This window comes from Miscanthus floridulus, chromosome 18 (assembly GCF_019320115.1).
Source record: "Miscanthus floridulus cultivar M001 chromosome 18, ASM1932011v1, whole genome shotgun sequence".
NCBI classification, from domain to species: domain Eukaryota; kingdom Viridiplantae; phylum Streptophyta; class Magnoliopsida; order Poales; family Poaceae; genus Miscanthus; species Miscanthus floridulus.
Genome location: NC_089597.1, coordinates 39,234,408 through 39,306,496, shown reverse-complemented (window position 1 = coordinate 39,306,496; position 72,089 = coordinate 39,234,408). Strand labels below are relative to the sequence as shown.

The window sequence follows — 72,089 nt, the reverse complement described above, 5'->3', positions numbered from 1 at the left end:
CAAACTTGGTTGCACAAGGGTGAGTCTAAACATAAATCATTACAAGAAGTAGAAGCATCCTTTTTAGGCATGTTAACGATATAACTTTTCTTTTTAGATGCCTTGGTGGGGGTTGTACCGATGGCTTCAAGATTAGCAACTTTATTAGTTAGATCATCATAATGTTTGCACATGGTTTCCATTTTAGCAAGCAAACTTTTATAAGCATCTTGTGATCTAACTAACTTTTCTTTTAATTTTTCATTTTTCTTTACAAGTTGCTCATCATTGATTGTGCATGCATTTGTTGTTGCACTAGCCTCAAGTTGCTCAATTTTAGTAGATAGTTCAACATTGAGATTAGCAAAGTTCTCATATTGTTCAAGCTAGGTTTTGTATGCTTCTTGTGAACTATCTAGCTTTTCTTTTAATTTTTCGAGCTTCTTTTGTTGACTAGTGCAAACTTTAGCATAATTAAGATTTTGTTGCACAATTTCATCATAAGAAGGCATTTCATCATCGCTATCACTCTCACTAGAGGATGAGCTTTCGTTACCTCATGCCATAAGGCACATACGAGAGGAGCTTGATGATGAGTGCTTGCGGCCTCGCCTCTTGTGATGGTGTGCTTCTTCACTTGAAGAATCATCCCATGACCTTATTGATGTGAGAGCTTGGTTCTTGCATGGCTTCTTCTTTGTCTTGGGTGTGGGTTTGCTTGGACAAACTTCCACAAAGTGCCCCAACTCACCGTATCCATAGCATCCTGTCTTTCTTTGCTCATTTCTTTGATTGGTGAAGATGATATCTTGAATTTGAATGGGCACACCCTTGACATTGAGCCTTTGGATCATCTTCTCAACCTTGTTGATAAGTTTAATTGATTCTTCATCAAGGTCGGAGGTGGAGGAGGAAGGTTGATCATCATCATCATCCTCACTTCTTCTTCATCTTCACTTGAGGAGCTTGAGCTTGAGCTTGTCTCAACTTGCTTGCCCTTCATGTTCTTTTTCTCGCTACATGCGAGAGCTTTGCCTTTGCTTGATGAAGAGGCTTCTTCTTGACCCATCTTGCATGACATTTCAAATGCCACTATCTTGCCAATTACTATGGATGGGGTCATGGTGCTCAAGTCCTCCATGTTGTGAAGGATGGTGATGATGCTTGCATATTTCTTTTGTGAAAGCACGGAGATGATCTTCCTCATGATGTCCACATCATCTAGCTTTGTTAATCCTATTGAATGGAGCTCATTGACAATTAGATTCAGACGAGAATATATATCATGAACAAGCTCATCATCATTCATTGTAAAGGAATCATAATTTTGTTTAGCTAGACAATGTTTTTGTTCACGAACATTAGATGTGCCATCATGGAGCTCTTGAAGTTTTAACCAAATTTCATGTGCCATATTTAAAGTGAACACTTGGTTAAACACATCCATGCTAAAAGATTCAAACAAGCAATTCTTAGCTCTAGCATTGAAATGCATTTCATTTTCTTCACTCTTTGTGGGTTTATCGGGATTCTTAATGGGTTTCATCCCGTCACGAGTGACTCTCCAAACACCCAAATCCACTACCTCAAGGTGGCAAGCCATTCTAGCTTTATAGTAGGGGAAGTTAGTGCCGTCAAAATGCGGAGACCTAGAGGTATCCATCCCAACCACTCTAAATAGCGTCGGCTCAACGGCGGTTAAGCCAAAGGTCCAAATTGAGCCAACCTAGCTCTGATACCACTTTTAGGGGACTGTGACGCCAAAGAGGGGGGTGAATTAGGCAACTTAAAAATCTAACTCTAAACTATGACCTCTTTTTCTAACCTTAGCAAAACCTATGCAAAAGATAAACTATCTAAATGTGCAACTATGGTTTTGCTAGTGTGTTGCTATCTCTCCCACAAAAGGAGTAATACAATCAATGTAAATGCAGAAGTTAAAGTGCAAGGTAGAGATATGCAAACTCCCATCGATGACTCTGGTATTTTTACCGAGGTATCAAGAAGCGCGCAAGCTTCCCCCTAGTCCTCATTGGAGACCCTCGCAAGGGCCAAGCTCCCTATCGGGTAACTCCATGGATAGCCTCAGGCCTTCCCCACGTGCATATGGATCTCCGACGTGCCTTTCGGCAAGCCACTCCTAGATGCTCCCCGCCATCTTCACTATCAAGCTTCCGGCCAAAACACCATGGGCCTTGTTCCTTCCGATACACGGTGGCGGCCACACCACAACCGCGATTGGTGCGATCTCGCAAGACTACAAGCCCCTCCAATGTACAACAAAGGTGCGCGTAAGCACCAAGTGGTAAGAGGTATGCAAACCTCACTAAACACTAAGCCTAAACCTAGAGCAAGCGCATAAGCGGTGGTCTAACCAATCTAAGCACTTCGCAAAGCACCTACGCTAATCACCTAATGAATCACTAAGTGTTATGCAAGTGGAGATCACTAAAATGGTGTATCAACACCGTTAATATGTTTCCTCAGCTCCACACACTTTAAATGGCCAGTTAGGGGGTCTATTTATAAGCCCCACTGAGAAAGTAGCCGTTGGGGACGAAATCCTGCTTTTCTGCTACTGACCGGACGCTGATCATGTCCTGACCGGATGCGTCCAGTCATCCCGACTGTTAGAGCCACGATCAACTGATTGGATACTGCCAGCGTCCGGTCACATGCCACCGGACATGTCCGGTCATAATTTCGCCGCTCTAGAACCTTTCTGTACTCGATTCCAGTCGATTTTCCACCGTAGTTCTGCGTCCGGTCGATTTGCCACTAGCATCCGGTCAGTACTGAATATGTTGCCAGTGGTGATGAACAGTACCATCGGTGCATCTGGTCAATTTCAGTGCTCAGCGTCTGATCGTTGCTGCTGACGCCTGCTATTGTCGAGCATCTTGATCGGAGCATCCAGACACTTTCCTCCAGCATCCGGTCCAGCGTTTGGTCACCTCTGTGAGCTCGTTTCTTCGCAATTTTGCATACGGCTTGGTTCCTATCTTCGTGCTTGGACTTTTCTTGATATCTTGGGTCTTATCTTGTGCTCCTAGGGTCTTGCTTATGGTGTTGATCATCGGATCATCACATCGCCTTTGTCCAAGTCACGTCTTGTACCCTATTGAACTATAAAACAATCACTTGCAAATTCATTAGTCCAACTTGGTTGTGTTGGTCATCAAACACTAAAATCCAAAGTAAATGGGCCTAGGGTCCATTTTCCTTACAACCTCCCCAAACGCATCGACAACCATGTCCGATGCTCCCTTCGATCCTACAGCCTTTGAGGCGATGCTGGATTGTATCTATGGCCAACTCACCACCATCACCAACCGCCTCAACTCCCATGATTCTAGACTCACGCATGTTGAGACAGGCAAGCCTGACCCTGGCAAGGGCGGGGAGGACCATCGCGGCAAGGAAAACGACGTCCGTGATGACCACGACGACTACGACGGGCGCGGCTCTGAGCGCGATCGCACCTAGGCCGAGTTCTGTGACCTCACTCTATGGGATTGGGACCGCTTCATCGACTCTCGTGATCGCCTAGATCATCGTGACTAGGGCCACTATGGGGCGCAACTACTATGGCACGGGCGGCCAGGACTTTGGCGACCGTGGCGGTCATGGTCATGATTACGACGATCATGGCAGGCGCGCATTCGGCCATGACTACAACCATGATGGCAGCGTGTTTGGCTGCAGGGAGCACGTCCATGAAGATTTTGGCCATCGTGAACCCCACCGGCCACCGAAGATCCTGTTTCCCACTTTCAATGGGGAATTCGATCCGCTCACATGGCTAAATAAATCTGACAATTACTTCTGTGGCCATCGCATGCCTGAGGATGAGGAGGTGTGGATGGCTTCCCTACACCTCAATGGTACCATGACGAAATGGTATTACTAGATGGAGCGTGACTTCAACATGCTTCTGTGGCCACATTTCGTTGACTTTGTCAACCTCCGCTTCGGGCCACCGATCCGCACCAACTCCATCGCAGAGATCAAAGCCCTGGTCCGTACAAGCACCATGGAGTACTCGCGATGCTACCTAGCCCTGCTCACGTGCTATGACAACCTCGCCCCGCGGACGGTGATTGATCTCTAAACAGGCGGCCTAGGTCAGCCGCTGACCGCCAACATCAAGATGCAGCACCCCGAGAACCTACAGCAGGCCATGAGTCTCGCACGGGCGTATGAGCAATGTCAGGCGGAGGCGTCTACTGTTAATAGCTCGAAGGCACCTAAGCCTTTGAGCCACCGTGTCACTGCTTCGGCCAGCACTGACACCTCTGCCACCACCACCCATGATGACAAGATGGAGGGTCCGCAGCCTCGCTTTGGCCGCCTCACATCGGCGGAGATGCATGAGAAATGACAGAGCAGGTAGTGTTATTTTTGCATGGAGCCATACAGCAAGGACCACAAGTGCGCCGCCAAGGGCGTCTTCCTCATGGACCTAGCGAACAGCGAGGAGGATCCCCTCAGCGAGATCAACGACTTGGAAATCTCCCTCCATGAGCTAACCGGCCTTAACTCTATTGATTCCATGATGTTATAGGTCATAGTGGGCGGCGTTCAACTACGGGCACTGGTGGACATCAGTTCCACCCATACGTTCATCCACTCCGCGCTCACGCAGCTTCTGGGCCTCACCGTCACCCTACGGGCTGGCTTCATCGTGATGGTGGCTAATGGCGACTGGGTGCATAGCCTCGGTGTCTGTCTTGCGACCCCAGTCACCATCGTCGACGAGGCCTTCTACATTGACTATTTCGCGCTCGATTTGGGTGGCTTCGACCTAGTTCTCGGTGTTCAATGGATGCAAACGCTAGGGCCCATCATCTAGGACTTTGGTGCCCTGGCGATGTCCTTCTGGTACAATGGCCGGCCCCATCACTAGACTAGTCTGAGCAGCCGGGGCTTGACCGCTCGCGTCATCGCCAACCCTCGCGCTGTCCTAGAGGAGCTGCTGCAGTCCTAGCAGGACATCTTCGAGGAGCCCTGTGGCTTGCCCCCACCATGCCACCATGATCACCGAATTCACCAGCTCCCCACCAGTGGTAGTGCGCCCGTACCAATACCTGTAGCTCCTCAAGGATGAGATTGAGCGGCAATGCGAGGACATGCTGGCCTAGGGGATCATTATGGAGTCGACATCACCATTTTCCTCCTCGGTGCTCCTGGTTCACAAGCACGATGATAGTTGGTGGTTCTGTGTCGACTACCGCGCCCTCAATGATGCCACCGTCAAGGACAATTTCCTGATCCTGGTGGTTGACAAGCTCCTGGATGAGCTAAAAGGTGCTCGCTTCTTCACCAAGATCGACTTACGTAGCTGGTACCACTAGGTGTGCATGCATCCGGACGACATCACCAAGACCTCCTTACAGACACACCATGGGCATTTTGAGTTCCATGTCATGCCCTTCGGCTTCGCCAATGCGCCCGCAACCTTTCAAGCACTGATCAACGACATCTTGAAGCCCTATATCCATAGCTTTGTGCTTGTATTTTTTGATGATATTTTGATCTTCAGCTCATCTTGGGCGAAGCACTTGTAGCATGTGCGCACTATGCTACAGTGGATGCGCCAGCATCACCTCTTCGTCAAGCGCTCCAAATGTTTCTTCGGCGAGCCTTCGGTGGCGTACCTCGGCCACATCATCTTAGTCGCGGGTGTCGCCATTTATCCGGTGAAGGTGGAGGCAGTTGAGGCTTGGCCCCGGCCTCGCACAGCTCGCGCCTTGCGAGGGTTCCTCAGCCTCACCAGTTACTACCGGAAGTTCATCGCTGGGTATGGCGGTGTGGTTGGGCCATTGACAAACCCTCCTCAAGTGGGAGGCCTTCTCCTGGATGCCTAAAGCGAAGGCAGCCTTCCTCGCTCTCAAGACGGCTCTGATCTCCTCACCCTTGCTACAACTTTTGGACTTCGGCAAGCGCTTCATTGTGAACTATGATGCGTCGGGGGCTGGGTTTGGTGCGGTGCTCCACCAGGGCGATGGTGCTGTGGCTTACTTCAACCACGCTATCGCAGCCCACCCCGCCAAGCTCCATGCCTATGAGCGTGAGCTCATCGGGCTGGTCAAGGTGGTTCACCATTGGTGGCCCTATCTCTGGGGTCACATGTTCACCATTTGCATAGACCATTGGAGTCTCAAGTTCATCCTTGACCAGCGCCTGATGACAATTCCACAACACACATGGGTGACCAAGCTATTCGGCTATGACACCACCGTCGAGTACCGCCTGGGGAAGCTAAACACGGTGGCAGACGTGTTGTCTCACCATGACGAGGACAGCCCTGCAGTTCAGGCCATCTCTACGCCCATCTTCTCTATGTATGACGCCCTGCAGGCAAAGCTATAGACCAACAGCCAGGCACAGACCATCCATGCCTAGCTCATGGTCGATACCGCCCCGGCCGGCTGGGCATTGATAGATGACATGCTGCTATTCCAAGGCCGCCTCTTCATGTTGGATGACTCAGCACTTTGGCCCCAACTCTTGTGGGATGTCCATGAGGCTAGGCACAAGAGTGCATAGAAGACATTGCACCAGCTGCGGGCAACCTTCTACAATGCCCACAGCCATCGCTTCGTCCAGGACTTCATCTGTAGCTGCTCTGTATGCTAGAGGAACAAAATAGAGCACCTGCACCTAGTCGGCCTTCTCCAGCTGCTACCAGTCCTAGCCAACATGTGTAGTGACACCGCCATGGACTTTGTCGAGGGGTTTCCACGTGTTGGCGAAAAGTCGGTCGTCGTCACCATCGTCGACCGGTTCTCCAAGATGGCGCATTTTAGCACCCTTAGCCACCCCTACTCGGCGTAGTCTGTCGCTCGCACCTTCTTTGATGAAATTATGCGCCTCCATGGGTTCCTGTGCTCCATTGTGAGTGACTAAGACACGGTCTTCACCTCCTAGTTTTGGGAGGAACTCTTCAAGCTGACTGGGGTCAAGCTACTCTGGAGCTCTACCTTTCATCCAAAGACAGATGACCAGTCTGAGGTGACCAACCACATCATCATCATGTATCTATGGTGCCTCGCTGGTGACCATCCGTGTTCATGGTTGCAGTGGCTGCCATGGGTGGAATACTGCTTCAACACTTCATATCAGTCCGCCATCCACACCACTCCCTTTGAGGTTGTCTACGGCCGACCTCCACTGACTTTGATGTCCTACACACCGGGGGTAGCTAAGGTCGCTGCAGTCGACCATTAGCTCCGCAATCATGATGCCTTCCTAGAGGAGATCTGTGAGCATATGCTGCTCGCCTAGGATGTCATGAAAGAGCACCAGAACAAGAAGAGGTGCTAGGTCAAATTCGCTATCGGAGATTGGGTGTGGCTGCAGCTACATCAACGTACGGCTATTGCACAGCAACTTCCTCCTCCAAGCTAGGGCCTCGCTACTTTGGCCCTTACTAGATTACAGAGTGGATCGGCGTCGTGGCATACAGGCTCTGTCTTCCTCCCAAGGCCTGCATCCACGACGTGTGTTCCATGTGGCCTTGCTGAAGAAGTACAGCGGTGGTCCACCATCGACCACCGTGCCGTTGCCGTCCATCTTGCTCGAGTGCATGGTGCCTACTCCTTCCAAGGTGTCTCAGGCTCACTTAAACCGTGGCCAGTGGTAGCTCCTGGTGAATTAGGAGGGCCGGACAGCCATCGACGTGACTTGGGAACCTATTGCAGAGTTCAAAGAGCACTATTTGGAGTTTCAGCTCGTGGATGAGCTGTTTGTTGGGGAGAGGGGAAATGTTGTGGACTCCTTCCTAGGCCAACACTATAGGCGCTGGACCAAGCATCCACCAACCAGTAGCTAGGTTGTTGGGTTATTTTTAGACATCATGCAGAGAGGTGAGTGGTTAGGAATTGGTCCTGCTCATGTAATGGATCAAAGAGGTGCATAGTTAGGAAGTGTTGCGGCTCTATAAGTGGCACTTAGAGAATGCAATAAGGATCATCGAAGAAGAATAGAATCCTCCCAAGCGGGTGGGGTTCCTCTTCGACAATGGCTGCGCGCGGTTTAGCTGATGTCGCCGATGACTCCCCCATTGCGCCATTGCCTCACTACCCTCTCCGTTCCAATTCTCGATCATAGCTCCTGCTCCACTCTCCCCTGCGTACTTCTCATCGCCCACGTTGTATCTATCTCATATGCAATAAGCTCCTTCATCACATGTGTATCTATGGACTAATTTCCTATGTATCTTACATAAACATATATTAGTCCATCTAGGTTGTCACTCAATTACTAAAACCAAACAATGACCTCTCAGACTGGCTAGCGCCATAAAGGTGCTTCTAGCCTTTATGTTTTGGACACCCTGTGTCTTCCTTCTTCTATTGGGTCTCCAGCTCATGTGTCATATATACGCTATATCATCTTCTACATCTTCTTTTGCTAAATGGCATCATCATCTTGCTCATCTTTGTTGATCAAGTTTGTCATCATTAATAGATAAAGGGTGTTTAGGTCATACATCTATTGAGTCTAGCTTTCACTGTAAGGGTTGTAAACTTGGAAAACAAATACAACTTCCATATTTTTCTAATGCTTCTTCTTCTTCTTCTAGACCTTTTGGTCTTATTCATTTAGATGTATGGGGTCCTGCACCTTTTGCTACAAAGGGTGGTCACAAATATTATGTTATTTTTATTGATGATCATTCTCGCTACATGTGGGTTTATTTAATGAAACATCACTCTCAGCTGTGTTCCATTTACCAAACTTTTGTTCGCATTGTTCACACACAATTTTCTACTTCTATTAGAGTTTTTTTGTTCTGACTCTTGTGGTGAGTATTTGCCTGATGCTTTTTGCTAGTTTTTGTCTTCAGAAGGTACTCTTCCTCAACTTTCTCATCCTGGTGCTCATGCTTAGAATGGTATTGTTGAACGTAAACATCGTCATCTTATAGTGATAGCTCGCACACCTTTGATTTCATCCTTTGTTCTTTCTCATCTTTGGGGTGAAGTTGTTTATACTATTGTCTATCTCATCAATAGACAATCGTCTTCCAAACTGTCTGGCAAATGTCCTGGTGAGGTACCTTTTGGTACACCTCCTCCGCTATGACCACCTCTGAGTTTTTGGGTGTACATGCTATGTGTTGCTTGCACCTCATCAGTGTACTAAGTTGACTGCACAATGTATTAAGTGTGTTTTCTAGGTTATAGTCTTGAGCATAAAGGTTATCGGTGTTATGATCCATCTTCTCATCGCATACGTATATCTCGTGATGTGACCTTTGTTGAGAACCGTCCTTTTTTACAACCGCTCTACTCAACCATCATATATTCACCCATAGAGTCCACATCTTTTTTGGGTCTTCCTCCTATTCTTCAAGTGATACTGTCAACACACCTTCCCCTACCATTACAGTCATTTCTACTCCACCCTCACCTGTGCCATCTCCTCCTCCTCCTCCACCTCTGCCTTCTCATCCTTTTTCCAAACTACCTATCACACATGTTTTTCGTTGGCATCCCAAAGACCCCACTACTCTTCCATCTATGACTCCACCTTGGCCGGTCTTGATGAGCTCGTTGTTGATGATTCTAATAATACTATTGATGAGTCAGCTATTATTTTTGATGAGTTACAGGTTGGTCCGCGATATAATCTTTGAGATCACAACACTATTCATCTTGAAGACAAGTATGGTTTTCCTCATGTGAATGCTATTGTAGATGAGCCATCCACTATTAGGAAGCTTCTCGTATTCTAGAATGGCAACTGGCTATGTCTAAGGAACTTGGTGCCCCTGACCATACAGGAACATGGGACCTCATTCCGTTACCGTCTTATGTTGTGCATATCACATCTAAATGGGTATACAAAATTAAGACTAAGTCAGATGGTTCCATTAAGATATACAAAGCTCGCCTTGTTTCTAGAGGTTTTCAGCAGACTCAGGGATGAGATTATAATGAGACATTTGCCCCCGTTACTCATATGACTATTGTCCGTACTTTGATTGCAGTAGCTGCTTCTTCTTCTTAGACTATCCCTTAGCTAGATGTCAAGAATGTGTTTCTTCATGGTGATTTGAAAGAGGAAGTTTATATGCAACCACCTCTAGGTGTTGATGCTCCGCTAGGATATGTGTCTTCGTCGTGCTTTATATGGTCTTAAATAGGTTCCTTATGCTTGGTTTGAGAGGTTTGTTTTTTTGTGATAAAGGTTGTTGGTTTTAAACCTAGTGATCATAATCCTGCTTTGTTTATTCACCTCTCTCCACATGGACGTACCTTATTACTTCTATACATCGATGATATATTGATTATAGGAGATGATGCATAACACATTTCTCATGTGAAGAGACAACTTGGTACCTAGTTTTAGATGTCTGATTTGGGTCCTCTCGGCTATTTCTTAGGGATTGAGGTTTTCCATTCTGCACACAAATTTCATCTCTCTCAGTCCAAGTACATACAAAACCTCATTGCTCGTTCAGGTATTACTGATAATCGAATAGCTGCCACACCTATGGATCTTCACTTGCAGGGGTACCTCTTGAGGATCCTTCTCAATATCAGCATATTGTGGGCAACCTTGTTTATCTCACTGTCACCAAACATGATATTACCCATGCAGTCCATGTTTTGAGTTAGTTTGTGTGTGCCCCAACTTGTATTCATTTTGGACATTTACTTCGCATGCTGTGCTACTTATGGTGGGCATCATCTCAGAGTTATTATTCTATGCTCATGATAGTCCGCTTTAGCTTCATGCTTACTCAGACTCCACTTGGGTGAGTGACCCAACAGATCGACGTTCCATCACTAGTTACTGCATTCTTCTTTGCTCTTCTCCTATTGCAAGGAAGTCCAAGAAGCAAGCAGTTGTATCTCGCTCTAGTATAGAGGCTAAACTTTGAGCCCTTGCTACTACTACTAAAGAGATTGTATGGTTTCGATGGTTGTTGACTGATTTGAGCATTTCTTATGATGTTGCCACATCTCTTCTCTGTGATAATACAGGAGCCATACAAATTGCCAATGATCATGTGAAACATGAACTTACAAAGCATATTGGTGTGGATGCCTTCTTTACTTGGTCACATTGGAATAAAAAAACTATTGCTCTCTAGCATGTGCCTTCAGAGTTGCAATTGGCTGACTTTTTCACTAAAGCACAAACTCGAGAGCAGCATCGGCTTTAGTTGATCAAACTAATACTTCCAATCCTTCGCTTCCACCTTGAGTTTGAAGGGTGTTATGTGTTAGAAAGCTCTTATACTATAGGCCCATATGGCCCATGAGGCTCTCTCTATATAGCCATCTCAACCTATGGAGTGCTTAGGTTTTCTGATCCCCAAGGTCAATAAAAGCTACATCAGCTCTTAACCCAACAAAGAAACCAACGCTATGTTGCCGCAACAGCCAAAAACAAAAGCATAAGAAAACTAGCCTATAGGACCCCTTCAATCTCCTTATCTTCAGTATTCTTCCAAAAGTTTTGCAACCACTTCTTCATCCTTGTATTTTCATCATCCAAATATTGGGCAGCCTATTCTTTTAGAAGTATGCGCCATTTCTACAGAAAAACAAAGATTTTATAGAAAGCTTCATTAGAACTTCTCGAAAAGACCTTCTCAATCCCCATCTTGTTTCTTATGGTCCATAAACCCAATAAAACAACATCAAACAAAAAGAGTCCTACACACTACTAGGAGTCCTACCCAGCCTAAGGATTCTTTGAAACAAAACCAAATGACTTTAGCAATATGACACTTGGAAAAGATACGATCCCCAATTTCCTCTACCCCACACCGACAACAATTCTTGCTACCTCACCATCCCTTTTCTTCAAGTTAACCCTAGTTTGAAGCCTGTTCTTAATGGCCATCCACATGAACACTTTGATTTTAGTTGGTAACTTAGTTTTCCATAGTATCATCATTCTCTTATTAGTAACCCCCTAAAAGATAGTCTTCTATACATTGATCTAGTGGCGTTTATCTAAAATCTAGGTAAATTCATCCATTTCTTCATTTAGTCTAAATTCATCTAGCCTTTCTATATATAAGACTTTCCATTCACTCATATCTGCCTCCTAGAATCATGCTTTGTGGATACTTTGTATGTCAATGGGTTAGAAACTTAGAACCAACGGGTGGTACTACAATAACCCTTAAGATGTAAGTCGATATGTTGAACCTTATCATATGCATATGTCCATTAATTTGAATCTAGTTTTGTCGCTTCTATTTCGTACAACACCGTACGTTTTTGCCTTCCACTACAATTGACCAAAACGATATTCAAGAAGTTCAAAATGATTTCTTCAAGTTCCTAATGCGGGAGGTGCTATGAGATAGCGGCTACTTCTAGGATTATAAATCAGAGTATGCGACAGATCCTAAGTTTGAGGCTCTTTGCGCTGTGGCTAAACGACCCTTCGATTCATTTTTGTCATGAAGCACAATGTTAATTTGTAGTTTGTAATGTAAATTAATGTATGCTACAAATGCTTTATAAATCAAGTTTGTATTAGTTATTCACTAGTATATATGAGTTAATTTGAATCAATTGCAATAGGCTCTAAAACTGGGAAAACGTGATTTTAAATATGGCGACAAATTTTAAATTCCAAAAGTTCAAAACTAATTTTCAGGGGCGGTTCGGTTTGAGCCAAACCACACTTGTAAATACATTTTCAGGGGCCGTTTGATTAAGCCAACAGCCCTTGAAAATGTGCTTTAGAAGTGGTTGCATTGCCAGAGCCGTCGTTGAAAAACAACATTCAAGGCAGGTTGCAGTACAACAACCGCCACTGAAAATTTGTTTACCGGGGCAGTTGACTTTTAGAAACTACCCTTGAAAATAGATTATCAAGGACAGTTCTCTTATTGCAACCGCCCTGATAATACCATTTTTAGGGGACGGCTATCCTAACGGAACCACCCCTAAGAAATGCTTTTCTAGGGACGGTTAGATCCCCGACGCTACAGACTCCCTATCTTTAAAATCGATGGCGTAGTGGTGTTTTTTTCAAGTGGCCCTAAAAACTGAATCATTTCTGTACTAGTGGACACACTCCCTCCTAGACCCCTGAGCATTTTTTGGGCCATGGCAGGCAAAAAAGCACATTTGTTTGGGGTCGATATTCCCTGCCCACGACCGTGGCACCGTGCCATGGGACAAGTCAGGCCACCCAAGCATTTTCAATAAGAAAATAATTCAAAATAAGTATTTTAGGCTAGCCTTGGATCGAGAAAAAAGTTCATGGATAGTAGAATCTCTATTCAAGCTCTACCTATTACTAAGGTTCGTGGGCCTAGCCAAAACCGGTAGGAATGAGCGGGCCCGAGCTAGGTCAAATTTGCTCAGGTCTACTCCCACCAACCCAATTCATTGATATATATCACACAACCCATCTCTCTTTACAGTAGTTTAGATCTAGTTTGCTTATGATTTAGCCCAAATAAATCTAGAACGAAATCAAATGATTTTTAGTCAGGATGTTGTTATCTATGATGACTTTGCAGATTTCTACAATGAGGTTATCATTGCTGTGTCAATTTCATCGATGGAGGACCAATTTGTTGCCATTATCTAAAAGGGGAGGGGTACTCTTGAGCACTCCCCATGAAGATAGTAACTCCGTGTCATTGATCTTATATATATTGTCAACGGTCACGGAGAGGAAATCAATCATACATGACAAATCAAGGGTTGAAGGTGATGAATCTGTAAGTTGTACCGGATGATACAACTGTCGATGTTCTTTCATTGTTTCCGATATATTTTGGACTAGTTTTGGAGCATTTGATTTTATAAATGTCTAACGTTTTAGAGTTGATAGTTAGATTCAGCATAAAGACTACTCCCTCTGTCCCTAAAAGAATGTCATCCTCGCTTTCCGAGAAGTCAAACACTTCTAACTTGGACCAAATATATGTAAGAAAAACATTAACGTTTATATTGTATAATTAGTATCGTTAGATAAATCATTAAATATATTTTTCATAATAAACATATTTGGAGATAAAATATTATTAATATTTTTTTAAAATCCAATCAAACTTAAAAAATTTAGGGACGGAGTGAGGAGAGCAACTCCAATAGGTTGGCTAAAATTAGTAGGCAAATTCTATTGTTTAGCAATTTTGTAAAATAGAAAACTCCTTAAAAAAAGAGATCCACAACAGCCTTGCTATTTTACAAAGTTAGATAGGTAGCGCCTGTGACTTGCTATATATGGTCACCGAAAATTAAGGAATAGTCAGCTTTCTATTTTACAAAGTCAGATATCACACCTGTTGGAGTCTATTTTTTTGCTATAGAAATTTTAAAATTGTCTCCACAACAAGAATAGCAAGCTGTTGAAGTTGCTAAGCTTATTATTATACTATTATACTACCTCCCGTCTTAAAAAGAATGTAACTATGGGACTCGTGCCGGTCAAGATGACTATTTGATTAAGTTTATAGTGATTAGCATTGATATTTATGTCTCAAATAAGACTTCTTATAAAAACATATTCTGTTATTAATCTGTTGATACTTGTTTTGAATTATAAATGTTAGTATTTTTTTATAATTACGATCAAAGTTGTGTCCTCATTAAGCGAGAATTGATTTTTTTTTTACTGAGCGAGCAGAAAGATGGACGAAAAAGCGACGCAGCTACAAGCAGCACGTCTTTTTTGCAGAATATAAAAAAGGTGATACGATTCGCTACACCAACAAATCCATCGGTCCGTGCACGGCACTCATACGTCCGCTCCGAGCAACAGTCAGAGTCAGGTGTGTACTCAAGTACTCCAAGCAAGCAAACACCGAATCCGTCGGGACCAACGAGGAGGAGATCAAATAGCAGCATGTTCGATTGCCTGAGCTGATTCGTTGTTGGTTTATAAAAAAATATTGCTAGCTAGTTTATATAAAAGAAAAATATTATTTTAGCTGGAAATTTATCATCGTTTATGATCGTTTCACTTTAGCCGAACAGGCTGTAGATCGAGCAACCAAACGCTACATACCATGGTGATTTGGTGATCGACCCCTTCGTCTCTCTCCCAGCCGCCGGTTCTGGCCACCGTCAGCCCTTCGCCCTCGTGCGTAGAAGAAACTGTTGCCCAGGCTACAACGCCAAGCCAGCCCGGCAGCCCGGACATGGCGACATGCCAGGCTTGACAGCGCTATCCGACGACGAACTAACGACGTGAAAAAGCCACCTTGGCCTACCCTCCCCGCCCTCCCGCCCCCACCGGGACCGGGGCAGACCACGGACACGGGCCCGCGTCAGAATGCGCGAAAAGCCACACGGCTCACGCTGGAACAGTGAACCCCGGCGGTGGGAGTGCGCGGCTCTCGTTTTCCACACACGCGGTCGCGCGCGCGCCGGTGCCTGCTGCGGCCAGTACTACTGTTCCTTATCAGGAAGGGAAAAAACCTCGGCCCTGGCCCCTCTGGTCTTGGGTTGGCCGGTGCCCGGTGGCCGCACTGCACGCGGCACGTGTACTAGCTAGCGCGCGTAGCCTCGCCTGGCGACGCGCCTCCACGCTACGGGGCCCCGCGTGTCAGCCGGGAGCGGGCCGATATTTCGGGCCATAAACAACGACCGGCGGTCAAGTGAGTGCCCTGTCCCCGACTCGGCTTGGGCCTCGTTTACATGCTGAAAAAATTTCAAACCGATAAATAGTACTATTTTCGTCTTATTTGATAAATATTGTTCAATCGTGGACCAACTAGGCTCAAAAGATTCATCTTGTGATTTTCAACTAAACTGTGTAATTAGTTTTTTTTTACCTACATTTAATACTCTATGCAAACGGCTAAAAATTGATGTGATGAAGAGAGAGTAAAAAAACTTAAATTTTGGTGGCATCTAAACAAGGCCTTGATCGCCTGCCAATAGGAAAGGAGACCGCAGCGGCCTCGCCACTAGCCTCGCCTCGCTTTCAATTCCTGTTGCCTTTGAAGTAGTGCCTGCCAATAGGAAAGGAGACCGCATCGCCTCGCTTCGCTTTCAATTTCTACTGTCGCTTCCGGCACGCGGCACGATCGATCGTGGCCGGGAGCGCGCGTCTGACCTGCCCGCCGGCTGCGCGCGCGATGTCTGCTGCAGCTCCAATCCGGTCACGCATGCCAATATATACCATATAGGTGAAGTGGTTATCACACATGTCTAGCTAGCTGGATTTAGATTAAGCTAACACTACTACTAACATGCATCGAGCCCGTACTAACACGATGTTAGCTTAGCCAAAAAAATTTCACATCAAACACCCGCCATATGCCTGACGACGACAAAGACCAAGCCGGCTGGAAAGATGTCTGAAGAAAAGCACGCAAACCGAGGGAACCGAGGCGCCGGACGAGCGTTAGGCCACTTGATAAGAGTGGAGGATAGTATCATCAATTCTCGTGTCCTAAACAGTGTAAATGGACTACTAGAAATAAGAAATGATAGAAATCCTTCCTAATCCCTTAGATTGAAAGAATTTGCATTACAAGGTCAAATATTAAAGGTTAAATATTAGAATTTCTCGCTCACTTCTTCCCAATTGGTGGGTCGCTTTCGTGCTATCTGACTGGCGTGCCCATGAGCCTCGCGTTTTGGGGGGTGGTGGTGGGGGGTTTGGGGATTTTTTTTAAATTTTAACACTTTTTAAAAACTAATTTTAAATCTAACACTGCCTGTTTTTTTAAAAAACTAACACTTTTGGTCGCGTCTATTGCCCTGACGCGGCCAAATGCATGTACCGCGCCATGCATGGTGGCGCGGCAGAGGGCTGACGTGGCGATGACCGGAATCGATTTCGTTGACGTGGTAGGGCTCTGTCGCGCCATCAATCTTGGCACGACAGTGCCGCACCACAGAGCATGGCGCGGCTGGGCCAAATAAATATCGCGAGCGAGCCCGCCCGCCGCCGCGCATCACCTGCCGCCAGCCGCACGCGCCCCGCCGCCGCGCAACGCCCGCACGCGCCCGCGCTCGCCCACGCCGACCACGCCCGCCCAACCACTCCCGCCACGCAACGCCCGCGCCGGCCGCGCCACGAACGCCGGCGCGTCAAGGCCGCCCGCTCCTAAGGTATATCCCTCTCGATTTTATGTTATTTTGATTATTATTGTTTATGATAATTAGTGATTTAGGATAATTAGTGATTTAGGATAGTTAGTAATTTATGATAGTTAGGGTTTTATGATTGTTATTGATTTATGATAGTTTGTCAAATTTAGGATAGTTAGTGATTTATGATAGTTAGGTTAGTGAATTTGTTTGTGATTTACGTAGGTAGTTTTTAGGTTTGAGGTTGTGTGTTCTAGTATAGTTAGGATTTTGGGTTTATGGATTGATTAGGTATTTATTATTTAGTTTATAGTTAGTTATTTAGTTAGGGATTTTGGATATAGATACTAGTTTACAAATGCCGGTACTTACTAGCGCGTGATACGTCGATTTTGATGACTTCATAAAGTTTCGTCAAATGCTTATATTCCTAGTGAAGTTGTTTATGTTACTAGTGCGTGATATGTCTGTTAATGTTACTTTGAATATATACATGTACTTTCATATTGTGTTCGTATTGCATAATAAGTAGTTCAAATTTTGCAATGCTACTATAATGTTAATTTGAATTTTAGTTAATTTGAATACTCTAACGCTTAGTTTATCAATTTGTAACAGATGACTCCTCCCACGCAGCACCCGTTGTACCTATATTCTTGAGGATGGAGTACGACGACCAGCACCGAGCACATATCTTAAGTGACAACGACGCAGAGGTGGCCTTGCCTACTTTGAGACCCCACACGCACACTAGGGCACACTAGTAGGACGAGCGTTATGCGCCGTACATACGGCGTGCCGGCTTTCTCGACCTTGTCCGTGTTGTCAACCACGGTCTTCCACCCGACTCAGCACTACTACTACTGTAGCTGTAGACAGGTGCGAGTGCATTATTTGTACATAAACTTTCTTGTAATAAATTTGAGGCAACCAATAGTCGTTTTATTCTTATAACAGGTGGAGGCCTGAGTCCCACATGTTCCACCTACCTTGTGGCGAGATGACCTTGACCATGCAGGAAGTGAAGGCTATTTTTAGCCTTCGGTTGGAGGGACTTCAAGTGACACGGATAGTTGACAACGATCACTAGAGGGAGCTGGTGGCTCAGTTTACTAGCTTTCTTCCATCGGACGATGAGGCTTCCAAGAAAAATAAGTGAGAAATTGAAGCCTATTTAATACTTGCATTGCTTTTCTACAGCCATCGGGTCTTATTTTCTTTGGTAAATTTCAGAAAAACTTCCGGTGTTTCGTTGTCCTGGATCATGGAGCGCTTTGATTACTTGGACCCACAGGCTGAGGAGGCTCAGATCAATAGTTTCGCTCGGGTGTGGCTCTGGCACTTTCTTCGTGCTTTCCTCTTCCCAGACGCTTCAGATAACACCATCAGCTGGATTTTCCTTGACATACTGCATCAGCCGTGGAAGAACATAGAGGCATACAGCTGGGGCTACGTAGTCCTAGCATGGATGTATCGACAGTTATACGTTGCCTACCATCGCACCTTAGGATATGCGAACATTGGAGGTTGCTCGTACCTACTCTAGGTTTGGTGTTGGGAACGATGGCCCGTTGGGAGGCTTCTTAGTACTGGTTTATCGGTAAGTACTTTGGTTCATTATATTCTTCGATATGGTTACATATGATGAGTTTATTAATGGATAATTTATTATCGTGTTCAATACAGCAATAGAACGGATAGGATACACTCTCTACAGCTCTGTTTATCTGGACGGAATCAGAGTTAGTTAGAGGGAATACGAGGCGCAAGTATAGGGAGTACACGGACGGTCTCGACGTCCTAACACAACACTAGGTTATACTCTCTTTACTATCATAACTGTGTCTTGTTCGATCCACACTATATCACTGCCTAACTCAATTACGAAATATTCAGGTGCATTGGTGTCCTTGGGATGCTCCGAAGCTCCAGTACTATCTCAGTCCTGTCACTAGGGACGAGTCAGAGGAGTATCGCTGCAACATCCCTCTTATTTTCTTCAATGTGATCGAGATTCACTTGCCTGTCAGGGTCTGTAGATAGTTTAGAAGAATGACAGGCTGTCCACCACCGTTTTACTCCACCAACCAAGGATTGCACGGATGCGTTATCGATTAATAACAAAGCTATAATTTAGAGGTGTGTTTGGTACAACTAACATCGTTTTGTTGTAGGTATGACCGTAAGAAGAGGTACAAGACCAAGGATTGGCACGTGACACACAACGCGTACATCCACTTGTAGGAGACCAGGGAACGGTAGCCGATCTATGCGGGTCCTCCACACGACCAGCACACCTTCGATGAGTACATGCGCTGGCTACACAGGTCTACGAGGACACATATCAAGCCCCCATACACTAAGGAGGTGATTGACGAGGACCTAGAGGAAGATGTGATCGAAGATGTGTACAACGTTACCACTAGAGAGGACACACAGCTACAGAGAGCCCCGCTACAAAGATACGTGGTAATATACTTGAATAGTACAATTTGTTATCCATTTGGTATTAAGTATGCATACTAAAACTGTTCAACCGCGTTTCTATACCCAGGCGACACAATTGTCGATGCTGTCCAACGAAGTAGCGTTCCAGCTTCATGAGTCTAAAGGGCAGGGGCCAGACGTTCCCAAGGCTTTTGTAGAGGTAAATATAAACTAGTCCGTTCCGAAATTATTTCTTTAGTATATATGTGGTTGGAAAATACACTAACTTTAACGTCTATTTATGCAGAAGGTAAAGAAGAGCTGCAGGAAGCTAGCTCAAAAGCTGAGTTGCATGGACACTCCTTATGAGGAACCGCCACTCCCAGCGCGGTCGGGTGGCACGTCTTCAGCCTCTTTGAGGACATCAGCCGGCTCTTCTCAGCTGGTGACAGGTGCTATTTCTGCAGTGCGTACACCACCATATCATAGCGCTGGGAAGGACCCTGCAACCGAGGACGACGAGGACAACGGTGACGATGACAATGACCCCCCGGGCTTCCGCAGACAGCACGACCAGTGGGACGATTATCCGCAGGACGAAATCGGCATGTCTCAGCTAGGTGGTGCCCCGCTTGGTACCCAAGGAACCTCATAGGCACTAACAAGGTAGTTTGTTTAAATACGTAGGCTACATGAACTAACAATCATAAAGAATTCTAAGTAATTGTGCATATCATATACTTACAGGATACGAGCCGTACGCACCGATGACGCGACCACACCGACGTTGGCTACACTCCTAATGTGTTGCCAACAAATTCAAAGAGCATAGGCGTCCGAGGGATCCTTACACTTCTGGGTCTTAGTTTGTTAGGTCAAACTATTATTAGCGTCCGAAACTTGCAGGCTTAGTTAGTTATGTTATGTCGAACTTATGTCAAACCAATGAAAATATTATGTGACAGCTTGTCAACTTACGCACGGACTTTATTTATTTGTTTCATATTCGTTTCAATACGTCGCGGCATCATTGCATGTGAGATTAAGTAGCAACTAGTTTAGAAACCGGCAGTCCCAGGGTATATCGACGCCGGTGGCCGGCGTCTTGTGCGAGGGGTCAAGGAAGCCGGGGTCCATGGTAGCGTCGCCGCCGATCCTACAATATAGGGCTAAAAAGCCAAATAAATAAGTTCACTTAAAAAATATTCGTTTCAATTCGATCCAATTTTTCATAATCGATTAGTTAACATGGTGGTTAACCGTATTGTGAAAGACGGAAAAAATATCATTGGCTTATCAAATTCTCTATTCGATCGTGAAAAAAATTCAACAAAAGACATAAACAAATCTACTATTGATTTTACGTCAAGCAATACTTAGAATAACTCCCACTATCGACGCGACGCGTTCCGATTAAACCGTCCAGGTACCATCGGGGGGGCGGCGGGCGCGGCGGCCAGGCGGGCTTGCTGCTCGGACAGGCGGGACTGCCACGGGGTTTTCATTCGGCTCTGCCGCGCCACGGATCAGGGCGCGGCACTGCCGCGCTATCGATCTTGGTGCGACAGACCCTGCCACGTCATTCGTCAGCGGTTCCGGTCGCCGCCACATCAGTCCTCTGCCGCGCTACCATACATGACGCGGTACAAGCATTTAGCCGTGCTAGGGCAATAGGCGCGACTAAAAGTGTTAGTTTAAAAAAACAAATAGTGTTAGATTTAAAATTAGTTTTCAAAAAATGTTAAATTTTTTAAAAAAAATCGAGTTGGGGTGTGGTGTGTGTGTGTGTTTGGGGTGGGTGGGGGGGTGTGTGTGTGGGGTTTGCAATTTCCTCGCGATGCATCCACCGCCCGGTTTTCTCTCCTGAAAAGCCATTCGTGGGTGTAGGACGAGAGGAGCAGCAGCACTAGGCGGCGAGGGAGATGGCGCGCGAGAGGCGGGAGATACGGCGAATAGAGAACGCGGCAGCGCGGCAGGTGACCTACTCCAAGCGCCGGCGCGGGCTGTTCAAGAAGGCGGAGGAGCTCGCTGTGCTCTGCGACGCCGACGTCGCGCTCGTCGTCTTCTCCGCCACCGGCAAGCTCTCGCAGTTCGCGAGCTCCAGGCACGCGCTCACTTCGCTAGCTACCGTTGCTCAGCTCCACTCCGCCCATCCGACCTCGATGGCTCGATCACACCTGCCGTTTTTCGAAACCTTTTTTTCTCGCCATGGTGTTTTCTCGTTTGAAATGATTATTGCAGATCTTTCTCTTCTTCTACCGAGTACCAAAACGGTGCCTCTTGGTGTTTCGGATCCTTGCACTAGGGTTTCGTGCTTGGCTAGTGGCTACCTACAGATTTCTCTCTCATCCTTCTTTCATAGGGTTTGGCTTAATTACGAGGGAATTCGTTTCTTCGAGTACGTACGGTTTCTATCCGTTGTGTGGAATTGAAATCGAGCTTCCCTTCAACACCTAGAGCCTTCGTTGTGTCGATTCTGGTGGATGCCTGTGAACTCCCTGACGTCCCATAGAAATGGGGAATTTTCTACAGTATTTCCCCCAAGACCCGATCGCAAAGCTCGCATATTATTTTTACTCTTTTACGGTGTGCTGAATTGCTGATAAATATATTGGCAGATTGCTGTAGCTCGTAGTACTATACTACATCCGGTTAATTTTCTGCCCGCCGCATGTCCTGCGGTAAAAACGCTGCCGATAGAGCTGATCAAACACTTTGGATCACCGTGCGGCGGTCGTTGATAAGCTAAGCGGCGTGCTCCCCTGGCCGAGAGCTCATGGAGAACGGCCGTACCTGTGATTTTATGTGCCGGTTTGCCTCATGCACGAGACCTGATCATTCCCTCCGCTGAAGCCTTTCGTGATTCGTGCTGGCGGGGATAAACTATTCTGGACAAGTACTGCCGCTTGTGGCTGGTGCTGCCTCCGGTTCTTAACCCATCAGGTTGTAGGTAGTAGCTCTTACATATATTGCTATTGCTGCGCAAGAGAAATTTTAACATCTATTATTATAATATAAATATGTGCGGCTTATTAGCAATATAAATATGTACGGCTTAGCTATAAGATATTTGATTATGAGCGTTAGCCAATATATATTTTTTGTACTTCAGATTAGAAGACGCGTTCGCCAATATGTCACTTGCTTAATTCAATGTTCTTGTTTCTATATGGGACTCACATTTTACATACAGGAGAAAAGTGAACAAAATGTTAGAGCAACTCCAAGAGATTTTTTATATCCTTCATAATTTATAAAAATAGAGATTTTGGTTAAAAAAAAATACTCAACAATATCCTCTTTAATTGGATCACCAAAATATAGGACATCCCCTATTCCGGATTTTTCGTTAGCCAGAGTGCGCACAAGATATATAACAGCTATTATTGTTAAAAAAAGATATAGAATAGCTATTGGGGGTACAAATATATAGAAAGTAATTTTTACTCAAATGACTCCAACTGATGATTTAGAGAGTAAATTTTTTTAGGCTCTTCGATATGCTCTTAGTTAACAAGATAAGCTTATGTTTCAAATTTATCTATTTGTGTTTCATATGAGATTTAATATGCTACAAAGCATGCAGTATGTGCTTTCGGGCTCTGAAACCTAGCATCTGATCAAGATGCCTCGATGTTTGCTACTGTGGCTGGCATAATAAGGCATGTTGGTGAATATACTGCACAAATCTCTATAAAAAGGGTTCAATTTCATACTTGTGATAGTTTTTCTTAACCTCTAGGTGTAGATCTAGCGGGTATGAACAGCTCGTTGGTGTACCTTGATAACTAGCGCGTCTGCGGCCGTCGTCACGGTGGCCGCTGTCGTGTTGGAGTAGTGGTAGCCGTGACACGTGCGCTAGGCCGTCGTAGGTGCAGGCACGGTGCGGTGACGGCGGTCGAAGGCGTCCCGGTGGTGGCACTGCAGAGGCGATGGCGAAGTCGGTGGGGCTTCCTGTCGCTAGGCAACACCCTTCTCTTTAGATCGGATAGGGTTAGTAACTTCGGTGGGGCGTCTGGCGGCTCAGAGGAACCTCGTACCTTGTGCCTCGGCCCCACCTCTCTTTTATGGTGCTGTGCGACTGGGGGCCCATCAACCATAGAGTGGTTGGACGCCCCTGATTAGGACGTTGATCCAAGGGCCAATTGGTGGAGATCAAACTAACATTCTCCCCCTTGATCTCACCTTATTCCTTAAACTTAACTTACTTACTTTATCTTGTTTTCATTCCATCACAGATCAGGGCATAGAGCGTGTCTCATCGTCACAGGTCTGTTGCCATTAGATTGAACAGCTACAACGCACCTCTCTGTTTTGAAATAGATACTCAACTAGGCCCTTAGTATTCAGAAATCATAGGTTTTCCCATAAACCCATGTCGACTGTGTGTTCTCTGAATGCACTGGGTGGTTAGCCTTTGGTAAGAGGATCCGCAAGTACTTACTCAGGTACTTATGTGCTCAAGTGCTTTCAAAATGGTTCTAGGATTTTTTCCTTTACAACATATACCTTAGTGTCAATGTGTTTGGTAGCACACTTGACTTGTTGTCTTAGGAGTTAGCTTACTTTAAATGTTTATTGCTGTTGTCTACCATTGTTAAATCCGGGTACAAATTCCCTTAACCTTCTTTTGCCTATTCCTTAAGCCTCATGACAAGCTATACTATGGTATGTATCACTGATGACACAGCAACTGTTTCTTTGGAAGCTTTTCCACAATAAAACTCTAACTGCGAGTGTTAGCAACTGCTGTGGATTTTACTACACATCTCGCCAAGACTTACTTTTGTACCCTCAACTATTTAAGAGTTATTATTCTTTCTTACTTCAGCATGAGGCCTATGATACTTTGCAAAATTACAAGATATTCTCAACTCAATTCTAGTGATCTATATCTGAACTGGACTTCTACCAAAATATTCCGGGATACATAGGCTACGTCAGGGTAAGTTCTTACCTGTACTTGTATACTCATCAAGCTTCCAACTAGCTGAAGCATATGGAACCATATTCTTTTGATCGATCTCATATTGGTTACAGGAACACTTAAAGTTCCCATAACTATTACCCTTGACTATAGGAGCAGGTGTAGGTTTACTCGCATGCATACTTTATTTCTTTAGAATATTTTCTAAGTATGCCTTTGCGATAGTTCTAATACCCCATTTTCTTCTATCTCAGTGAATTTCGATTCCTCGAACCAATGACGCTTCACCAAGATCATTCACATTGAAACTTGAGGATAAAACTTTTTCTTCTTCAATGACAGATTAACAACACTACTAAGGAGTAGAATGTCATCTATTCACATGATGTGAAAAATGAATTTTTCATTCTTGATCCTCGCATAAACACTATCGTCCGTCTCATTTTCTTTAAAACTCAAACTTTCTTATTATTGTTTCATCAACTTTCAAATACTACTATATAGAGACTTACTTTTGACCTATAAATGGATTTCTACAGGCGGCATCCCATATATTCTTTTCTTCCATGACAAAAATCTTTTGGGTTATGCCATGTAAACGTTTTCATATAAATCCCCGTTTAGGAATGTTGTTTTTACATCCATCTGATGTATTTCTAAATCGTAATATGCCATGAACACAATTATAATTCTAAGAGTCATTGCATGAGACTAGAGAGAAACCCTCATTATAATCTTTTCATTCTCTTTGTGTAAAGCATATTGCTACAAGTCATGCTTTATATCTTTCTACATTTCCTTTGGAGTTACAATTTGTCTTGTAGACCCATTAGTAGCCTACTGTTTTGGCTCCATTAGTAATTACTTCTAAGTCTCAAACATTGTTGGTGTTCATCGAATTTATTTCAGCTTCCATAGCTTCTTGCCATTTAAATGAGTAAACGTTTCTCATGGCTTCTTCAAATGAGGTGGAATCACCCTCTATTTGAATTTCTTTACTAACATAAATTTCATAGTCATCAGAACTAGTTTACTAATTCTTTGAGACCTTATGGGGCCTCAGCTACTGGCACTTTCATATGGGGTTGTTGTCGCTCTTCATTGTCAAAAGACAATTGATTCTACAGGCTCCTGTATAACAAGATCCTTATTTACATTATTCATCTTCTTTGAAGAGCTAACAACAGATGTTGTATTGGTCATACAACATCAACAGGTATTGAGAAACTTGTTGCTCGTAAGTCACTGGAGTGGGCACATAGTCCCTCTTCTCTTCAAGTCTTAGGTCTCTACATACCTCTACATACCATGCTCCTCCAGATCTTCCCATCTTTTCTAAAGATAATATATCTTCAAATATCTTATTTTGGGTTTAATCTGTTAAAATCTCATATGGCGCTTTAAGCATCACCTTAACATCTTTGAGACTGACTACGCTATTTTCCTGTCAGAACTTTAAAAAAGTCTAGGAATTTAGCTATTTCTCTGCTTACGGGTATCATTGTTGTAACCATTGTACTCCTCCAACGGTCACATTCATCTCAATTAATCTTTATCTCACTCTTAACGAAGAGTATATTTCTTAATTGATCTGTATGTTTTTCTCCCCCTCGAAATATGGCACGAATTTTACTGCCATAATTTTGATAACTATTCAGAAATCCTGTAAACGAGGAGACACATATAACTTACTTCATTCACATGATTGTGTCATGTAAACAAAGTTATTTCTTGATCCATTTAGGAGTACACTTTCCTTAATTCACTTTAAGAACTCAACGAGGTCTTTCATTAGCGATACTTTTGCAAGTCACATTTGCATCTTTTCTTATCTTTTGGTTAGTATTGACCATGACTATGTATTTCTATTGTGTAAGGTCAATACTAGGACAGCATAAGAGCTACCCAAACTTCTCTCGCTGTGCGGGATACAAAACATGTGAATCATCACAAAACTTCTCCCGCCATGCTGGATGGACTAGCATAATTACTATGCCAAAACTTCTCCCCATGCAGGATACATCTATACGAAAACTTAGTCATGACGACTAAAACATTCACTTATACTTTATTTGTCAATTAAATCTTTCTGTTGGTTCCAATTTAATTAGAAAATTAGTAAATTAATAAAAATTGTTCTGAACTGGCTTGACTCAAGCCTTTTCATTGACATACCCCAGCATTGCAGCTCGTTAGCATGCAGCCGAGTGATATCATCAAATTAAAACATACAAGGTGCTTCTGCATCAATTCTACATCACAGTTGGGCAGAAAATAGAATTAATGCATAGAACTCATAAATTAACTTAAAATCCGTATAACTACTCTTCAAAAATTAAATTCTCCTGTTGGTTCGAATTTAATTGAAAGATAATCAACTTCATTGCACCGGAAACATGTTAATAAAATACATTCTATTAGTTCAGGAGCATTTCTTCGTCCTTATCTACTCTGTAAAAAATTGACCATGTTGGTGTGAAAATTACCTCAAACTTAAACTTATTATAATATTGTTATCATCAACATTGGTCAAAAAATAACAAAAATAGACTACTACTCTAATTAAATTTTCCTGTTGGTTCTAATTTGATTAGAGGATAAACATGTTCATAATTTACTAAATATAACTGCTCTTCGAATTAAATTATCCCGCTGGTTCGAATTTAATTAGAAGATAATAAACATTAAACTTTGCAGCGGAAACTTAAATATAATTGGTGAATTTTGCCCACCGGAAAAATTCTCTTTGCTATTTTTCTTTGAGCCATTAATCATTTTCCAGGAAATAAACAATTTACTGGAAAAGGAAAAAAAGAAAATGGCTCAATTCGTTCCTGTTCATTCGGCCTGGATTGAATTCAGCCCGGCCCAGCTCGCGCCCTCGCCCGCAACCCCTTCCCAGGCCGCAACCTGGGCTAGGCCGGGAAAGCGGCCTGGCGCTCTAGCCCGCCTGGGCCAAATTCGGGTCCAGTTGATCTGCGCCGTTCGATGGAGATTGACGGCTGCGCATGCTCTTCGGCCGAACAAAAATGGCGTCGGTCGGCTCCCCTCGCAAAGCCCTAGCTCATTTCCTTTGTCTTTCCCTCCCGTCTCTCTCGCACGGCCGACGAGCAGGCGAAATGGCGACGCCGCCCGATCTTAGCGGCATCGCTGAGGGGCTGCTCGCCAGAGCGCGCAGCCTCATCGAGCCGCCTCACGGTGGCGCGTGGAGGTGAGCTCGGAGCTCAAAGAGAGAGATGATGCCGTCGCCGGCCCCCTCGCCGGCGCGCGTGCTCCCTAGCAGGTGAGCGCGCCGCCGTCGAGCGGCCTGGCTGCGGCGTCCTAGCACGAAGCTCGCACAGGCCCGACGAGCATCGGCTTAGAGTACTTCTCGCGTGCCGAAGAGGCGGCTTCGCGATGGAGCGCCGAGGTAGGCCTCTTCCCCTTTCCCTCTTCTGTCTTTGGATCTTGCTGTGTTCTCGGTTCTTTGCCGATTGGGGATTAGGGTTAGGGTTGCATTAGGGTTAGGGTTTCGTACTGTTCTTCTTCCCCGAGCTTTTGCGCGGTTTAGGGTTAGGGTTAGGTTGCTTTTCAAAACCCGAGGCCCTTCTCACTCCTTTTCTTCCCTGATTTTGGGTTTAGGGTTCGGAACCCTCTAGTCTCGATCCGAATTGGATCTTTCTCATCTCCTTCTAAATTGCTACCCCTAATTTAGATCTACACTAGAACCTGGCTCTGGTACCATTGATAGATTTTCTTAACCTCTAGGTGTAGATCTAGTGGGTATGAACAGCTCGTTGGTGTACCTTGGTAGCTAGTGTGCCCATGGCCGCCGTCACGGTGGCCGCGTTGTGTTGGAGTAGTGGTAGCCGTGACGTGCGCGCTAGGCCGTCATAGGTATAGGCACGGTGCAGTGACGGCGGTCGAAGGCGTCCCGGTGGTGGCACTGCAGAGGCGATGGCGAAGTCGGTGGGGCTTCCCGTTGCTGGCAGCACCTTTCTCTTTAGATCGGATAGGGTTAGTAACTTCGGTGGGGCATCTGGCGGCTCAGGGGAACTTCGTACCTTGTGCCCTGGTCCCCACCTCTCTTTTATGGTGCTGTGCGATGGGGGCCCACCAACCATAGAGTGGTTGGACGTCCCCGATCAGGGCGTTGATCCAAAGGCCCATGGGCCAATTGGTGGAGATCAAACTAACAAGGTTGCCCTTGGAGCTTGTGGCTCTAGAAACACTACAAGAACTGCACGTTCATGGAGGGGCACCATGGGTTTAGATTGTTCTGTGAGAGTTGATGAGGCTAATCTTTGGCATCTAACTGGCACGAAGGGGCTCAGCCACTCAATACCCTTTGGTTGGGATAGATCATAATGCTTTTTTGAGTCTGATCATCTTTTTCAGTTTCTGTTGCACATTCGCCTTGCTAACTTACTTCTGGGTGCTTGTGTGTGTGGGTGATCTCCCCCCATTACACTCGATTCATTTTCTCTTAATACAAAGACTTGTAGATCTCTTGTGTGTTTGAGTGAAAAAGGTATATGTTATGTGATTTAATCTGATTTTCTAGCTAGCTGTTTTACCTTATGTCTGCCTTGATTGATAATTAATACATGCATGTCACTTAATCCATACATTTTCGTGTCCAACAATGTATGTGACTTATACATAATACTAAAAGACTAGACAGAGGCTACTCCCTCTGTCCCTGAAAGAATGAATTCCTAGCAACTTTAGGATAGATTAGCAACGAAGATAAAAGATCATGCTGCCCCTCGTTAAACTGTTGAACCTTAATAGCTCTTTAGTTACCGAGAAGCCTAACTAAGTATCATCGTTTGGAGTATCCAATAGCAGCGCAGGAGAGAGGTTGTATTAAATGCGACCTAGACTACGAGAGAGATTAATGTGGATATGTGGACCGTTTACCTCTAGAAATCGATTCTTTTGGAGACATCTTTGGGCTAGAAATTGATTCTTTCAGGGACAGGAGGGAGTACTGATATATATGACACAACAAATGCCTCTAGCATAGTACTGACCTTAGACCTGGTTGCAACATGGAATGTTTTTCTTAATTCCTACTGGAACCGAATTGTTTTCCTATTAAACTTCTGCGTTTCAAGCTGACTCCTGAAGATGCTGACATTGCTATATTGCTGTGTTTTCAAATTTCATATCCTCCTTGCCATTCTAAGCTTCCTTTATATGTTTTCATTATTTACTGTTTGGTTTTGCTTTTGTGAACAGTACGAATGATATCATTGACAAGTACAGTACACATTCTAAGAATCTGGGGAAATCACATCAGCAGCCTTCTATTGATTTGAATGTATGTTATGTTAGCAATATTTTTCGTTCTTTTATTTTTTTTCCTTGATCTTTTCTTACTAGTAGGCTAATAGTGTAAAGCATTTAGGAAGGACAGATGTACAAAAAGTTAGAAATGTATGGGAAGTCTAGTAGGTCCACATACAACAACTACATTTTTGTAGTTCCTTGTGATTAACTCATGCATCTTTGGCCAATTGTTAGCTGATGCAAACTTTCATAGATCTTAGTATAAAGTATCATTGATCAGAGTACATGAGCATTGGAAGGCATACTCAAATAAGGAGAGATACGTTGAATAAAGATTGCAAAGTACTCTTTTCTGTTTGATCAATTATTCATGAGCAATATTAGTGTCTACAATTACTTTTATATAACCATCTGTAGAAAAATCGATGTTTACCTTCTGAAGAGAAGGAATTGACTGATAAATTTATCAAGCTATCCTTTTTTTTTCCTTCAACGTGATATGTCAAGATACACCTTGGTGAACTAATAAGTGTTTCTTCATAGTACCATATAGTACTCGGTATTCCTTACAATCTTATTGTTAATCAGTCTAGGACTTCTTATTCTCCAAGTGTAGTTTGCATGCACTACTGTCACGAGAATTAACAGTATGTATATATATAATTAATAATGTTTGATTTAACTTATATAGTAATCCTATTTTCCCTTATAAATTTTCAGGTAGAGCAGAGCAAGTACACCGGTTTGAACGAGCAACTTGCAGAAGCAACTCATGGACTTAGGTTATGTTTTGTTCCATATTGATTATGTGATTCAAAGAATATTTGTTTGAGAGAAAAGGGACCCTTGAAGCTAGCAAATGACTTTACTGTTCGATACTGTAGACAGATGAGAGGTGAAGACCTTGAGGGATTGAGTGTAGAGGAATTGCACCAAATGGAAGGGAAACTTGAAGCAGGACTGCATAGAGTGCTTAGTACAAAGGTAGGGTGACTGCTCAAGGAATTCTACATCCTTCAGATTCTTGTTTGAGTTTGTGTATAACTGTTTTTCCATACAATGCATATCTCTTCAGGACCGACTATTCACACAACAAATCAGCGAATTACAGCAAAAGGTGAGAAATGATTATATAACCTGACTGCTTTTGTGAATTTTATATCAGATAATATGTAGTGACAAACTATTGGCGTTCAGTGCACAATATGACATTTTAATTAAGTTGCTTGTTTGAGATCTTGCCATTTCATCTATATGCCATTTTACATGAAATTTCTATCAAAATTGAAGTTGCAAGAATCTTGGAAAATATGCCCACCTATTCCCAGGCCCATGGGATAGAATGTTGTTTCAAAAGATAAACGATCTCGCATTTTGGTTTCCTTTGCCATATTTTATTTTGAATATCTCATCCTGAATTTTACGAGTTTAATTTTTACCAACATCCTAAAATGATGGCCTAGCCAGTTTAAGGGCTAGCCTGAATCAAGCCTTAGATACCTGTCAGCTACTCTGGTGATCAGCTTAGATTATCCCGTGTTCCAGGTGACCTCAATCAGACGAGCTCTCTCTGGTGATCAGCTTAGATTATCCCATGTTTCAAGTGACCTCAGTCGGACGAGCTGATCATTTCTAGTGGAACCACACAAAGAGGATTGGTAACTGAATTAGTAGAAAAAAGGTAGATCGAAAAGAGAGATGGTTGCTAGATAGGATATGCATATATAGCACTGGTATGGGCCTATGAAAATTGTAGAATTAAATTCAGTTGACATGGGTGGTAGGTCATGTGCCAACCTCTTAAGAATGGCAATAGCACAGTTTTTCTAAAAAAACACTTTGACCACTATGGAGTGTTGTGGACGCCTTTGTAGGGCGCCAATATAGGCGCTGGCCCAGCCCAACCGTGGCTAAGGGGTGGCCGGCGGTTTTAGGAAGGGGAGGATTTTTAGTAGATTGATTTGGTTTGTTAGAAAAGTGATTCTAATCTATAAAGGACACCATAGGCTTGTAATTTGGAATTATCGAAGAAGGAATAAACCTCCCAAGGTGGGCGGGTTTCCCTTCGACGGTGGCTTGCAAGCGATTCTGTCGCTGTCGCCGGCGAACCTCCCGCCGCACCTACTTCCTCGCTACCCTTGCGTTCTAACTCTCAGTCCAGTTTACTCCTCCACTCCCCCCTGCGTTCTCCTCATCGACACCGTATCAATTTGGTATTGAAGACCTCCACTAGTGCATCGCCATCCATGGCCAGCACTCCCGATCCTGTGGATGCCAAGCTTGATCGCATCTTGGGTCAGCTCACCACCATCACCAATCACCTCAATTCCCATGACTCCAGGCTAGCGCATGTTGAATCAGGCAAGTCCAACGCTGGCAAGGGCGGGGCTAGAGGCGAGGATGAAGCTCACAGTGGTGCGGACTTCACCCGTGATGACGGGGACGTCCATCGTGATAACCGCGACACCTACGACGTGCACGGGACCGATCGCGATCGCGCCTGGGCTGACTTCCGCACGCGTGCGCTTCGTGATCGCGAGCGTTACGACTCGCGTCGTGGGCCCGGGCGCTACGACCGCGACTACTACGGGCGCGGACGCGACTACGACGACCGTGGCTACGACACTCGCGACTTCGACCGCAGTGGCGGACGCGACTCAGACTTCGGCGGTCGTGCCTTCGGCCGTTGCGGGCGCTACCGCGATGACTTCGAGGGACGTCGTGACCCTCATCGTCCGCCGAAGATCCCGTTCCCCAGCTTCAACGGGGAGGCGGATCCGTTGACGTGGCTCAACGAGGCCGACAACTACTTCCGCGGTCATCGCGTGCCGTAGGACGAGAAAGTGTGGATGGCGTCTCTGCATCTAGACGGCACTGCTGCGGAGTGGTATTACCAGATGAAGTGCGACTTGGGGATGGTTTCGTGGCCTCGTTTTGTTGAATTCAGTCAATCTCCGATTCGGGCCGCCCATCCGCACCAACTCTGTTGGGGAGATCAAGGCCTTGGTCCGCAGGGGCTGCTAGCGTCCGCACATCAGACCATAACTCCCTGCCGATATTTTTCCCGCCCACACCCGTAACTGCCCACCGTAACCCACAGCCGGCAAAGCAGCAGGACAGGGTGTGTGCGTGGACGGATGACAGGCTGTCCCATCGCAGTGGAGCCTACTCACCCACACATGCAATAACTTTTAACGAATTAAAAAAAGTCATAACTCCTAAACCAAATATCAAAATTAAATTTCGATTACACCATCAGATTTATCGCAACAAATCCTTCGAAACAAGATCCCACGTGGATATATTTGGATAAAATCTTATTAACGAACATTTATCTTATAAAGATAGAACATTTTCTTTTATTGAACAGAGACAATATTCTAGGCTCAGAGAATAATGTTTCGTCTTCGTAAGGAAAAATGTTCTCGGTTTAGATGAACAGTGTTCTAGTTTTAGATTCATGAGATTAGTACTATAATATATGTGAAGATAAATAAATAAATATATAACGTAAGTACAAATAATAAAATCTAGAGTAAAGCGTAACGAAAAAAAAATAAAAACACGTAATAGAGAAAAATTAAATGAACATCACATGGATACTTTTTAAACATTCTAAAATATACTATAGAACATCACATGTGTAGTAAGTGAATATTACTAAATACACTATAGAACATCACTAAATACATTATAGAACATCGCATATATATTATGTAAATATCACTAAATACATCATTGAGCACCGACATATGTACTAAGTGAACATCACTAAGTATACCATAGAACATCACTGAATACATTATAGAATATCGCATATATATTATGTGAACATCACTAAATACATCATAGAATATCACTAAATACATTATAGAAACATCGGATATACATTACATGAACATCACTAAATACATCGTAGAACATCACATTATACTGTGTGAACATAAAAAAAAACATAAAATTTTACATGTATACTATAAGAACATCACATATATATTACATGAACATCTGCAAAATATATCATAGAAAATTACATGTATGCCACGTGAATATAAAAAACATCACATGTATAAGATGTGAACATAAAAAAATAGAAAATCACTACATGAACATAAAAAAACCAACAAAGAACATCATAAAAATAATATGAAAAGAAAAGAAAATAAAAAAGAAATAAAAGAAAGGTAAAAAATATAAATATTTATAAAAAATGAAAATAATAAAAACGCATAAAAATAAAAAAATAAAAAATGAATGGTGCACGAAAAGGGAAAAGAAAAAGAAAAAACTTAAAGAAAAATTAAGAAATAAAAAACATGAAAAAAACATAATTAGAAAAGAAACAAAAGAAAATAAATAAAAAAGAAATCAAAAAAAAAGAAAAGAAAAGATAAAAATAGAACATCACATGTACAACACACAAACATAAAAATAATAAAGAAAAACGAAAAAAATAAAAGATATAAAAAATAAAAGAAACTGAAAATATAAAAAATTAAAAGAACAATGAAAAAACATAAAACATAAAAGGAAAATAAAAATAAAAAATAAAGCACGAAAAGGAAATAAAAAAAATAAGGAGAAAAGAAAATAAAAGAAAATAAAAGAAAAAGATAAGAAAAGAAAAAGAAAAAGAAATGAAGAGTACTACTGTACCTGCTTCCAGACTACTATACCTGCTTCCGTAGTTCCGTACGCTGCGGCTTTGGCGGGCGCGGACGTGCGCTCCCTCGTGCTGCCGTTTCTCGCGCCGTTCGGATCGGATGCTTTCTGTTGGTCCGCACAAACACCGTGGAAGAGTACTCGCGGCGCTACTTGGCCTTGTTGTCACGCTGTGACAACCTCTCCACGCGAACCGCGATTGACCTCTACACTGGTGGCTTGGGTTAGCCCCTGGCCTCCGACGTCGAGCTACAGCACCCTGTCAATCTGTAGCAAGCCATGAGCTTGGCGCGGGCATGCGAACAGCGGCAGGTGGAGGCGTCTACTGTCAACAGCTCGGCGCCGCCCAAGTCGTCTACTCGCCGCGCCACTGCCTTGTCGAGTGCTGCTGGCGCTGCTGCTGCTACACAGGACGGCAAGACGGAGGGGCCACGCCATCATTTCTGCCGTCTCACTCCGGCTGAGATCAACGAGAAGCGCCAAAATGGGCAGTGTTACTTCTGCCCGCACTACGTCAGATATGGTTTTTTAGGGGCGGCTAATAAGCATTTGTAGGGTGGTTCGGCCAGTCGCCCCTACCATATCATCTCTACAAATCATGCATTTGTAGGGGCGGTTCCCAGACCGCCCCTATAAATTGATTTATAGGGGCGGTTGGTAACACCAGCCGCCCCTACAAATCGAATTGTAGGGGCGGTTGGTACTGTAGCCGCCCCTACAAATCGATTTATAGGGGCGGCTACAGTACCAAGTACCAACCGTCCCTACAAATCATTTTTCCGCCAAAAAAAATTTAAATTTACAATTCAAATTCGACCTGGAGAACCATGTGAAACATCCATGTCAAGAATTAATGTTGGTATTTGAGTCACAACTAATATCATTTGAGTCACAACTGGTATCAATTGACGGAACACAGCAGTGCAAGTCTAATTTAGAAACAATTGTAGCTTCATTTGGAAAGTTCATTTTAGCTTCCCTAAACCACTTGTCCACCCTAACAAGTTCAAACCCCCTAACCTCACACAGTCACACTGACCAATATGACCACGATCAGGATAGAAAGTGTTATCGATAGCTTATACAATATGTTCCAAGCAAGACCAAATGACAATGCAGTTTTCTTCCTAAATCACTTCTAGTCATTGAATTGATGCTTCAACAAAGTACAAATATATCTTAGAAAGAAATTAATGAATGGGATTTAAAAGAAAAAAAAACAAGCTGGACGGTGTGCACAATGATGTTGTATTTCAAATTAAGCACAGTGAACAATAGAATCATATACATTCCTCTGTCGAAACACATGCATTTTCTTATAAGCTCCAAACGTGTATAAAAGCATTAAAGCAAGACATTACCTAACATAATTAAGGGTACCAAAGCCACCCAAAGTGCTCCAGATCAGAACTGGACATCACAAAGGGCCTAAATAGGGCCTGCATATTAAATAAGCTACAGATAAGTTTAACCACAGAGAAAAAAGAAGTTGATACACAAAATACGAAACATGTAACTAACCATAAGCAGCTTATTCAGATGCAGTCCACCTTACAAGATGCCTCAATGGCTGAAGTTCATCTCTGAGTATCTGCAACACAAGAGCATAGCATGCATAAGATTGCGTAACAAATACAAGTGATTTGGAAGTCAAAAATGTTGAAAAGGATCTTACCTCCTAGGCTTGTTCTGGCGCTGATCAAGCTCCTCATTGCCAATATCTGCAGTTCAAGTTTTTCAAACAATTAATGAAGCAGCTTAAAATTGTAGCATGAGCTAAAACTGTTTTCAATGCATAACAAAGACGCAGGTAGAACTCACCATTTCGAGGAGGAGATTTAGACCCTCTATTAGCACTAGTTTCCCTGTAAGAATAATAGACTCAGAATCCTTTGTCAAGAGAAAAGTTTGTGGATAATGTAATAAAAACATGGTACAATCAGACAATAGAGCAAGAGGAGGAAAATGTATAAGCACTACAAACAGTTTCCTCCTAAAGTATGTGCATTGCTGAAGAACTATTCAATACAGATACAGGAGAACGTGTTTCAAGTCCTAGGCATCCCGGTCACCGTGGCAAAATTAGGGAGAGAAAGGGAGGCCAAGTGGCAGCAATATACCCATCACAGGCATCTGTACTATTTAAGTGCATGAAAGTGAAAGCATTGCTACCAGGTGAAGGAAATAAACATTTTTAGGTCAAATGAAAAGTAATGGGAAACTGGACGGACATAATCACAGGATTTTGATGCAAATACTGTTGTCGCTTCTCCATTTTAGTGTCTTATTAGGGAACCCATGCAATTAAGTGTTACTTTCAACAAACATGAATATACAACAGCAACATAGCACTAGACACAATCAAATATAAGACAGCAACATGTCAATACAACTGAAACACTAGTAATAGCAAGACATAATGAACATACTATGCCATTTCGTTGTTTCCCGTTCCCATCTGCTGTTGAGCTACATAGCCAGGGAGGGCCCCGTCCCGGGGTCCCCGGCAATAAAAACCGAACACCACTACCGGGAGCATGTGTGTTTGGGGGGGACCAAATATGTGTTTCATGGCTTAGTTTTAAGGCCTAGTTTATGATCTCAGATTGCACAGGATTAAAGCACAAGGTGAAAATGGAGTTCTTGAAGCAGTAAAGCCAACATTTATGAGAAGAGTATATCAGAACATACATGTGCTGCAAAACTAATGACAGCCAAATAGAGAAGTGACTACAAGGGCATGCTACATTGCTTAGAACTGTGATGTATTTCGTTACTCACATACTCAACAAATGCTTAGAGGATACTTCACTGATAACATCAGAACACAACAACAATATATATCTATGGTTCAGGATCATGCTAATAAAATGAGAAAAATATAGAAAATACTTTACAACCAGATAATGCAAGCACCTGTCCAAGAATTACTAGTGACTAAAGCTTGAAATGTGGCCGCAAATATTTAGCCGCTTAGCATCAAGAATACAAGGTTAAATTGTAGTAAGTAATCAATTTATTGTAACTTACTGATTAGCTCTTGAAAATAAAAAACCAACCAGTCAGCTCCGCAGGTTGCCGAGCCTGCAAGGACACGGCAAATTAATGTAACTGTATACATTTTTATTTTTGTACAGTATTATAGATAAAATTGTACACTGATATATCAACGAAATCTTGTATCATTAATCTGAATACACTTTGCTAGTTATTTCTTTCACTGAAATATTTACTAAAGAACAGCTGCGAGATGTCAATAGCCTCAAATCAATTTTTTTGATAGGCCTTAAGCAAAATTAACTCTTTGACCCACTCAGTGTTGCATCCTAGAATATTTTAGAAGATACAACATAGAAAATAGAATTTGTTTAGAAGTGAACTTGTTTAAAAGTGCAATGCAATACAGCATAGAAGATACCTCCTAGAATATTTTAGAGGCAGGCCACCATTAATCCTAGAGAGGAGCCTGAACATCCTTGAAAGATCTTCAACCTACAGTAACGAATATATCATAAAAATTTCAGTAAGATTATACCCCTATCAACTCTTGGCATATATAGGCATGTGATTCTATCTATCAAACTTTTTCATCACAAAGCAGTATATGTAAGACGGTGCATATTAAGCCACTAGGGTTCGGATTAGCATGTAGGAGGAGAATTTGCAAATCACGGCCAAATTGAAACTTTCCCCCAAATTCCTGAAACCCTAGATCATGATTTTCGCCCTTTTACCCCAAATTTCAAAATGGAAACCCTAATTTCTACTAAGTTTGGGCCTTGGGACCTCTTACCTTAGCTCGGCGTCGTCACTGCCATCATGCTTGGGCACGGCGGCGCCTCTGACGTGTCCTCACCCCCGACACCACCACCGCGCATCAGGACCCGTTGCGCCACCGCCGCGGATGAAGAACACGGCTCGCTGCGACGCCCGTTATGGACCGCGCCACCTCGCCGAATTGCGCTGAGGAGGCCACCGAGGCGACGGACCATGATTCGCCGCCGCTGCCTCTGCGGAAGAAGCCCCACCAGGATTGATCTATGAGGGAGAGGGAGAGGGAGAGGGAGAGGGAGAGGGTCAGGGTCAGGGTGGGGGAGAGTTAGGAAGAGGGAGACAGGGTCCGCTAGCCACTCAGCTAGGAGATGAAGCTCCACCTTTAGAGCTGCGGCTATGGGCAGATTTGGGCCGTCGTCGAGCAAGGGGAGGAGATCCGGAGACCAGAGATCCGGAGAGCCATCGTTGTGGACGGGGAAGGAGCTGCGCTCTTCGCGCATGGTTGACGAGGTCACGAACAGCGGAGCAAACCACGAGCGCGACGGGCGTCGCGACGGGGGAGGTGGCCACGGGCGGAGCGCAGTTGTGGGAGAGAGAGGACGGGGGCGGCGGATGGATGGAAGGGAACACTGGAAGAGTCGAGACGGAGAGAGGAGGGGCAGCAGATATTTTGGGGTGACTCGGTACTGTACGTAGGGCATTTGTAGGGGCGGCTCAATCACCAGCCGCCCCTACAAATAACAATACCGGGGACGGCTGGTGAGTGAGCCGCCTCTACAAATCTGACCTATTTGTAGGGGCGACTCGTATAACCAGCCGCCCCTACTGTTTCATTTATAGGGGCGGCTGGTCTTGTGGGTCTCCAGCACTCCACTGTAGGGGCGGCTTCATTACGAGCCGCCCCTACAAAAAATTTGTCCCATTGCTGCAAACCGTTTTTCACGTAGTGCCTGAAGCCGTACAGCTAGGAGCACAAATGTGCTGCACGGGGCGTCTTCCTCATGGAGTTGGCTGATGGAGAGGACCCTCTAGACGACATCAATGACTTGGAGATCTCCCTACACGCTCTCACCGGTCTTGGGCCTTCTGATTCTATGATGCTGTAGGTGGTCATTCGCGGCTGTTTCGTTCAAGGCGTTGGTGGACACCGGGTCTACCCACACTTTCATTCACTCGGAGGTGGCCTGACGTCTTGGACTGTCAATCACAGAACGTGCTAGTCTCTCGGTCTTAGTCGCCAATGGTGATCGCGTGCGCAGCCCCGATGTCTGTGCCGCAGTTGACGTCTCCAATCCACGACGAGCGCTTCACCATCGACTGCTTCGTGCTTGATCTGGGCGCATTCGACCTCGTCCTTGGCGTCCAGTGCCTGCGGACGTTGGGCCCCATTGTCTTGGACTTCGCCGCCCTTTCGATGGCGTTCTAGTTCAACGGGCGCACCCATCACTGGTCCGGCATGGGTGGTCGGAGTGTCGCCACCCGCGCCATCGCTGATCCTCATGCCAAGCTAGAAGAGCTGCTCCAGTCCTTTGAGGACGTCTTCGCCACACCGCACGGCCTACCTCTAGAGCGTCGGCAGGATCATCGCATCCACCTCCTGTCGGGCTCCGCGCCGGTGGCGGTATGGCCATACCGGTACCCCCAGCTGTTGAAGGACGAGATTGAGTGCCAGTGTGACGACATGTTGGATCAAGGGGTCATCCGGGAGTCGACATCGCCTTTTTCCTCCCTAGTGCTCCTGGTCCGCAAGCATGACGACAGCTAGCGGTTTTGTGTCGACTACCGTGCCCTCAACGACACAACCGTCAAAGACAAGTTCCCCATCCCAGTCAGTCGACGAGCTCTTGGATGAGCTGCAGGGGCGCTCGGTTCTTCTCCAAGGTCGACCTCCACAGTGGGTATCACCAGGTGCGCATGCACCCGGATGATATTCTTAAGACGGCGTTCCGGACGCACCTAAGGCCACTTTGAGTTCCTTGTCATGCCATTTGGCCTAACGAATGCCCCGGCGACCTTTCAAGCTTTGATGAACGATATCTTGAAGCCATTCATTCGGCGCTTTGTACTTGTTTTTCTTTATGATATACTCATTTTTAGTTCATGTTGGTCCGAACTCTTACAACATGTCAGGACAGTGCTCCAGCAGCTGCGTGATCATCGCCTCTTCGCCAAGCGTTCCGAAGTGCTTCTTCAGCGAACAGTCCATCGCGTACCTCGGCCACATCATCTCCGCCGAGGGCATCGCGATGGACTCCGACAAGGTCACTAGCCGTGGAGGCCTGGCCCTGTCTACGCATGGCTCGGGCTCTTCGTGGCTTCCTAGGGCTCATCGGCTACTACCACAAGTTTATCGTCGGCTACGGTGGCGTGGCTGCACCACTCATAGCTCTCCTCAAAGGTCGAGGGCTTCTCCTGGACGGCTGAGGCTGACGCCGCCTTTGTCGCCCTCAAGGCCTGCCCTTGTGATCGTGCCTGGTGCTTCAGCTGCCCAACTTCTCCAAGCGGTTCATCGTCGACTGTGACGTGTTTGGCGCTGGTTTTGGTGCCGTCCTTCACCAAGGCGATGGTGCGGTAGCCTTCTTCAGCCGTGTTGTGGCGCCTCATCATGCCAAGCTTCCAGTGTATGAGCGGGAATTGATTGGTCTCGTCAAGGCTGTGCCCCATTGGCGGCCCTATCTGTGGTGTCGCGCCTTCACAAGTGCGGACGGATCACTGGAGTTTGAAGTTCATTCGTGGATCAGCACTTGACGATGATTCCGCAGCACACTTGGGTCACCAAGTTGTTTGGGTACGACCTCTCTGTTGAGTACAGGCCGGGGAAGCTGAATACTGTGGCGGATGCCCTGTCACAGCCATGATGCGGACTCCAGCGATGTGGCTGCCCATGTGCTCTCCAGGCCATCATTCGCTGTCTTTGACGACCTGCGCGCTGAGGTTCAGCGCGATCCTCAAGCCCAAGAGCTCCAAGCGCAGATCATGGCAGGCACCGCACCAGAGGGCTGGACGCTCAGTGGATGGCCTTCTGCTATATCAGGGACGGCCCTTCGTTTCTGATGCTTCAGCGCTCTGGCCTCATCTTCTACTTGAGGCCCATACAGCCGACCATGAAGGATCTCAGAAAACTTTTCATCGGCTGCGCGTGTCCTTCTACAACCGACGCACACATAATCTCAGTTCGTGACTTCATCAAGGGCTATGATGTGTGTCAGCGCAACAAGACCAAGCACCTGCACCTAGCTGGTCTTCTTCAGCCCCTACCCGTGCTAGAACATGTCTAGAGCGACATTGCCATGGACTTTGTGGAGGGCTTTCCACGGGTGGGCGGCAAGTTTGTGATCCTCACGGTGGTTGATCGTTTCTCGAAGATGGTGCACTTCATCACCCTTAGCCATCCATATTCGGCTAGCTCTGTTGCTCGGGCCTTCTTCGACAACATCGTGCGTCTACATGGGTTCCCGTGCTCAATTGTGAGTGATCGGGACACTATTTTCACCAGCAATTTCTGGGAGGAGCTCTACAAATTGGCTGGCGTCACTCTGTTGCGTAGTTCAGCATTCCATCCCCAAACTGATGGCCAGTCCGAGGTGACCAACCGCATTATCATCATGTACCTGCGGTGTTTGGCTGGGGACCGGCCTCACTTTTGGCTGTAGTGGCTGCCTTGGACGGAGTTCTGCTTCAACACTTCCTACCAGTCCGCCCTTCGTGCAATGTCGTTTGAAGTGGTTTATGGTCAGCCTCCGCCATTTCTGGTCACTTATCTTCTAGGCTCGGCTCGAGTGACTGCTGTTGATCGTCAGCTCCATGATCGAGATTCCTTTCTGCTGGATATTCATGGTCGATTGGAGCTGGCCCAAGATACTATGAGGGAGCAGCATGACAAGAAGCGACGCTTTGTTGAGTTCACTGTGGGAGATTGGGTTTGCTTCGCCTCCATCATCGCACGGCGGTTGGCATCACTCCTGTTGCTGCTTCTAAGCTGGGGCCTCAGTTTTTTGGGCCCTGTCAGATCACGGAGCGTTTGGGTGCCATGGCGTATCGCCTTCGTCTTCCACCAAAGGCTCATATTCATGATGTTTTTCATGTGGCACTCTTGAAGAAGTATACTGGGGATCCTCCTGCAACTGTGGTGCCTTTGCCGTCCATTCTCCATGGCCGGGTGTTGCCTACTCCAGCTGCCATTGTTCGCTCTCGTCTGAACCGCGGACGTTGGCTGCTGCTTGTTCACTAGGGAGGGCCGCACTGCTGTTGATGCTACCTAGGAAGACGTCGACCACTTCAAGGATCGTTATCCAGCATTTCAGCTCGCGGACGAGCTGTTTGTTGGGGAGGAGAGAAGTGTTGTGGACGCCTTTGTAGGGCGCCAATATAGGCGCCGGCCTAGGCCCAACCGTGGCTAAGGGGTGTCTGGTGGTTTTAGGAAGGGGAGGATTTTTAGTAGATTGATTTGGTTTGTTAGGAAAGTGATCCTAATCTATAAAGGACACCATAGGCTTGTAATCTGGAATTATCGAAGAAGGAATAAACCTCCCAAGGTGGGCAGGTTTCCCTTTGACGGTGGCTGGAGTGATTCTGCCGCTGCCGTCCGGCGAACCTCCCACCGCACCACTTCCTCGCTACCCCTTGCGCTCTAACTCTCAGTCCAGTTTACTACTCCACTCTCCCCTGCGTTCTCCTCATCGACGCCATATCATGGAGATGTCCTCTGGGCATTGCCTTTAGAAGCTGTACCATGATTTGAACACAGACCGGGAAGAGATCTCCCGAGCACACTTCTCTATATAACCGATATAACTCGCAAGAAGCTGGTGATAGCATAGTTTATAGACGCACACATAAAAAGCGAGCAAATGTATGCCAACTTTTTTCTAAAGTTATATTGATGCTTGCCTAAGTAGTATTATCATTTAAAATATTTTTGAATAGTATGTAATGTTAGGGTTTGGCTGGCCAAAGCTTTGGCCTTGTATGTGCATCCATGATTCGTTAGTAGGCCATGCATATATGGTGGGTACTGATTCTATAAGCCTTACCTAATAACCTTACCAATATAAGGATGTACATTGCTCTTATGATCAATCAATCCTCGACCACCGCACACACTGAGCCTAGGAACACACACAGACTGTGCTTCTCTGTGCAAAAAGCTATAGAAGATTAATCAACCACTACTGCCATGGAGCTGCGTGTGCTCATACTGCATTGGAGCACGTGGCCCATCATCCGCCTATGAGCATGTGGCTACCACCAATTCACCCTAGGACTTTGATGACGATTTTTAGATAATGGAACTAGAGTTATAGCCAGGACTATGACGACGATGATGTCAAGTCTTGAATCCTTTGACTTTCAGTGGCTAGTCTATGATGTTATGTAGATTCACACTGATTCTTGATGACATGCCCTTCCCCCACCTTCCTCGAGACGTCGTATGATCTTCTTGAAATCTCACGATGGCACTTTCAAGGGCGTTAGGGTTCAGAGTAGCCGAACCTCGACTAAGCAGAACGTAGTCGTGGTCGTCGAACAGGGCGAGTTTTTTTCCCCTCTGCGCCCTATGTTGGCAAGTAGGAAGAGAGTAGGATAATTGATGTATTGCTTAATCTCAAATGGTGTCCCTGTAGATAGTTTTATGGAGGCCCTTGGCCGGCTAGCAATTTGGAGATAACAATCTTCTAAAATCAAGGCAGCAATCCTTCCTTCCTAACCGAATTGCATCGCCCGTCTCTAGCACGGTGATCGCGCCTACGACTCTCCGGGTACGTCCTTGGTGCTGCGCTTGCAGGTGTAGTGGTGTCCCCACATGATATCTTTCCCGTCCCCCTCGACCAGGAACTTGTCCTTGAGCTGGAACTATGGATGGCGCTGGATGAAGGTGTCGACATCTTCCCAGGTAGCAGATGTTGCGAGTTTGCCCTTCCAATGGATGAGGACTTAGCGAATGCCATGGGCCAGCCTTGTGCAGATGGCACACTCTTGTTTGAAAACTGCAGCACCATGGTGTAGAGCCGGCAGAGGTGGTGGCGCGTCCAGCGGCGTACCGATGAAGGGCTTGAAGAGGCCGACATGGAAGACGTCGTGTAGGCACACCCGGGGAGGAAGAGCCAACCTGACGGTGACCTCGTGAATGAGCTCAGCATTGTGATAGCGCCCATAGAAGCGTGGCTTTAGCTTGCCCCATGTCGGAGTCTGCAGCGATGCAGGAACAAGGTGCCATAGGGGGGGCCATACCCAGTCCCCAACGACGTAGGCCATGGCCCGGTGGCGCTTGTCGTAGTGGCACTTGTAGATCGCCTGAGCTTTGCTCGAGACGGTAGCGAACATGGCCAACAGCTCGTCACAGTCCGCCATGTTCTTGGGCACCGCAGCAATGCGTGTCTCCCCTTGTTCGTTGGAGCAGATGGACGGCGGCTAACGGCCATATATAGACAATCTTGAAGGGCGTGTCTTTGAGGGCCGTCTAGAGGGCGGTGTTGTAGACATATTCGGTCCATGACAGCCAACGCTCCCATTGGCAGGGGCAATCACTGGTGGAACACCGGAGGTACATGATGATGACCATGTTGGCCACCTCGGTTTGGCCATTCGACTAGGGGTGGAAGGCAGTGGTCATTTGCAGCTTGGCACCTGATAGGCGCATGAACTCACTCTAGAACGAGGACGTGAACACCGGGTCTTGGTCCAACACCATGGACTGAGGGATCCCGTGGAGGTGCACGATGTCATCGAAGAACGCTTGGGCCACCGTCTCCGCCATGTATGGGTGGGCGAGCGGGATGATGTGACGGTATTTGTTGAAGCGGTCGATGATCGTGAGTTTGACCGACTTGCCGCCCATGCAGGGAAGGGCCTCAATGAAGTCCAAGCCGATGTCCACCTACACCATCATCAGCATAAGGAGCGGTAGGAGAAGGCCCACCGGGTGGAGGTGCTCAGACTTGTACCGCTGGCTGGTCGAATAGGCGTGGATGAAATCCTGAACCACAGAGCAGAGGTTAGGCGTGTGGAAGTCGCGGCGGAGGCGGTGAAGCGTGCGTTGAGCCTTCGTGGCCATCCTCATGGACAGCGGACACCAATTCATGAAGAAGGGGCGACGGGATGTAGAACTTGGAGTGGAAAGCTACTAGGTCATTGATGATGGACAATGACGCCTCACGCTGGCCGGCCACAATGTCGTCATGAATGGCCACTAGAGCAGGGTCCATGGTTAGTACTTAGTGTAGGCGATCAAGGAAGTCAAATTGGGCGCAGAGATGGCGAAGATGGTACCTCTTCCATGTCGTAGTGTGACAGGGCATCGACCGTCGTGTTTGATGTGCCCGGCTTGTATTCGACGGTGAAGTTGAACCCTAGGAGCGTGCCCACCCAGAGGTGTTAGGGGATGGTTGCGACGCGCTGATCCAACAAAAATTTGAGACTGTAATGGTCAGTCCTTGCCAAGAAGTAGCGCTCATACAAATATGGCCGCCAATGGTGGATGGTGTGCACTAGCACGATGAGCTCCCATTCATATGAAGCTAGGGAGTGGTGCCGAGGTGGCCACCGGCCTATTGAAGAAGGCGATGGGGTGTTTGTCTTGGAGCAGTACTGCGCCGAAGCCATAGGTGGACACGTCACACTTGACGATGAAGGGCGGGCGAAGTCGGGAAGCGCCAGCACCGATGTTGTGGTAATGGCCGTGTTTAGGGCATCGAAAGCCATAGTCGCCTTTGTGGACCATAGGAACCCCTCCGTGAGCAAGCGACACTGTTGTAGTCGAGGCCGAACTTGCGATAGTAGCCCGCAATGCGGAGGAAGCCACAGATCGCGAGCACCGAGCGAGGTAAAGGATAGTCCCACATAGCTTGGACTTTGGGGGCTTCCATTGCAATGCCAGCTGCCGAGATGACATGGCCCAGATAGGCGATGGAGTCCACCCCAAAGGTGCACTTGGAGTGTTTTCGAAAAATACGATGTTGCTGAAGCGTGGCGAGAATGGCGCGTACATAGCGGAGGTGATCAGCCCACGTGTTGCTGAAGATGAGGATGTCATTGAAGAAGACTAGCACAAAGCGAGGTAGGAACGGCTGCAATACTTCATTCATCAAGGCCTAGAACATCGCTGGCACGTTGCACAGCCTGAACAACATGACCAAGAACTCGTATAGGCCGGCTCGCGCGTGGTGGGCAGCCACGCCGGTGCCCAGGCGCTAGCCCTAGCCCCAGCCCCAGCCTGCCAGCGACCACCTAGGCACCGGTAGCCACCTCTCCAGTGACGGCCACGAGCTTAGATGGGGCCTCGCCGTCCTCCCTATCCCCGCATGCCCCGTCCTTCCCCGCCAGTCGGTCAGTAGGTAGGAGCAAGTTTGTGCGCTGGGAGGAAGACCCTTGCTGCCTCTGCTTCAACTGCCTAGCGCATGACCATGTCGCCGCTTAGTGTTGCTACGCGTCCGCAGGCTCCATTGCCAGGGTACCGGCCATCGGACCTAGGCGTGCAAGTGAGGTCGCTCGCTGCCACGCAAGCATTCGTCCTCGGAGGGCGGGCTCGGGCGGGGTTCCTCTAGGACGTCTCCACGCCGGACCTAGGAGATCCAACATGTCGCCGGGACGTCACGTCGTGCCAAGCCAAGCATCGCCACCATCGTTGCCTTCGTCATCCCCCGTGTGCGGTAGTGAACACGCCGCCATCGTCGCCGCAGTGGCACCACAACTATACACTGCCGCTATCACCACCTCTAGGTGACACTGATAGTCGTCCCAAGGTTGTGGTCTTCGTCGTCCCAAGGTACGTGGAGCTCGCCGCATCTGATGCGAACCACTCCCTTGTTCTCATCGCGCTCGTTGGTGGGACTTGGCCAGCCGTCTCGCCGCGCGGAATTCTAGGCGCACTTTTCCTCGATGTTCCATGTGTCTGAGGGTGCGGCTAGCGTCTATGCCTGGCTCGGGGCCCCCACTGCACGCGAGCGTCAGCAGGATGGCCGTCCTAGCTTGTCGTGCGAGGTAGTTGGACTCGAGGCCGAGGCGGACCTAGTGTTGTGGAGCCGGCCGAGACAACCCCTACTGGTCGCAGACACGACGCTGGACCCAATGTTGGTTGAGGCGGCACTCAATGATCCTCCCTCCCCCCCGGCGGACGCTCCACTTGGCCATATTGCGAGATGGCCACCAACATGGTCGATGACCCCTAGCGACGTCCAGTGGACATCCGACAAAGAGGACGGCAGCGCGCGGAACGCGCTTTGCACCCCTCCCCTCCCAGCGCAATCGAGGTCGCTTGAAGAAGAGATCGAGTCGCAAGTCTGCCTCCCTCTACAGACCCTCATGATCCGTGCTAGCCCCAAGGTCAGGAAGTCCAAGATGCCGAAGTTGGTGCTCTCGCTGAGGCGCAGCGAACGCCTCGCCAGGAAACCTGCGCGGCTAACTCTACAGAACGCTCTTAAGTAGAAGCTTGGTGTCGTCGTCAACACCAACGCTGTGGACGCCGAGGCTATTGAAATATTTCGGGCGACCTTTGCGGCTCCTTTGTCGGCGCTGTTCTCAGGCGAATTCGACCTAGCGGCCATGAACCTTGATTTGGCCGGGTTTGACGCTGAGGATATTTAAGTCTTGTGCTCAGCTGGTTTGTCGCAAAATACCACTGTGTAAATCACAACCACGTGTGTTTTTCGGTCGCTGGTCTTGGTAATAAGTGGATTACCGTGACCAGCTTAGGGTGTAACAAACTCTATCTCTGCTTAATGAAAAACATGCCAAGGCCCGATCGCGAAAAAATGAAAAAACAATAATTTTTAGTAGTAATAAGCCTGACCATACGTGTGATAAACTTGCCTATACAAGGATATACATTGCTCTTCTATGATAATCAATCTATTATTCCGTGCAATCCATCTTCCTTCACATAAAATCTTATATTTATTTGACTATAACATCTCAAGCAATATATATATATTCTTTTGGGCCAAAAATCGTTTCTATTTGGGAATGCTGATACTTCGTATTACATGAAAATGTCGAGCATCTGCAATTCAACAGGTTTTTGTGGGGATGTTTGGAAGTGGAGTGTGACTTTTTCCCAGAATTTTTCAAATGGAATTAACTGAAAACAAGTGAATCCTTCACCTTATATGCATAAATGGAACCAAATACATTTAAAATTAATGGACGATCTAATCATGCAATTCTGTTATCCGTTTCTTGTAGGGCACACAGCTGGAAGATCAGAACAGGCGTCTAAAAGAACAAGTAACAAATCATATTTCTCTCTATATAGTGCCCGGACTTCCAGTGTATCCCCTGGCAACAAAGAGCATGTTTATAATTCCTTTCTTATTCTTATAAGCAGATGCCTCAGGTTCTAACGGCTGGCACAATGGTGGTTGCTGCTGGTGCAGAAAATATCCTCACTGAAGATGGACAGTCGTCTGAATCTGTAATGACTGCATTGCATTCAGGAAGCTCGCTCGATAATGATGATGGCTCTGATATATCTTTGAAGTTATCGTGAGTGTACTCCAAAGCATTTATACTTTGCATAAGCAATTATGAAACACTTGTTTATTACCTCGTTGAAGGTATTTGACGTTTTGATACCTTGCTATATATTTTAAGGTGGTTATTACTTTTAAGGCATGCTCAATACCCACTCAGACAATACTGGTTATAGGATGGGAGTAGTTACATCTGGAAATAGAAAAGATTTTCATGAAAAGTTAAACAGTACATGCATGGTTTTCTTTGTACCCATTGAATTCTTAAAGGGGTACGCACTACAACTATGAACTCTTTGACCATGCAGGTTGCCTTGAAAGGAAGGAGCATCTCATAGTATCTGCATGAGTGGGCAGACATCAGTGATCCTAAGAAGAGAAAGACTGGGATAGTCCCATAGTACGCAAGATTGGTTTAACCAGATCTGCTATCCTTGTGCATGTCTGTAGTTCAAAGTAACTAACGCTAAATTTGTAAAGGTGTATGCGTTATCTTCGTTCTAAAAATCTGTATTGATTCGTTGCCGGTGCTACATTGTTCGTGTATTATGCACTTAACCGTTATATGAAACATATGGCCTTTATTAAGGCAGCTTCAGCAAATCTTCTGTCCAATCTCCTGTACCTAAAAACTAGCAGCATTTGTGAAATTCAGGTGCAGCAGCAGGTTGTTTATCAATTTTGCTCTACCTAGAATTCTTAAGAGGATTTCTAACACTGCATGAGCATCGTGTTTATGTGTTATTGCATGTAATATAGTGTAGATTAATTTCCGTAACTTAAAACGACCAACGAAAATGCATAACGAAAGGTTGTTCGCGACTTATGAAATTAGCAAGTAAGAATGTTCGTGAATTTTTATTGAACGAAAACACTATAGAATGTATATACAGAACTTTAATAAAGTTAGAAGTACAAATTTTGTAGATGACGATGAAATACCCGCGGTCGAAAAATGAATTCACTAGTTAGCATACCTAATAGCTTGGAAATCGCATACGACACGAATCCGATCAAGACTTAGTCAAATTTCTTAAGTCGAAAAATGGTTTGACAAGGCTAAGTTTGGCAATTTTTTAGAGTAATTGGGTTAAGGAGTGATGGGGTATTAGAGCTTGTTTTAGTAGCTTAACATGCCCTCTTAAGTATAGCATAGGTGGCTTGGCATTTGAATCAACGAATTGGATTTTTGGTACGCTTTAAAAAACGTGCATGGCACGTTTGGGGTGGGTTCCTCACGTTGACGCAGTCACCGTGCTCCTGTGTCGTCGGTGGCGCGCCGACCGCGTGCTCGCGCGTGTCTGGCCGAGCCCTGGCTGACAGCTGTCTTGCCTCACTGCTGCTTGTGTCACGTCCGCCAACGCCGCTGCGCCGCCGTCGTCCTGTCACCGCGCTGTCACCGCCGCGCCACAGCATTGCGTCACGTCCACCTGTGCCTCTGCGTCGCTACTTGTCCCGACTTCACGCATGTGGGCTTGCCGAGGCCGCCCGCGTGTCGTTTCGCCATTAACGGCGCCATGGGCGCCTGCTACGCTACCACCGCTGCACGCGTGCATGTTTCCTTTCCTGGTTGCGTTGGCTTGCAGCGCTTGCACATGTGTGGTTGTCGCGTCCCGCCAAGGCCGGAGCAAGCAGCCGGACCCATCCCCTTCTTTCCACTCTCTCCTCTGTTGCCCAGGCCACGCCATTAGTTCGGCATGGATGGGTCATGTCCATTCAATTCATTGCGTCCCCATCTCCGTCTTAGAGCATGCTAGCCAACTGACCCCACACCGCGTCCAATCGCGCCTTGGCAAGCTCCAATTTAGAGTCAAACGTCTGCCGTCGCGCCATTAAAGGCTAAGCCGCCATTGCCGTGGGCATTACCCACCTGGTCATCCCGAGGCAAGTTGGTTGCACCGACAGCCCCGCCTCACAGTCCTCCTCAACGTGCGCACCTAAGCCTCGCCTCACTGCTTCCCTCGCGGCGCGGATGTGGTCGTGCCTCCACGGCCTACTGTCGCCCTTGCCATGCGCACGTGGCCGGCTCAACTGGGGAAGTCTCTGGCTGCACCACCACTTCAGGTAGAATCGTGGTGAGACCCTAATGCTCCTCCATTGTCCGTATTTCCCCTCCGGTGGCGGAGCTCGACTGAACGGGATTGCCGCCGTCGTAGGTTGGCCGTCACCATGGAGGGAGCTCCTGGACGCGTCTCCTTTCATCGCTTCACCGCCCACCGCTTCGCGTTTGCTTCTAGGTGAGCATCGGTTCCTTAGAGGGGGCGGGGAGGGACCAGGATGGCCGCCATGGCGGTCTAGTGTCGTCGCCGCCGCGCGCGGTGCACGCGGGGGTGGCCGGAGGACCCACCCGTGGTAAAGAAACAAAAGGGAAGGGGCATATATGTATAATAGCAGACTGTAGGAATAGTACTGTGGACCTTGGGGTAAATCATTGATAGATCAAGGGGGTTTTTGCGTAGTGACCGGCGTGTGCGGGCCTCCCCATCGCGGGCCGTCGCCGCGTGGTTGGGCCGCGCCCACGTGGGCCGCACTAGCGGGTCACGCATGCACGCGCGCTACGCGATAGTGGGCCGCGTCGCTCGCTCGTGGGCCACGCAGATTAATTTCGCTTTTCATTTTATAGCAGATAGAAATAGCTTTATAATTTACATTCTAAGCTGAACTTTGGAAATTAATATCAATTCATATAAGTATCCAAAAATTATGAAATAAATTTTGTTGGGTTCCTAAAAATGTTGTCTATCTGATATTATGGTTAGTTTATATATATATATATATGTGTGTGTGTTGATGCTAAGGTCCATTAAATCATTTGTAAGTGTTAATGTTATTTAGATTAATAATTGTAGGAATTTTTGTGGTAAATTGGTAATAGCTTTAGCCATGAAATTTTCACAGTAGGTTCATTAGATTATTGTGTGCTCACTGTAATTTTTGTAGCCTTAGAATAAGTTGATAAATATTGTAGCTATTACTCCTTGTTTTAGTATATATATAGTAAATCGATATTAAGAGTAAGAATGTCTTTAGTTGCTAAGATAATAGATGCAATGTTTCATACCTGTTTAGTGGTAATAATAGGTAACTTAGCGTCTTGGTCGGTAGAGCTAGATTAGTAGCTTGATAGACGTATTCTTATTTTAAGAGTTGTTGTTGTCGTATTACTAAGTGTTGCATCATCATTTCTTGCATGTAGATAACGAGTTGATAGAGTTCGTGCCTGCGGGGGAGTAGGAGTACGACGAGATCATCGAGGAGTATGAGGAGGAGATTCTCGTATAGGAGGGAGCCCTAGAGCCATCAGTTGCTGACTTTGTTGACACCCCGCCTGCTCAAGGCAAGCCCCGGTGCATAACCCTTATTTTGAACGATCACTGAATATATATATGATGTGCATTTACCTTACAGGCATTTTATGGAAACTACATGCATAGATATACCCACCTATGAGTCCTACTAGCATAGGTCGAGTAGTTACTATGCTCAGGATTTCGATGGCATGAGTAACCTGTCGTTACTCATAATAGGTGATTATTATTATCACTCATGATGAAAATGGTGAAAGGAAAATAGAGACTGAGTAGGGATATGGTTTGGGTATTGGTGGGTGTAAGAGGTTGTGTCCTGCGGCCAACGGGGCATAGCTTGGTTACATTGTTTCCCTGTCTGTGTCGGTTAAGGATCGGTCATTGCATTGGGTTCTAGGCAAGTCATAGACTTATTATCCTAAACACATACTTGTATATAGGCGCAGGGAAGGCTTTTGCTCTCTTGTCATGGGTTCCGACTCTTTCTAGACCGATTGATTGGAGGAGGAGATGGTGGAGGTCTAAGCACCACATTGAGTCTAGGACTTAGGAACGAGGGCTTAGAGTCCAAGTTTGGACGGGAAGCTAGACCCCGTGACAGGAGAGTGGTGGGTTGGTCCTGCTTGTGACTAAGATACAAGCGGGGCGTGTGTTTCGGGGCACCCAACTGGGCACATTGATTCACGAATCACCGTGCAATCCGGTATGACCTGTCTATAGTCTAGCACCATAGTAAGAACTGGAAGATGAAAGGTGGTGAAATAGAACTGTTTGCTCAACTCTTGCTGGAAAGTAGAACAGGTGCTTACATAGAATGGTTAGCTAATGAACTAATCATGATTGCTGATAAAACACATACATAAGGATTTACTACTAGTATTGGTTTTTGCAAAAAGGAACCCAGCAAACCATAAAGCTTATTGAAAGCATCTAGGCCCCTAGTAGGGTTTCGGTGATTAATGACAATACAAGATTACTATGACTAACATGTGTTTTACAGATGCAATTAAGTTAGGTCATGGTAATGGAGATCGATTGGGCAATCAAAGTTGTCATGCCCCTACGATGGAAATCGTTTTGGTTTTCAAAGGATGGACGACAAGGTTAAGGATGACTAGTTCTAAGTGTCGATTGGAGTTGGAGTGACACTTAGAGTAGTTTAGGACTTTGTTTTTCCTTTGGCCGTACTATTAAGGGGGGTATGGACGGGTAGCTTGACCTAGTTGAGTCTAGTGAGTTAGGTGTGGTGCACACTTATTAAAACTAGCTCTAGGTAGCTCCTATGAATGCCTAAGATCCTTTGGAGCAAACTTCATTCATATATGATCGAGAGTTGAAAGTGAATGGAGGGTCAAATGCTGACCGGACGCTGGCCCCGGTGCGACCAGACGCTGGCCGTAGGGTCCGGTCAGTTCATTTGATCAGCTGTCTGTGTTCGGTGCGACCGGACGCTGAAAGGCAGCGTCTGGTCGACTCCAGTAAGGTTCCAGAGAAGGGAATCTACGACCGGACACGTCCGGTCAGTACTGACCGGACCCTGAGGGTTCAGCGTCCGGTCGAGTCCAGTAAGGTTCCAGTAAGGGTTTCATGCGACCAGACACGTCCGGTCAGTGCTGACCGGACCCTGCCAGCGTCTGGTCAACTCATTTTTACTGGTTTGTGGGTTGAACTGACCGGAGCGTTCGGTCAACATAACCGAAGCGTCCGGTCACCCCGCAAAAGCTCATAACGGTTCATTTTTCAGGCTGCCTTATAAATAGAAGCTCTACTCGTGTGTGGAGTCACTTTTGCTCATTCCAACAGCTGAGAAACACGTTTGTGAGTGCCAAGAAGAGAAAGGTTCTAGTGAGGTGATTGAGATTTGAGAATCCAAGAGAGTAGCCTCATAGTGAATCAATAGTAGTCAAGTGTGCATCCATCTTCTCATTAGGCTTCACGTGGTCAAGTGAGAGTTCATGCTTGTTACTCTTGGTGATCACCATCACCTAGACGGCTTTGGGTGATTCGCCGCGATGGAGTGTCAAAGAATCAACCCGTAGAGAGCACTTGATCCTTGCGTGGATCAAGGGGGAGCTACACCCTTGCGCGGGTGCTCCAAGAGGACTAGTGGGGAGTGGCGACTCTCCGATACCTCGGCAAAACATCGCCGCGTTCCTCTCTCTCTTTACTTTGAGCATTTACCTTGAGTATTTACTTTGTGCAATTCAATACTTGTCGTTACATTCATAGAATTGCCATGCTAGAGTAAGTTTGGAACATAGGTTACAAGTCCTTTGTGCGTTAGTTTGATAGAAACACTTTTCTAGGCACAAGGGGTTAATTGGGCTATCCGTAGGATTTGATTATTGCAAGAAAATTTAGAATTAGCCCAATTCACCCCCCCCCTCTTGGGCATCTTGATCCTTTCAATTGGTATCGGAGCCTCATGCTCATGTTTTTAAGCTTAACCGCTTAGAGCAAGATGTCTCATGGGGATGGTCCTCCTATCTTTGAGGGAGATGACTTTCCATATTGGAAAATCCGCATGGAGGCGTACTTAGAAGCTCTAGACGTTGGTATTCTTAGAGCCACCTCGCAAGGCTTCCCAAAACCTTAAAATGCTACTAACCTACAAGGCGATGAGGTTAATTATGAAAAATGGAATGCAAAGGCTCGCAACACCATCTTTAGAGGCCTTTGCAAAGATGTGTTCAATCGTGTAAGGAACCACAAAGATGCCCATGCACTATGGTCGGACATTTGTGCGCTCCATGAGGGAACCAAGAGTGAGCATGAGGAACGCTATCATCTTGTGATTAAAAAGCTAAATTCATTTGAGATGCTTCCCAAAAAAAGTGCTAATGAAATGTATTCTCGTTTAAATGTTCTTGTAGAGGAAGTCAATGGGCTTGGACTTACTCAAATGTCACCATCCGACATTGTGAGAAAGATCTTAAGTGTCCTCCCCATTGACAAATATGGGCATATTGTGACCGTGCTACATCAAGGTGATCTTTCCACCGCTACACCGACACAAATCTTGGGCAAGATCAATGCTCATGAGATGTACATGCACATCACACCACAAGACGGCTCATCCTCTACAAAGAAGAAAGAGAAGGATTTAGCATTCAAAGCTAGCCAAGATAAGGGCAAAGCAAGACTTGAGTATGAGAGCTCAAGTGATGAAGATGATGAAGAAAGTCTTGCTCTCATGGTGAAGAAGACCGCCAAGATGCTAAAGAAGCTAAACAAGAGTGGCATCAAGTTTGACGTCAAGAAGAAGAAGTTCTTCACTAGCTCAAGAAGAAAGCCAATCTCCGAGATGGATTGCTACAATTGTGGCGAACTTGGCCATCTAGCTCATCAATGCACAAAGCCCAAGAAAGACAAGTTCAAGAACAAGAACAAGGGCAAGAAAGATGACTCAAGTAATGAAGATGAAGATGAGAAGAAAAAGAACAAGCCATACAAGAAGAGAGATGACAAGAAGAGGGACTTCCATAAGAAGAAGAGTGGAAAGGCCTACATTGTCGGTGATTGGCTCATAGACATTGATTCATCAAGTGGATCATCCGATGATGATAGTGACAATGAAAAGGTGGCTGCCATTGCTATTGATCTTGCATCTTCACCGCCACCATCGCCATCATCCTCTACACACCTATGCCTTATGGCCAAGGGTGAACGCAAGGTAACTAAGAGTGATGATAGTAGTGATGATGAGCATGCTAGTAATAATGATAGCGATAGCGATGATGATGATTCACCTACATATGATGATCTTGTCAAAATACTAAGAAAATACACTAAGATCATTAGAAAGAGTAGAGCTACCAATGAAAAGCTTGATACTAAAAATGATTCACTCTTAGCTAAGTGTGATACATTGGAAAAGGCTAATGACGAGCTTAGAGAAACTAATGATGCTATATCATCCAAACTCAAGGAGCTCAAATCTTGCAAGAAAGAGCTTAAAGATAAACATGATAAACTTGAGTGGGTGCACAATGAACTCATCACTAGCCACAACAAGCTAAAAGATGAATACACTACTCTTAAGATTAATCATGATACTCTTGTTATTGCTCAAGAATTTTTACCAAATGAGCCACATGATGCTACTAACCATGTTGTCAAGATTGATATAGCTACTTCATGTGATGATTTAATTGATGAAAGCATCGAGCATGGATCTAGTAGCAAAGGCAAGCAAGTGGTTGAGTGCAATGACTATGATGAGTATGTCAAGCTCAAGAGTGATAATGAGAAGCTCATGAAAGATCTTGAAGAGATGAAGAGCCACAACACCATTGTGCTAGAAACTCTTGATCATGACAAAGAGTTGATCCTTGAGAATGAGAAGCTCAAAGAAGAAAACAAGAAGCTCAAGGAAGAGAAGAACAATGATGTTCTCAAGGAAGAGAACAAGAAGCTCAAGATGGAGAAAGAGCATCTCATGGTGGGATTGAGCAAGTTTGCTAGAGGCAAGCATCTCCAAAGTGAGCTACTCATGAACACCGTCATGAAGATGGATAGAAGTGGGATTGGATATGTGGCAAGTGTAGAGAAGAAGAAGGCTCAAGCTCAACAACAACAATCAAAGCCAAAGCCAAAGCCAAAGAGATGTTTTGAGTGTGGACAAGAAGGCCACTTTGCTCATGAGTGTCAAACTCCACCGCCACAACCCTTGCCCAAGCATGCTAGACCCTTTGCTTTCAATGCTCACTACATGCTTAGAAAAGATTCTAGTGGAAAGATGAAAGTCGTGTTCTTAGGACCCCCCAACAAGAGTAGGCCTAAGAAGATTTGGGTGGCTAAGTCACTTGTTGAGAAGGTGAAGGGCCCTCAACAAGTTTGGATTCCTAAAGCTTGAATCTCTTGTGTGTAGGTGAACTACAAGACCGGTGGAAGTCATTGGGTTATTGATAGTGGTTGCACTCAACATATGACTGGTGATCCTCGTATGTTCACCTCACTAGATGAAGAGGTAGATGGACAAGAGAAAATAACATTTGGAGATAACTCAAAAGGCAAGGTTAAAGGATTGGGCAAAGTGGCAATATCAAATGACCATTCCATCTCCAATGTGCTATATGTTGCTTCATTGAGCTTCAACTTGCTATCCGTTGGACAATTGTGTGATCTTGGCTTCCAATGCTTGTTCACCGAGAAGGAGGTTGTTGTATCCAAGGTAGATGACAATCAAGTGATATTCAATGGATTTAGATACAACAACTTATATCTAGTTGACTTCACCTTCGAAGATACAAATTTGAAGACTTGCCTATTCACCAAAACAACACTTGGGTGGCTATGGCATAGAAGACTTGCTCATGTTGGGATGAGCTCACTCAAGAAGCTTATGAAGAATGATTTGGTGAGAGGGTTGAAGGATGTGAAGTTTGAGAAGGACAAGCTTTGTAGTGCATGTCAAGCCGGCAAGCAAGTTGCAAACACTCATCCAACCAAAGCTTTCATGTCAACCACAAGAGTGCTAGAACTCCTACACATGGATTTATTTGGACCAACAACATACAAGAGTTTGGGAGGAAATCTCTATTGTCTTGTGATTGTAGATGACTATTCAAGGTATACATGGGTGTTCTTCCTTCATGACAAATCCAAAGTTGCATCTTGCTTCAAGAAGTTTGCCAAGAGAGCTCAAAATGAATTTGAAGTGAAGCTCAAGAAGATTAGAAGTGACAATGGCAAAAAATTTGACAACACAAATATTGAAGCCTATTATGATGAAGTTGGAATCAAACATGAAGTCTCCACAACTTATACTCCTCAACAAAATGGTGTAGTTGAGAGGAAGAACCAGACTTTGATCACTCTTGCAAGAACAATGCTAGATGAGTACACCACCCCGAAGCTCTATGGGCGGAAGCAATCAACACCGCATGCTACGCATCAAACCGCCTATTCCTTCAAAAGTTCCTTGGAAAGACACCTTATGAGTTGCTCAATGGGAAGAAGCCGGACATCTCCTTCTTTAGGGTGTTTGGTTGCAAATGCTACATCTACAAGAAGCGGCAACACCTAGGGAAGTTCCAAAGATGTTGTGATATTGGTTTTCTTGTTGGTTACTCATCGAAGTCCAAAGCATATAGAGTATTTAATCATGTCACCGGCTTGGTTGAAGAAACATATGATGTGGAATTTGATGAATCTAACGGCTCCCAAGGAGCATATGAGAATCTTGATGATGTAGGTGATGAACCATTGAGGGAGGCCATGAAGAATATTCTGGTGGGAGACATCAAGCCAAAAGATGATGAAGATGATGTACAAGTCATTAACCAACCCTCTTCATCAAGTATGCCACAAGATGGTGAAAAAGATGGGAGAGTAGAAAATGAAGATACTCATATCTCCCATGAGCAAATGGTGGTACAAGCACAAGATGTTGATGCTCCACAACCTCCTCCCCAAGTGGTCAATAGAAGAAATACACCTCTCCTACAAGATCATCCATAAGATCTCATCATAGGGAGTCCATCAAAGGGAGTAATGACTCGATCTCAAAAACTTACTTCATTTATTGCTCATCACTCTTTTGTCTCTTGCTATGAGCCTACCAAGGTAGAAGAAGCTCTTAAAGATCCGGATTGGATCAATGCCATGTATGAAGAGTTGAACAACTTCACTCGCAATGAAGTTTGGACTCTTGAAGAGCGACCAAAAGGTGCAGGAGTCATTGGAACAAAGTGGGTGTTCCGCAACAAGCAAGATGATCAAGGTGTTGTTGTGAGGAACAAGGCAAGACTAGTTGCAAAGGGGTTCTCTCAAGTTGAAGGTTTGGATTTTGGAGAGACCTTTGCACCGGTTGCAAGATTAGAAGCCATCCGTATCCTTCTTGCATATGCATCACATCATGAAATGAAACTATATCAAATGGATGTGAAAAGTGCATTCTTAAATGGCTTTATTAATGAACTAGTCTATGTTGATCAACCTCCCAAGTTTGAAGACCCTAGATATCCTAATCATGTTTATAGGTTGTCCAAGGCACTATATGGGCTTAAGCAAGCCCCAAGAGCTTGGTATGAGCGCCTTCAGGACTTCCTCATTGAGAAGGGTTTCACCATTGGGAAGGTCGACACCACACTATTCACCAAGAAGATTGATGGACATATCTTTATTTGTCAAGTATATGTTGATGATATCATCTTTGGATCATCAAATAAAGACTCATGCAAAGAATTTGGTGAATTGATGTCGAAAGAGTTCGAGATGTCCATGATTGGTGAGCTTACATTCTTTCTTAGTTTTCAAGTCAAGCAAATGAAAGAAGGCATTTTCATCTCTCAAGAGAAATATACAAAAGATCTTCTCAAGAGATTCAAGATGGATGAATGTAAGCCAATCAAGACAACAATGCCTACCAATGGACATCTCGACCTAGATGAGGGAGGTAACCCGGTTGATCAAACTCTCTACCGTTCTATGATTGGTAGCTTATTATATTTAACCGCATCTAGGCCCGACATCATGTTTAGTGTTTGTATGTGTGCTAGATTTCAAGCTAGTCCTAAGGAATCACATTTAATTGCCGTAAAAAGAATCCTTAGGTATCTTAAGCACGCACCAAGCATTGGTCTTTGGTATCCCAAAGGAGCTATATTTGAATTAGTTGGCTATTCCAATTCGGATTATGCCGGATGCAAAGTGGATAGAAAGAGCACATCTAGAGGGTGCCATTTGCTTGGTAGATCACTTGTGTCTTGGTCCTCCAAGAAACAAAATAGTGTGGCTTTGTCCACCGCCGAAGCGGAATACATTGTCGCGGGTGCTTGTTGTGCACAAATTTTATACATGAAACAAACTTTGCTAGACTATGGTGTAGTTCTAGAAAAAGTACCTCTTTTGTGCGACAATGAAAGTGCGGTAAAACTTGCAAATAATCCGGTTCAACACTCTCGCACCAAGCACATAGATATCCGCCATCACTTTCTAAGAGATCATGTTGCTAAAAATGATATATCACTAGAAAGTGTAAGAACCGAAGATCAATTAGCGGATATCTTCACTAAACCGCTAGATGAGGCTACATTTTGTAGATTGCGGAATGAGCTCAATGTGCTTGATTTTAGTAACTTCACTAAAAATTGAGCTTGTGTTGTCCCTTGCATTCATTGTAATATACAACATGTTTAATTTTTGGCAATGCATATAGGGCTTGTCTAACATGGTTAAGATAATCGCCGGAAAGCGTGTGAAGAAGCTTAACCTTGGATCAAACTTGACAAGCAACTAGATTTACTTACAAGTATTGCATATGCATGAATGTTGTTTTGTCGTTTTGTTCCATTTGCCCTTTTATTGCCTATTTTCTTAAAAAGAATAATAGCCTAAGGCAAAATATTTTGAAAAATATGAGGGTTTGAGAGAGGTCACTCACATCAGTCCTAATTGGTGTTTATTTGGATCTTATTCAAATTGGGACTTGATTGGGAACAGGCAGCACGAAGGAACTTTGAAGATTTGCTGGAAAAGGTGCACCGGACGCTACACCGGACGCTGCTGTCCAGCGTCCGGTCAGTTCACAGGAGGTGAACTACTGGTGAAGGAGTGATCGGATGCTGCGTTTGTGCATCCGGTCAGGAAGGGATCCAGCGTTCGGTCGTTTGAAGGAGAATCAAGCTGTACTGACCGGACCCTGCCTGCGTCCGGTCATGGACCACCGGATGCGTCCGGTCCCGATTCCAAAGGAATTGGACCTCTCTGGAATCGATCAGACGCTGGGTGGTAGCATCCGGTCGCTACCATCGGAGTGTCCGATCAGTAGATCTCACGCGGTTCAGGACTCTTTTCCGTTTCCTTATCTGTTGCGCTTGGGGACCTCATTTAACCGAAGGCCAACCACGTTTTTCTTTACCCTAATCGCCCTAGCCGCCACCTCCGGCTCTCCCGCGCCCAAGCCGCCGCATCGCCGTAGCCCCATGCCAAGCACCTTGCGCTAGCCATGCACGCCACCGCGCCTCCCCTGCCTGTGCTCGATCTGCCTCGCTCGCCACCGCGCCGCCACTGAGGAGCCCGCTGCTGAGCCTCGCTGCGTGCCCAAGCCACCACGCGCCTCTCGTGTGTCTGCGACGCCGGAGTCAAGACCGAGGGGCTCTCAAGGCCGTTGATCCAAGTCCTAACCCTACCTCCTCATTTGGTAAGGCCCTTTTTCTGCCGATTCATCCGATTACCCATCGTTTGCGCAGCAACCCTAACTTCATCGTTGTCACTGATCCACGGCCAATTCTTCGCAGAGCTTCGAAAACCCTAACCCTAGTCGGTTCCAAGGTTCCCCGTGCAACGTCTTTTCTTTCTCCGGTTCGCTGATCGTCAGGTAGCTTGCCCATCGTCTCAATTTCGCACCTACATTGCTTGCTTCCTAGGTCTTTCGCATCTATTAGATATATCATATTTATTTGTATATCCATCTATTCCATCGTGCAGCGAGTCGGTGCCGTTGAGATTCTTGTGGCAGTTGGCAGCCAACTCAGAGCCAAGCTCGCGAGTAAGGATCGAAGCCAAGCCTCGAGAGTATCAGTTTGACAGTTGATCTTCATCAGCGGCAGTTCACCCTCTTGTTAGATCAGATGGCTCACACCAAGAACATTGGTGGTGGTCCGGGTGATGATGACCGGAGGCCCCCGCCCTGCCAGCCTGCAGGATCGAAAGGCAAGGCAACAAAGCAGGTGACATCCAAGAAGCGCAAGTACCCCGACACAGAGACAGCGAGAGCAGCAGCTGTTGCAGAGGCCACAGAGCATGCCGAGAGAGAAGGCGCTCGTAGTGGTGTTGTCATAGCAGATCCACAGCTCACACCAGCACAGAGGACAGCAGTTGAGGAGGCTGAGCGACGTCATGGTGGTCCACCTAGGACTGTCATGATGGCAGGACGTCGACTGGCTATTGAGGAGGCTCGACCTCAGGGGGAGTCCCAGTAGGAGCCACAATAGCAGCCCCCACCAGCAGAGCCTCAGCCAGCTCAGGACACTCAGGAGGGTTAGCAGGCCGAGGAGACCGTGCCGGCACCCTAGCTATGCCGCTCTGGTCGTACCAGTGCCACAGTTCCACCAAGGCTAGCTACACAGCGCAGAGGTTCACGCCCACCGCCTAGACCACAGGGTCCGCCTCCAGTGGTACACCTCGACTTGAGGGCCGCCACAGCCAGACAGGTTCGCCAGTTGAGGTTTGTTGAGTTTGATGTGTGGTTTCCTCCAAGGAGGGATGAGAGAGCAGCAGAGGGGTTCTACATGCCACTCTAGGAGGATTTCTATAATACCTATCTCAATAGTGGGGCAGTGTTTAGATCACAAAGAGTCTACAGTTTGGAGTCTATTGTGGCAGCAGCTGGAGAGCACATCCACCCCTACTTGTCATATTTGTTGGAGCTCACAGATCTGATTGGCTGGATAGGAGTATATGTACCATCTTGGGTCCGGCAGTTTTATGCTTCACTCTACATTGATCTGCATCACAACTTCATTCACTTTGCATTCAATGGCAGAGATTATAGGGTGATGAGTTTCAGGGCCCGGGAGATACTGAGGCTACAGGATCAGCCTGTCAAGTTGCATGAGGTATGTTATGGACAGCAGGAGCCTCCCAGGCGTCCTCATGGAGGGTTGGTGCCCCCTACAGATCTGGTGCGACATTGCTTCAAGGAGCCCTTTGGTGAGGGGTCGAGCAGGAACCCCAGTGACCTGACTCCTACAGTGCGAGTGTTAGAGGCCATTATCAGGAGGACACTGCTTCCCAGGTTGGGATATAGGGAGGGTCTGACTCGCTTACAGCTCTGGCTCCTTAATGCCCTGATGCAGCAGACCGTGTTCAACATTTGGGACCTCCTTCTATCAGAGATGGAGGATACCATTGCTGAGGGCTTCAAGGGTCACCGACAGCTTCCTTATGCACATTGGGTCACATTCTTGATGCTACAGTGTGTGCACGTCAGGACCCCTGAGTTGGTTGTAGAGTATAGGGCTGCCACCATAGAGTTTCCCACATATAACATGGCACAGAGGATCAGGCACAGCACTCCACAGGCACCAGCTCATCCCAGTCATAGTCCAGATATTCTAGAGTCAACAGCTCAGCAGGACGAGATCATTAGAGGCATTGCCGCCACTGAGGAGGAGCAGCTTGAGGCACAGCAGGGGATGACTGAGTCCAGTGATAGTTCAGATGATGACTATCTGCCGATTCCTCAAATGCCTCCACGTAGACATGATGCAGAGGCCGGCAGTTCTAGCTTAGCTCCACCTACACCGCAGATGGACCCCACATTGATTGCCATCCTTGAGCGGATGCAGCAGGATCAGGCACGACAGGCACAGGAGACCGCTGCCACCTTCGCACAGTTCTAGGCTCATCAGGATGAGTTCCAGAGGCAGCAGCAGCTTCTCCAGCAGCAGCAGCAGCAGATGCATCAGTAGTAGATACTCATGCAGCAGCAGCTTATGGGCTTTATGCAGCATGTAGTGACAGCACTTGGGGCCCCACTGCCATAGCCTTCGCCCCAGCTTGCTCAGCCTGCCTCCACCACGATGACTCTAGCTATACAGCCCAGCGGGCTTTAGAGTCAGGGACAGCCTCCAGCTCAGTTTGCTTCACCTACAGTTCAGGTGTCCCAGTGGTTGTCCTCACCTGTGGTTGCCCCGCAGTTCACTCTATATCACACGGGCTTCTCACCAGAGCAGTCACCCTTGCTTTTTGTGCCTGACACGTTAGTCTCCAGGAGTCTTGGAGCATCTTTCAGCGAGCTGACTAGCATGCCTACACCGCCTCATATGCATACCGCCGGTCCTTCAATAGCAGCTCCTATCTTAGTGACTACTCAGAGGCTCCCCTCGTCTGTCGCCTCTTCAGATCCTATGACAGACATACTAGCAGCTTCACAGGCAGCACCAGCCCCAGCTCAGACCCAGACCGCTTCAGTGACACTTCCTACCACAGAAGGTCAGTCAGTTCAAAGCTCAGGGTCAGATGATGATGGTGCCCAGTTCCAGCTTGCCCCACGCACTTCAGCGCCCGACTCATCCGCTGCAGCCCCGCCGACCAACCCTTAGGTTTTGGTGTTTGACGCCAAAGGGGGAGAGGGTTCGAGTATGTAGACTCAGAGGGAGCGAGCTTTAGGGGGAGCTAGTTATCTAGTATTAGCTTATATACATTTGGAGTTTTATTTGTGAGATACACTATTACTATTATGCATTCATGTGTTTACTTTCATGCATACTATTATATATATGTGATAGTGCTATCTACGTGATTGTGATATATGACATGTATGCTTGCTATTTTACATTATTTATATGTCATATCACTTGTGTTATGCTCATTTGTCTTTGCTTCCGCGTTTATACTCTGATGCAAATGAGTTTTGTTACTCGTACTCATGCTTAATTCATATCCTTTGAGTACATTGTGTTGGCTTGGGTCATATAAGCTTGACTAACACTTTTGTTCTTACCGACAAAAGCTTACATGAACCAAGCCCGTCAAAAACCTCACTCTTTCACATACTCGAGGTGGTATTGTCATCAATCACCAAAAAGGGGGAGATTGAAAGCATCTAGGCCCCTAGTAGGGTTTTGGTGATTAATGACAATACAAGATTACTATGACTAACGTGTGTTTTACAGATGCAATTAAGTTAGGTCATGGTAATGGAGATCGATTGGGCAATCAAAGTTGTCATGCCCCTACGATGGAAATCGTTTCGGTTTTCAAAGGATGGACGACAAGGTTAAGGAGACTAGTTCTAAGTGTCGATTGGAGTTGGAGTGACACTTAGAGTAGTTTAGGACTTTGTTTTTCCTTTGGCCGTACTATTAAGGGGGTATGGATAGGTAGCTTGACCTAGTTGAGTCTAGTGAGTTAGGTGTGGTGCACACTTGTTAAAACTAGCTCTAGGTAGCTCCTATGAATGCCTAAGATCCTTTGGAGCAAACTTCATTCATATATGATCGAGAGTTGAAAGTGAATGGAGGGTCAAATGCTGACCGGACGCTGGCCTCGGTGCGATCGGACGCTGGTCGCAGGGTCCGGTCAATTCATTTGATTAGCTATCTACGTTCGGTGCGACCAGATGCTGGAGAGGTCAAGTGACCAGACGCTGAAAGGTAGCGTCCGGTCGACTCCAGTAAGGTTCTAGAGAAGGGAATCTGCGACCGGACGCGTCCGGTCAGTACTGATCGGACCCTGAGGGTTCAGCATTCGGTCGAGTCCAGTAAGGTTCTAGTAAGGGTTTCATGCGATCGGACGCGTCCGGTCAGTGCTGACCGAACCCTGCCAGCATCCGGTCAACTCATTTTTACTGGTTCACGGGTTGAACTGACCGGAGCGTCCGGTCAACATGACCGGAGCGTCCGGTCACCCCGCAGAAGCTCATAACGGTTCGTTTTTCAGGCTGCCTTATAAATAGAAGCTCCACTCGTGTGTGGAGTCACTTTTGCTCATTCCAACAGCTGAGAAACACGTTTGTGAGTGCCAAGAAGAGCAAGGTCCTAGTGAGGTGATTGAGATTTGAGAATCCAAGAGAGTAACCTCATTAGTGAATCAAGAGTAGTCAAGTGTGCATCCATCTTCTCATTAGGCTTCACGTGGTCAAGTGAGAGTTCGTGCTTGTTACTCTTGGTGATCGCCATCACCTAGACGGCTTTGGGTGATTTGCCGCGATAGAGTATCGAAGAATCAACCCGTAGAGAGCACTTGATCCTTGCGCGGATCAAGGGGGAGCTACACCCTTGCGTGGGTGCTCCAACGAGGACTAGTGGGGAGTAGCGACTCTCCGATACCTCGGCAAAACATCACCGCGTTCCTCTCTCTCTTTACTTTGAGCATTTACCTTGAGTATTTACTTTGTGCAATTCAATACTTGTCTTTACATTCATAGAATTGCCATGCTAGAGTAAGTTTGGAACATAGGTTACAAGTCCTTTGTGCGTTAGTTTGATAGAAACACTTTTCTAGGCATAAGGGGTTAATTGGGCTATCCGTAGGATTTGATTATTGCAAGAAAATTTAGAATTAGCCCAATTTACCCCCCTTCTTAGGCATCTTGATCCTTTCACTTATCATATCCCTTGGAGTCGGGAAATTATTCCCACTAGTCGGATAAGTCTTGCGAGTACATTATGTACTCAGGGTTTATTTATCCCTGTTGCAGGTGCAGCTTGAGGAGTAGCCATTGTGTGTAGGATTCTTCTGGTGGACATAGACGGATCCTTGTATATTATCAATAGATGTTTATTTTTATTCCATTGTTAATTTTCGCACTCTGAATTTGGTCCTGTAATAATGTATTTCTAAGAACTATGGATGTATGAAATGGACTAAGTAATGTAAACTCATTCTCATTATTGGATCCTGAGGAAAAAATGTGGATTATTCGGGCTCTCCCTTGGGGTGTGCTCGACGGAATCCGCCTGATGTAGCTCACTCTCAGGGTGCTTAGTGTCTAGTGGAACACAAGCACCTCCGTAAGTGTGTTATTTTGGACGGTTCTGCCACAGTTGGTACTAGAGCCAATAATGAGTCTACGAGTTTCATCACTCTTTTCCAAAACCTAAAATTGGACCAACAAAAGTTTTGCGAAAAATAGGATGCGATAAATTATGTAAATAAGTATAAGCCTTAGCAATATGGTCCATCTAGGATAGCGGCACTGGTTTTATCTAATCAATTTTCTACAGGTACACTGACTTACGCTACGTAAGAAATCGTTTAGCAAGCGAAAAGTGAGTGTGCGATGTGCCTAGATTTTTTGCGAATGCCGCTATATTCTGGCTTGAGTGAACGTATAGGCCGATGCATGCATCATGAAAAGAGAATCTTGCTTAAATTAAATTTCCCCTACACGTATAAATTGGGTTAGTGAATTGATAGGATAACTAAAAGAATGCTTTAATAAACATATTATCATTTCTCTAATCTTTTGTTCCTGATCTGGAGGGTTGTCCTAAAGGGTTGGTTCCTATCTATTTTTAGACGAACTTGAGATTCGGTCGCGGGAGCACCAGTGCAGGAGCGGGCCATGGTCTTGGCGAGGGCCAAGGTGAAAGTGGCCAGGGCAATGGGAACGGCAACGGGGAGAGCCATGAGGCTCCACTTCTAGCTCCTCCTCCTCTGCCACCACCACCTTCGATGACTTATGTGGAGATGATGGCGGAGATGTTGGTTGTTCATCGTGAGTCAGCTCGTGACATGGAGCTGTTAGCACAGGCTATCGATGGCTTCGCCCATGGAGGCCATGGAGGAAATGGTGGGAACGGGGGTGGTGCCCGTGGTCTCGAGGAACCCTGCTCTTATCTGGATTGCTTAAAGATGCACCCACCCACATTCACGCTGACTGCTGAGCCTCTGGATGTGAAGCATTAGCTTCATGTTCTGGAGCAGAAGTTTCTGCTACTCACTGTAACTGAGGAGCAGAAAGTGTGCTTTGCAGCGCAATAGCTATTGGGATCTGCTAATACATGGTGGGACACATTTAATGCCATGCAGCCGGTGGATCATCGGGTGACCTGGTAGGAGTTTACTATGGCCTTCAGAGAGGATTACATTCCTGCTTATGTTCTAAACAGGAAGTTGACGGAGTTCCAAGACCTGAGGCAAGGAAGCATGTCTCTGATGGACTATGTCAGCAAGTTCAACCACTTGTCACAGTATACTGGGACTCACATCGATATAGATGAGAAGAAGAGGGATCGTTTCTATCGCGGCCTCTCTTGCAGCCTGCAGAAGGAGTTATATACAGGAAACTATGAGAACTTTGGGGCTATGATAAATACGACTATTGCCATGGAGGGACTACAGTGTGACTCTCAGGCAGAATGGAAGCGCAAGCGGGTGGCTACTAGGTCTTCTAGTCACCCCCATGCTCAAAAGGTGCAGGTTGTCAGGCGGGTGCCCTATCAGTCTTTGGGTGGGCATTCGTTTCGACAGCGTCAGCAGACCTATTAGGCACCTTCCACCTAGTATCGTGCATCTACTCAGTAGGTGCAACAACAGTAGCCTCAGGGATAGCAGGTCCCACCTCGTCAAGGATAGGGGAACAAGCCTGGTGCATGTTTTAAGTGTGGCAAGGAAGGCCACTATGCCAGGATGTGTTCGCAAAACTAGCCTTCCCAGTCTACTCAACCCTCAGCTAACTCTTGTCTGATCAAGCGGACAATTATCAAGAAGAAAGTGCTAGTGAGCCATTCTAGACAGGTCAATTTCACGGAGGCTGAGGAGATATTGCAAAATGAACCGGTGATGGCTAGTATGTTTACCATTGATTCCCATCTAGCTTATGTGTTGTTTGATTCTGGTGCACCACATTCATTCATGAGCATGGGATTTACACACAGGCACAATATACCACTTATGGCTACACCTTTTGCCTATAGAATCAGTACTCTGGGTGCGTAGTTGTGCGTTAAAACTCGGACAGGCATTGTTGGATTAATGTTAGCCATTCACACTTACTATCTCTAGTTCATGGTGTTGCCTAGGCAAGGCATTGATGCAATTCTAGGAATGAACTGGTTGTGTGTATATGGGGTAGTCTTGGATCTAAAGCATAGAGTTGTTGAGTTATGGCTTCCTTCTTCTGAGGATAGGATGTCCCTTCTTATGCCCTTAGATCTAGCCTTACCTGTTGCTGCTCATGCTGAAGCTTCTCCTGATCTTGCCTCTCTTCCTGTGGTCTGTGAGTTCTCGGATGTCTTTCCTGAAGATCTACCTAGGTTGCCACTGTATAGAGATGTGGAGCTCTCCATTGAGTTAGAGCCTGACACTACTCCTATCTCCCAACGCTCGTACTACATGGCCCTGAAGGAATTGGCTGAAATAAAAAAGCAGTTAGAGGAGTTATTAGAAAAGGGATTCATCTGTCCTAGCTCTTCACCATGGGATTGTCCAGCCATTTTTGTGAAGAAGAAGGATGACACTCTTTGGTTGTGTGTGGATTACCGCCCTCTCAATGCGGTAACCATTAAGAACAAGTATCCTTTACCTCATATTAATACTTTGTTCGATCAACTAGCTGGTGCCAAGGTGTTCTCCAAGATTGATCTCCATTTAGGCTATCATCAAATCAAGATTAGACCACAAGATATACCAAAGACAGCTTTTTCTACTAGGTATGGGTTGTATGAATACCTAGTCATGTCTTTTGGTCTCACCAATGCTCCTGCATTTTTCATGTATCTCATGAATTCAGTCTTTATGGATAAGTTTGTAGTGGTATTCATTGATGATATTTTGATATATTCCAAGAACAAGGAAGAGCATGCCCAACACCTTCAAACAGTACTGTAGGGTCGAGATGGCGACTAGAGGGGGGTGAATAGTCGTTACTAAAACTTAATCATGTAGGCTAACCAAAACAAGTGCAAAATTAAAACTATCGGTCTAGCCAAGACTATACCCCTCTATCGATGTTCTCTAGCACCTTGCAAAGATCCTAATTAAGCAACAAAGGTGCCAGGCTAGCTAGATCTCACCTAACCAATTCTAGGAGCAAGGTCACACAAACCGATGCCACTAGTATTTCAAGCAATGAGGGAGCTCCTACATATGCTAGTAAGCAAAAGCACAAATCCAACTAAGCTCACTAGCAATGCTCAATAACATGGCAACCAACGCCAAATTAGAGAGCGCAAATACTTAGCTACACAAACTAAGCAAAGTGACTAACAAGGTTACACAAACCAAATTAGCCACGCAAGGGGGCTACTTCTATTCTACACAATCAAGAAGGTAACTAGTGAGCTTACATAAGCAAACTAATTACAAGAGCAACTACACAAGCACAATGTATATAAAAGTAATCACAAGCATGTGTAAGGGGATTGCAAACCAACGGGAAGAACAAGGTTGACACGGTGATTTTCTCCCGAGGTTCACGTGCTTGCCAACACGCTAGTCCTCATTGTGTCGACTGCTCACTTGGTGGTTCGGTGGCTAATTGGCATCACCCGCCAAGCCCGCACATCGGGCACCACAAGAACCTACCCCAAAAGTGAGGGTAGCTCAATGACACGCTCAACTAGAGTTGCTCTTCACGGCTCCCGTGGGGCGAGCATAATGCCCCTCACAAAGCTCTTCTCCGGAGCACCGTACAAGCTTCTTGCGGGCTTTGATGGAGACCACCACCAAGCCGTCTAGGAGGTGGCAACCTCTAAGAGTAAATAGCACCACCGGCTTGCAACTCGATCACCTAGTGCCACTCGATGCAACCTCATGATGCAATTGCACTAGAATCGCTCTCTCACACAATCGGATGATCACTATCAAGCATATGTGAGATGAAGGGCTCCCAAACACTCTCAAGCATGGACACAAAGTCCCTTGAGGTGCTCAGCTCCAGCCATGGCCGAGACACCCTTCTATTTATAGCCCCATGGGCTAAACTAGCCGTTACCCCTTCACTGGGCAAAACTTGGGGTGACCGATCGCAGGACCTCAGCGTCCGGTCAATGAATGCTCGCCACGTGTCGCCTCCATTCAACCTCAGTCGCTTGATCTCAATGGTCAAGTGATGACCGGACGTAGCTGCTCAAAGTGACCGAACGTAGGAACCCAGCGTCCAATCATTTCTAGTAAGGTTCCAGTCGCGACTGGACGCGTCCGGTCGGTCACGATCGGACGCAGCATCAGCGTCCGGTCCTTCTCCAACTTCTTTGCATCACCTACGTCACCATACGTCAGCCTGACCAGATGCACCGTGCCAGCGTTCGGTCACTTTCAGCGCCAGCGTCCGGTCAAAGACCGACGCCTGCGCGCTCTCTGCTACCACTAACCGGACGCAAGACCCCAACGTTCGGTCACCATGTGACCAGCGTCCGATCCACTCTGTGAGACCCTGTATTTTATGTATAGGGAGTCGGTGGCACCATCGGACTGTCCGCACTCTATGGGCAGACACTCCGTTGGTGGAGTTATGAACCCTTGCCTCCGTTCCTTCACCGAGTTGATCCACATCAACTCCAACTTTATCTCCTTTATAAATGTGCCAACACCACCAAGTGTACACCACCATATGTATGTGTGTTAGTATTTTCACAATCATTTTCCAAAGGATTAGCCACTCAACTTGCCACGCCACTCAATCCTAGCGATGATGCAAAGTTAGATCACTCAAATGGCACTAGATGACTGATACGAAAACAAGTTTGCCCCTCTTGATAGTACGGCCATCTATCCTAAACCTGATCATAAACTTCTCTACACACCTATGACCGGTGAAATGAAATACCCTAGGCTATACCTTTGCCTTGCGCATTCCATTCCATCTCCTCCAATGTCGATGCAACACATGCACCAACACAATCAATAATGATATGATCCACTTCACATCATCACGTGATCATATTGGTTCATCGATTTTGAATTCACTTGCTTTTCACCATTGCCTTCGTCCATCGGTGTCGTAGAACCGACCAATTTATAAGAGCACAAGTACAATGGTAGCCCGCAAGCAGTAGCGCTGTCATACTCCCAAATAAACCCGGTAGTCTATCGAGTACCACGACGGGCCTCGATAAACGATCCACAATAACCAAGATCGTACATGATTCAACATACATGTCACATATTACATAAAGTTCATAGAAACATTTCCATCATCAGAGTATGAAACAAAGTTATTACAAACCAAGTTTGATAGATAATAGCGGAAGCAAATTAAGTTTAAAAGTAGCATTTGCCAACATAGTTTAGTACAGTGCCAACATACGATCATACTCCACAAAAGCATATAGAAGGATTAATAAAGAAGCCTGCCCAAGGCTTACTCCTCATCCACAGCGGGATAGAAGCAACTCTTGCAATAACCATGATATACTGTGCCATCTACAACAATGGGAAATAAAACCCTGAGTATGAGAAGGTACTCAGCTAGACTTACCCATCATAAATCAGAAATAAAATGACTCCAAGGATTATGCAAGGCTGTATAAGTGGATATAGCTTGACAACATTTTGCATAAAAAGCGATTAACTCAGTTATACAATTATAATTCTGTTATCAAGTTAATTATGACTATCCATCTCTAAATTAGCAACTATACAGTGCCAAACATGTGGTAAATCATTTTAGGAGCATACAATAGTAACCATAGCAGGTATAGAAATTTCATGTTTATCTGAATCATCATATTCCATAATACAATTACTACGAGGTTGGAGCTAGCCAAGTTTCTCACTATCCGGGAGAGACGGTGATTCGAATTATTTTCAACCAGCTGGGAATTTATTCCTAACACAA

At 45.9% G+C, this 72,089-nt stretch overlaps 1 protein-coding gene and 1 long non-coding RNA gene across 4 annotated transcripts; one reads left to right on the top strand and one right to left on the bottom strand.

Annotated features, from left to right (window-relative positions):
* The first annotated feature begins 21,279 nt into the window (after positions 1-21,279).
* On the top strand, positions 21,280-49,151 carry LOC136520304 (MADS-box transcription factor 55-like). Of its 3 annotated transcripts, none has more exons than XR_010775218.1 (8): positions 21,280-21,549; positions 29,596-29,677; positions 30,367-30,428; positions 30,531-30,630; positions 30,722-30,763; positions 48,262-48,303; positions 48,453-48,561; positions 48,857-49,151. XR_010775218.1 is itself a non-coding variant. In XM_066513763.1 (8 exons), exons 1-8 carry the CDS (start codon positions 21,368-21,370, stop codon positions 48,864-48,866), a joined length of 678 nt encoding a protein of 225 aa, XP_066369860.1. In that variant the 5' UTR covers positions 21,280-21,367; the 3' UTR covers positions 48,867-49,151. The 3 variants fall into 3 exon arrangements, 1 of the variants encoding a protein (XP_066369860.1); XR_010775217.1 differs by having other exon boundaries at positions 48,262-48,347; XM_066513763.1 differs by having other exon boundaries at positions 48,404-48,561.
* LOC136522741 (uncharacterized) lies at positions 35,079-37,831 on the bottom strand. Its single transcript, XR_010775975.1, has 4 exons — positions 36,130-37,831; positions 35,984-36,029; positions 35,830-35,899; positions 35,079-35,747 (listed from the first exon to the last, which is right to left on the bottom strand). It is a non-coding gene; the product is annotated as an uncharacterized lncRNA (long non-coding RNA).
* Positions 49,152-72,089: the final 22,938 nt, after the last annotated feature.

Bases quoted from the DNA above. Each gene is read 5' to 3' on its own strand.
- LOC136520304 (XM_066513763.1), top strand. From the start codon at position 21,368: ATGGCGCGCGAGAGGCGGGAGATACGGCGAATAGAGAACGCGGCAGCG. The intron at 29,678-30,366 runs GTATGTTATGTT...ATAAATTTTCAG, and splicing joins AGCCTTCTATTGATTTGAAT to GTAGAGCAGAGCAAGTACAC. The intron at 30,764-48,261 runs GTGAGAAATGAT...CGTTTCTTGTAG, and splicing joins TCAGCGAATTACAGCAAAAG to GGCACACAGCTGGAAGATCA.